The following is a 72,089-nucleotide window of genomic DNA, read 5'->3' as shown; positions in this document are numbered from 1 at the left end:
AACCAATCGAGAAGAAGTCTCTTTCATTCGCTTCCTACCGTGATGCAAAGCTGGCCATTGAATGTGGTGCAGTTGCTGGATTAGGGAAAGTGATTGAGCTCGAAGACAATAGATCCCGGGCTGGCATTGGCTACTGTTCTGGGGCATGTAATGAGCAAGGTCTGTTCACAAGTGGAGGATTCATCCATTCTGATCAACCTGAAGAGGAAGCTGCTGCTATCTTGGAAGAGGATGCAGAAGATGTGAGCAACTTCGTTATTCCTGGTGGTGTCTGCCACAATTGGGTCGCTGTAGATGTTCCTACAGTCATCCATAGATCAGAGTAATTGTTCACTTTGTTTAAAACCCTTCTCCCATGCCAAAAGGAGAAGTGATGACATTGTTGGCAAAGCATATATACAATGATGTTTTCATTCAATTAATGCATTGTTAAACATTTGTTTTTCCTTTGTTTTCACTTTTTGCTTTTGCATGAAATCAGTGATCACAAAAAACCCATAAAAAAACAAGAATAAAAGCAAACATTTTTCATCTGCATAATGATTTGCTTGTTTAAATTCTAAAAGTTTTTCATTAACCAAAATCATTATGCAGGTTGATCCTAAAACCCATTGAACATAATGATCCAACGCCATCTCCCAATTTTGAATTCCCTGTATTTGAGGCAGAAGAAGATGACGTTAAGGGGATTCCTGATGAGATTACCCGTCTCCTTGAGCACGAAGAGAAGATCATTCAGCCGCATCTCGAAGACTTGGAAACAGTCAACTTGGGGTCTGAGGATTGTGTTCGCCTGGTGAAGATTGGGGCACTTCTTGAAGGGTCTGTCAAGGAAGATTTGATCAGTTTGCTACGAGAATATTCAGATATCTTTGCTTGGTCCTATGAAGACATGCCGGGTTTAGATACAGATATTGTGCAACATTTCCTGCCTTTGAAGCCTGATTGCGTGCCTGTGAAGCAGAAGCTCAGAAGAACTCATCCAGATATGGCAGTGAAGATCAAAGAGGAAGTTCAGAAGCAAATTGATGCGGGGTTTCTGGTGACTTCTACATATCCTCAATGGGTGGCCAATATTGTGCCTGTTCCTAAGAAGGATGGAAAAGTCCGTATGTGCGTTGACTACAGAGATTTGAATAAGGCTAGTACGAAAGATGATTTTCCTCTACCACACATTGACATGTTGGTAGACAATACAGCCAAATTCAAAGTCTTTTCCTTTATGGACGGATTTTCCGGATATAATCAAATCAAGATGGCACCAGAGGATATGGAGAAGACAACATTCATCACACCTTGGGGAACATTCTGTTATCAAGTGATGCCCTTCGGTTTGAAGAACGCCGGAGCCACGTATCAACGAGCTATGACTACCTTGTTTTATGATATGATGCACAAGGAGATAGAAGTCTATGTTGATGATATGATTGCTAAGTCCCGAACGGAAGTTGAACATGTTGAGCATTTGTTAAAGCTTTTTCAACGCTTGAGGAAGTTTAAACTTCGCCTGAATCCGAACAAATGTACATTTGGAGTCCGTTCCGGCAAATTGTTGGGTTTTGTGGTAAGTGAAAGAGGTATTGAGGTTGATCCTGCAAAGGTCAAAGCAATACAAGAGATGCCTGCACCCAAAACTGAGAAGCAAGTCCGAGGTTTTCTTGGCCGCTTGAACTACATTTCCAGATTTATATCCCACATGACTGCCACATGTGCGCCGATATTCAAGCTCCTCCGGAAAGATCAGTCTCATGATTGGACCGAGGATTGCCAGAAAGCTTTCGACAGTATCAAAGAGTATCTGTCTGAACCTCCGATCTTGTCTCCGCCTGTGGAAGGAAGACCTCTGATCATGTATTTGACAGTTCTTGAAGACTCGATGGGTTGTGTACTCGGTCAACAAGATGAATCAGGGAAGAAGGAATTTGCTATATACTGCCTCAGTAAGAAGTTTACTGATTGTGAGTCTCGGTACTCTATGCTTGAGAAGACGTGCTGTGCTTTGGCTTGGGCTGCTAAGCGTTTGCGCCAGTACATGATAAATCATACAACTTGGTTGATATCCAGAATGGATCCAATTAAGTATATCTTCGAGAAGCCTGCTTTAACTGGGAGGATTGCCCGTTGGCAGATGTTGTTGTCTGAGTATGATATTGAGTATCGAGCTCAGAAAGCTATCAAAGGTAGTATCTTGGCTGACCATCTAGCGCACCGGTCGATTGAAGATCATCAGTCTGTTCAGTATGACTTCCCTGATGAGGAAATTCTGTATTTGAAGATGAAAGATTGCAATGAGCCTACACTTGATGAAGGTCCAGAACCTGGTTCCAGATGGACGATGGTGTTTGATGGCGCTGTTAATCAATATGGGAATGGAATTGGGGCAGTGATCATTACTCCTCAAGGTTCGCACATTCCGTTTACAGCAAAGCTAACTTTCAAATGCACGAATAATATGGCGGAGTATGAAGCCTGTATCATGGGACTTGAAGAATGCATTGATTTGAGAATCAAGTATCTTGATGTCTACGGTGATTCGGCCCTGGTAATCAATCAGATCAAGGGTGAATGGGAGACGAATCAACCAGGTCTCATCCCATACAGAGATTACGCAAGAAGGATTTCAACATTCTTTACAGAAGTTGAATTTTATCACATTCCTCGAGAGGATAATCGGATGGCAGATGCTCTTGCTACGCTTGCTTCCATGATTGTAGTCAGATGGTGGAATGATGTCCCCAATATTACTGTGATGCGCTTGGATAGACCAGCTCACATATTTGCAATCGAAGAAGTGAAAGATGACAAGCCTTGGTATTTTGATATCAAGAATTTCCTCCAGAACCAGGTCTACCCGCCTGGGGCATCTGTGAAAGATAGGAAAACTTTGAGAAGGTTGTCAGGCAGTTTCTACCTCAGTGGTGAAGTGCTGTATAAGAGAAATTTCGATATGGTTTTGCTCAGATGCGTGGATAGACACGAAGCAAACCTGTTGATGACTGAGGTCCATGAGGGTTCATTTGGTACTCATTCCAATGGACATGCCATGGCTAAGAAGATGTTGAGAGCAGGCTACTATTGGCTGACAATGAAGTCTGACTGTTGCAAGTATGTGAAGAAATGTCACAAGTGTCAAATTTATGCGGATAAGATTCATATTCCTCCGACACTTCTGAATGTGATTTCATCACCATGGCCTTTCTCTATGTGGGGAATCGACATGATTGGCATGATTGAGCCGAAAGCGTCCAACGGACACCGGTTTATTCTCGTAGCAATTGATTACTTCACCAAATGGGTTGAAGCTGCTTCGTACGCGAATGTAACCAGGCAGGTGGTTGTGAAGTTTATCAAGAACCAGCTGATTTGCCGTTATGGTGTACCAGAGAGGATCATTACTGATAATGGATCTAATCTGAATAATAAGATGATGGATGAGTTGTGCGCTGAATTCAAGATTGAACACCATAATTCCTCTCCCTACAGACCTAAGATGAATGGGGCTGTTGAAGCTGCTAATAAGAATATCAAGAGGATTATCCAGAAGATGACTGTCACGTACAAAGATTGGCATGAGATGCTGCCATTTGCTTTGCATGGATATCGTACGTCTGTACGCACTTCAACAGGGGCAACCCCTTTCTCTCTTGTTTATGGCATGGAAGCTGTTCTCCCAGTAGAGGTGGAGATCCCATCAATGAGAGTCTTGATGGAAGCCAAGTTGACTGATGCTGAATGGGTTCAGAGTCGTTATGACCAATTGAATTTGATTGAAGAGAAGCGGTTAACTGCCATGTGTCATGGTCAGTTATATCAGCAGAGAATGAAGAAAGCATTCGATAAGAAGGTCAAGCCTCGTGTGTTCCGAGAAGGTGACCTCGTGCTCAAGAAAGTTTTGTCTTTCGCGCCCGATTCCAGGGGCAAGTGGACTCCAAACTACGAGGGTCCATATGTTGTTAAGAGAGCCTTTTCAGGCGGTGCTTTGATGCTTACAACAATGGATGGGGAGGATTTCACTCGTCCTGTGAATTCAGATGCAGTCAAGAAATACTTTGCCTAGAAAAAAGTATATGCAAAAAAAAAAAACAGAATTGCTCGCTAAGTTGAAAACCCGAAAGGGCGGCTTAGGCAAAAATGAGCGTCTCGGTGGAGAACCCGCAAGGGTAATCCAGGCAAAAATTAGAGACTTGAAAAAAAAGAATATTTGCATCCCGCTAGATTGAGTACCTCACCCTGGGGCAATCTAGGCAAAAATTAGGGATTTTGGCAAGTAACTGCATCCTGACAAGACTTTCTGTTCTACAGTTGTCATTTCGTCAGAGGATTCTCGATTCGTCGTCAAACTGAAGCTTCGAATACATCGAGATTCAAATTGGTAGAGAAAGGATCATTATGTTCAATGTAGCCCTCTTCCAATATATATCACTGATTTCAAATTTGTACAGATCTATGGAGTCTTGCCATTTGCAGGCTACCATTCCATCAAATCAATTTGAGCTTTTTATCCAATTATTTGCACTCTTATTTGTTTCAATTCAACAAATGTTTTACATGTTTTTAATTGATAAAATATCATTGTTTTTAAACAAATCAAATTTTTCAAAATTGTAGTTTTAAACAAAGTGAATATTCACAATGGTGAAAGGATACTTAAGAATTTCTCAGTGCTCTCCCGAGGGTGGCATGATCTCCAACAGGTAAGACATTTGGTTCATATTCCTGGTTTGGTTGTATCTTCTTTCTTCAGATCGCGTGATGGGGTTGTTCCCCAGCGTAGTTGCAAGCAAAGTGTTGTTGAAGACTCAGTTCTCTCCAGCAGCAGTTTTCCCCAGTAGAGTTGCTTATGCAGTTGGATTCTACTTGGATGATGTTATTCTCCTTCAGTGGGTTGTTCCCCGGAGTTGTTTGGAGTTGCAAAGCTCTTTGTTTCTCAGTTGATGCTGAGATCCCCTGTGGATCTTCGAGATTTTCTCTTGTTCCCCGACGGATTCGTCTTGGTGGCTGTTTTTCCCGTTGTGACTTTCTGTACCCTGGTTGGGTTATTTGCTGATGCATTATTCAGAGATTTGGTGTTTCCTGATATCTCTAATCCTCTGCTCCTCCAGCAGTACCCGCAGATTTTTGCTTTATAGCATAAGAGATCTCCGCAGATTGGCTTTCCAGTTGGTTGTTCCCCTGGAAGTATAATATCGGGCGTTTGTTTCCTGGACCTGTTTGTGTTAGATATGTCTGTTTTGTCAGCATTCATCAAACATAAATTACGCATAGTCATGCATATTCATAAACATTCAGATATTCATGTTGCATTTCTCGCTGTCGCAACCCGAAAAATACGGTATGCGAAAAAAACAACCGGCGAAAGAAAATGACAGAAGAGTCGCCACCGTGCGTTATTTATCCCAAGGGAGGGAAAGGAAACGCTCGAAGTAAACCTGGAGAAAGGAAAGGAAAAGACAAGGTCTCGCAACCAAATCTTGGGTTCGGGAGTCGATTATGCGAAGGGAAGGTATTAGCACCCCTACGCATCCGTAGTACTCTACGGGATCCACTCTTGTTGTTTCTTGTCTAAAGGGTGTATGTTTATCTAATGTACTATTTACTAAAAGAAGGGGTCAAAGAAAAATGACTCGCACGGATGTCGCATCCACTGCATACGTATCTCATCTGAATATGAGAATCAGAGTCTTCGTAGCTCGGCTACCTATGGGTTAAGGATAAGTGTGCTCGCTAAGACATTGCGTCTTATGCCTACGTATCTCATCGGGAATGAGAATCAGAGCAAAACGTAGTTCAGCTAACTACGGGAACAAGGGTCTCGATTGCAACTAGGGCAAGAGAAAGGGAAAGTCTCGATCGCAACGAGGGCGAGAGAAAGGATCGCAACGAGGGCGAAAGAAAACAAGGATTAGTTGTTAGTCAAACTCGGCAAGACATCGCATCTTGTGCCTACGTATCTCATCTGAACATGAGAATCAGAGTTGCCGTAGTTTGGCTCACGCACGCCAAACAAAACAAGACACCTACACACAAAAGGGTGGCAAACATGGAGCCTGACTGCCAATCACTGGACTTACATCAGCATCCGAACCAAAACACACACAAAAGGGTAAACGTGGAGCCCGACTGCCAATCACTGGACTTACATCAGCATCCGAACCCAAAACACACACAAAAGGGTAAACGTGGAGCCCGACTGCCAATCACTGGACTTACATCAGCATCCGAACCCAAAACACACACAAACGGGTAAACGTGGAGCCCGACTGCCAATCACTGGACTTACATCAGCATCCGAACCAAACACACACAAAGGGGCAAACGTGGAGCCCGACTGCCAATCACTGGACTTATATCAGCATCCGAACCAAACATACCCACACTGGAACCCGAATGCCACTCGATGGACTTACATCAACTTCCAAGCACACAACAAGAACAACAAACAACAGATTGCCAAGGAGTCGGGAACTCGAGCCTAGCAATTGTCAAACAAACACACACAAAAAGGAAAAGAAAGGTGCCCGGAGTGGTCTCGCACGACCACCTGCCTACATACCTCGTCTGGAACAAGGATCAGGGCGATGTAGTTCCCCTGGTGGGGTTGCCATCTGAATATGGACTTAGAAAAGGAGGACACCAGTTGTGTCAAAAGAGAGTGGGCAATGTGTTCACATCCTAGCAGTAGGTGTCGCAGCTCGCTGAATCGAGTCTTAGGCAGTTACCTCTTTGCAATAGAACGGACTACATGCCACAGGATCGGAGACGCTCGGAAAAGTCTAGAAGTGGGGGAAGCTCTGCCCTAGTGTTGTCATGCAATATGTACTTAAGTGTTTAGGATTTACAAATGGGAATATCTACCTAAGGTTAGCATGCAAAGAATATGGGAATTCTACCTATGTTATCATACAAAGGGTTCTATCTAATGGGTGCTACCTAATCGGATTAAGAATCGACGAAAGGAGCGAGGAGAAGTGTTAGGGATAAAGGTAGATGGCGATGCATGAGGCAATCGACTTACAAGGTTGATGGCGATGCATAAAGCAATCGACTTACAAAAGGGTGGATGAATATGTGCTGGTTCTGTTAGGTTTTGAAAAATGATTACTCGACGTTGGATCGAGGTTTTGGTCTTGTTTTGAAATGGTTATCGGGTGTTTATTTTATTTCTTGTATTAACAGATGAATAAAGAATGAAAGAATATTATACATTTCATGGGAGGGGGATACATTTGTTATGAATGGGGGTTGTCATGGCAATCAAAACAATATAAATATATGCCTCATACACCATACAAGTAGGCCACAATCAAACAATAAGATATTTAAACAAGTACATGATCAAATCAAATAATCAAAGAAACGAAATGAATGAGCATTAAACAATGTATGAGTGTAAGTGCGAAGGAACCGGCCCATTGTAAGAAAGCCCAAGAGTAAGCTATGTGAGGTCGATAGCGATGCTTAAAAAGCAATCGACTTACAAGGGTGTAAAAAGTGGGCTCGATATTAAACCGAGAAAAGCATGATTTTTATAGTTTGAAAAAATGGTTTTTGAACTATGCATTTACTAACAAATGAAATTATAATAGACATAAAAAAGATATTAACAAAATACTAAAAGAATAAAAAATGCTAAAAGAGAAATAATATAACTAAGAGAAATAAAAATGCCAAAAAAAAAGCCACACATGAGTGTTGAACCCACCCCACTCAAGAATATGCACACTGCCCTTCTCCATCAGACCACTCAGGGTTATTTGCTATTGAGATACTACACTAAATATATGAACCGGGCTAAAATATAAAAAGATTTAAGAACAAGATAAACATTTTTTATGGTTTTTGTATTAAAAACAAATTAAATTAAATAATAAAAGAAAAATTAAAAAAAGGAAAAAAAGAAAATGATTCATCGCCATCGTCCTCAACCTCATGAACCCCCTCAAGCTCAGAGAATTCTCTCCCTCTCAACGTAGCCGCTTCCGTCTCTCTCGATTTCACTCACACCCAAAACCCCTTAATCGCATTTCAGCAAAGTCTCTATCAACAAACACACGAAAATGATAAAAGGAAAAAGGAAGAATTCTCACAAAGTGCCACGGCGGCGATGAAAGGCGTGAAGAAGTTGGCCTCCCAATCCAGGTATTCGATTTTGGGACTTTAGGGTTTCGGTTGAGATTTTCGCCTCCAGCTCTCTGTTGTTCTCCCTAGGGTTTTGTTGTTCTCTTTTACTGATTCTACCTTGCTCTTTATACTTCTGTGAATTAGGGTTACAAATTGGTGCCCTTGTGTTCAAAAGTAACTCTGCAAAGCACTTTGGATGCTCAGAAATTGAATTGCCCTATCCATGTTAGATTCAAGAAAAGGTATTCTTCACAAACTTTCCTCTCTGCTTTGACCTCATACCAATTTGGGATGTTTTTGGACTTTGCCCTCTGACTGTTGGTTAATGATTTTGCACTTTGGATTTTGCAATTTGACTGATTAATGTGTCCCCTTTTTTACCGCAGTAAAAAAAATGGTGAGCTTGGTTTGCTGCAATCTTATTCATGTTTGGTAGGTTGTGGACATGTCTTAATTTTGATGTGCATTATGTAGCCATACTAATTTTGAACTTATGCATTGTTTTGGCATGGTTTCACAGGTTCATCACTGGTTATTCAAGGATCGAAATGGAACATGGAAGGTTACGGTTAAAACACGGATTGGATTTCATGGGGATGTCTGTAATACATTGGCTGACTTAAAGTAGTTTCGGTTCAATTGTCGCGTACAAATACGTCAATATGGCCTCTCCCAGTTGGTTTATTGCTCCAGCAGGAAGTTGAAGCAAGCATACTCATCACGGCATCCATGCCGCATACAATCTGCACAAACAATCCACATACGTAAACTTCAGCATACCCTGCATAATTCTCTCCAGTGGGACACCAACAAGTTCAAACAGTGAGAACTTCGGCGCCGGTTAAAACAAAGACAACAATGCATAAACCAGTCCCCATACATTCCAACTGTAACTTATCTGATTGTTTGGCCATTGGCCAAGACAATCCAAATCCTCACACTGTCTATGGATTACCAAACGGAAGAAATTGAGGTAATGGCAGTTGGTTGTCCACTTGTAGCCCACACATTTTGAGTTTGAATCTACTGATTCCGGATCCCGAACCGGTTGAATATGCCAGAACAAGATTCTGAACAGACAGGTACAAAATTTCCTCTGGTGTATGATCAACAATAGACACCCCAAACTCAGCAAGATCAACATTGATGTGAAACTCAAAGTCCGTATCTGACATTAGCTGTTGCTTTTGAGAATCATTCACTGATGATGAATGTCTTCGGCTCATAACTCCTATAGGTTCAGTTTCAGGCATCCAATCACTGATCCTAACAACATTGGTTTTTTCTTCCTTTACAATTGTAACACGCAACGCTCTGGTTGGTCCTTCTGCTACATGGACAGGCGTGTGATCAGAAATTTCATCGATATCGTACTTCAGTGATTTCATTTGGTCAGTACCATCTACCAAGAGTTCCAACAAACATCTCCTACCAAGATCTTCCCACAGAAAAGAAGCAGCAGAGTTTGGAAGCAGCAGTTGCCAGGAATCACCGATACCATCAGCTTGACGAAAACGAATGGGTAGGAACATCGAACGATTTTCACCTCTGTAAGGACTTGACAATGAATTCAGACGAAAAACCACTTCAAATCGTGATCTCTTAGCACCACTTCTTACTGCAACCCTTAATTGCATTGTTTCATCTCCAACATCTTTTTCCAAACTAATGTGCATTATACCTTCATAACCTACACAGAATGGTGTACTCTATTTGTAGCCATCTATCCGTAACTTCAAAAGTTCAACTTTAGCTGACGACTGCCACTCAAATGGTTTTGGAGGATCAGTGGGATGTATCCATACGACAGACTGAGTATCAGATTGCTGTAGGCAGAGACTACATCCAACCCTATTGATGAACATTGTGTGTGGCTGGAACTGAACCACCTTTGTTCTGTCTGAAGTCATTTTCAACAATGCTGAAAGCTTGTAGTAAGATCTAAAAAGAAGAGGTTGTTGGTTTGGTGTACAATGTGTTCGTCGGTTTTGCAGGCTGTTGATGCTTGGCGGCAGGACCAAGGCTTTGTAGGAATTTGTTGACAGGATATTGTAACAGCAGGTATAGGAGAAGGAACCGTTACGGGCATTGCAGCTGGATTTGTAGGGGAAATCGTGACAGGATTCCATGATGGTTATTGGGTTATTGGTTTGATAGATTTGGTATCAACTTGATACAGGTTTTACATGGTTGCAGCAGGCTGTATTATATTTGGTTCATGGCATTACAACAAGTGTGTTACAGGTATGTTGTTGCTTTGGCTCTAGTTCTGAATTCAACTTTTGAAAATCTGGATGTCCGAAACTCTTGGGAAATTTTAATGAATGGCTTTGGTATTGCAGGGTGCTGCTATGCCGACACGAATTGGCGGCTGACTTCAACTTTTACCTCACCGTTCCGCTTCTGTTTCGATAGGTAATGACCGTAACCTTCAGCTCATGCACCGTAAATCTTACTCGGCTGTTTTCCTGCTATTGATGTAGATTGATAATTGGCCATAGTTCAACTCCGGCATGTTTTCATTTTTCACTTAACCTGCGTTTTGTTGTGTGCATTATTGTAGGAGCAGCTGTTGGTTTTTTTTTTGGACTTTGTAGGCTGCATCACGCCGTTAGAAGGTATCCTGCAGGTTCTAGAACGAGCTCGTAACGGTTTGTAGAAATAAATGCAGGGAAAAACCGGGCAAGCATCATGGCAAAAGGGATATGCATTTGATCTCTTGTTTTCAACTCCTTGGTCTTCATATCCACCAGCATCAACTCCAAACCTTCCAAGCTGACCAAGAAGAGCAATGATAGCAACCGCAGCATTCTCCACCACACAAGAGTCCAGTACATGAAGCAGCTGAGGAACAAGTTTTGTGTTGGTCCATTGCCAGCCCATTTTGCTTGCAACAAGCTCCAACAATGAGAGAATATCACTAAGTTGGCATAAGGTAACATCAATATGAACATCTGGTTGAGTACGACAAGCCACACGGTTTTTTTTCAAACAGCACGACGCATCACAATTTATGCTATTGGTACATGGAACCACATCCTGACTAGACCACTGTCCATTATTATGATTGTCTAAAAGGGATCTGAAACTTGAAGAATCAAACTGTCCTTGCTGAAATAGATGCTTCTTGATCTTTTCTAAGAGCAAGAATGTAACAACATCAATGGACTCGGCACCTTCCGAGAAAGGGCATTTATTGTTAGTACATAAATCAATACGCAGCTGATTTATTGATGGAAGACAAGAAGCAGGAGTGACAAATATGCTTCCTCCCTCAAGAAACATAACTAGAGATTTCAAGACAGTCACCGTCAAGCCAAAACTGCACGAGTCAAAATACTTCTTTCCACCCAGGTTAGCAAAAATGTGAAGAATAGTTAGCGCCATAAAAGAACCATATCTGCACAATCTAAGAATATTATATGATGCCTCATAAAGAAATCCAATATAATCGGTTGCAGCACATATTGATGCTAGTATAATACCCGCCGCTACCAACTGCTCATCCGTAGCTTCTTTAGGACATGATGTGTCTACGCCATCCAGAAAACTATCATTTATGAAATCAATATCAGATGAGGTCTCAGTAGGTACTATGTCTTTTAATATAACTTTTCCTTTTATAAGGAAATCTTCAATGAAGTGGAGCAGCTCCAGCAACAAATTTTTCTAACAAAATGATCCTTGTGCCTGCTATTTTGGCTATGATTTGCATGAATCTACAGGATGATGACAGGGTTATGGCTGCTGCAGGACCACGATTGTAGGATGTTTGCCAAGGTGAATTCAGTGCCAAATACACATGAGTTGTCTGGTCCAAAAAACCACTGTAAGTGCAACATATGATCATGTGATTGTGGTGTCTTGTAATCTGGTTTTGTTGGTGTAACACAGTTAGGTATTCTCAAGATCTAGTATGCACATAGCTTGAAAGCCCAACGCTGGTAGCTTTGCCAACAATTTATTATGGTCTGCCGTGGCTTGAAGGCAGGTAAACATGCTTTGTTGCTTTGATTCTTTTTGAACAAGGTGTAGTTTTGATACAGGTCTGTCATTGCAACATGTTGGTGCAAGTCTTGCATTGATTTACCTTTGCTCGAGTGGTTTTGCAACTCAGCAATATTGGTGTTGATTGCAAGTTATTTCTTTTGGCATGTGCATCTCATGGATTGGATTTTCTGCAGAAGTGGACCTGCTATGGTAGTGTAGCAGCAAGAACTTGCAAAGGATGATTTGGATGCTATGAGATTAGTTTTTTTTGATGTTGTATGGTTGGTTGGCTTGAGGAACTGGAAATGAAAGGGAAGCACTTGTTGGTGCTGACAAATTCTGTGCAGGTATTACAGAAGGATTTCTTGGTGGCCCAACGTGACCAAAAGGAGTTGTTTGAATCCATTGTGAATGTTGTAAGATTTGTGTTGGTGGTGGATTTGGAGGGACTACACTGCCAGAAGCAAATAAAGGGATGTGAGATGGGGCAGCTGAAAACCATGAACCAGAGTATTGAAAGTGATCTCCTTGCATTTGTGTGGTAGCTGCTGGTTGAAACACAGTCGGGTTTTCCAGAGATAGAGAAATTGCATGAGATGGGGGTCCGTCCTGGTTTTGATTCAGATCATTAGTGCAATCCCCAGAAACAGATACAGAAGGTGTGGAACCAGCAGCTGAACTCCCAGTTACAGAGAAAATTAGTAGTTCAATGATGGAAATTGTTGCATCCACTTTGTCAAAACTATCAGCTGATATGTTAACATGCATCTCTTCGTAACTGCACTGGACATTAATACCTGGTTTAATTTCACTTTTCTCTCCTGTGTCTGCTTTGGTTCCACGAATTTTTATCTTGGTGCCAGTTTCCCTCTCTAGTCGCTTTTGATTATCACCTTCAGGCCCATATATTAGACCAATAAATTTGCACCCAGGATATTCTTGGGCAAGCAAAGGAACACTGTGTTCTTTTAACAGTGGTTTAAAACCAGGCGGAGGCTTGTAACTGGGATCTAATTTTAGTATTTCACCTATTGTTTCCCGTTTTTTCGAGTTCAAGCATTTCTAACTTCTTGCTATTAATTTGAGAGCCAGACTTACTTTCATCTGGGTTCTCATCCACTAATGGTGAGTTCTGTGCAGGTTAGGCGTTGCAGCAGGTTGGTATAGCAGGGCAAAATGCAGCATGATGGAAGTTAATTGGCAAAGCAAGATTCCAAAGGTTCAAGGTGTGACCATGTTGACATTAAAGTGAAGAAGCCAAGCACAAATGGTTAAACCAAAGATCACATGGACATGGATAATGTCATGAGAGTTAGGACTAGTCATTTAGTGATTAAGGATGACCAATGGCATAGGGTTGACTTTGGTCAAAGTTGACCAAAAAGTCAACTGTTGACCAAAGTCAACAATCGGTTAAAATTCAATTTTATTTGCATTTTTCTTGTAAATGGACAAATGATTGATGATTGTGATGGAATTTAAGGCTTTGGGGAATTTGGGTTGACTTTGGTCAAAGTTGACCAAAAAGTCAACTGTTGACCAAAGTCAACAATTGGTCAAAAATGTCAAATTTTGTATTTTCTTGTATGGAATCAAATGTAATGGTTGAAACAACGACATGAAATAAATTGAAATGGATTAACAAAATGGTGGAGATTGTTTTCACAATTGGCTTGAATGTTTGACTCTTGAGAAGAAAATAACTTGACTGATAACGTGTATGAACAAAACCATGAAATAAGACCATAAGGTTATAGTATCCATGAACTGATAACATGACTGGCAAGTGGTTAGAAACACAAGAAACTTGGTTGTTCAGATGACCCAGACCATAGATGTATCCACACTCACAACACCATGACTTTGGACCAAGACCAATTCTCACATAAAAAACAGAGTAAGGTTAGGTCAAGCATGCCAAACGAACATAAAAATTCAGGATCAAAATCGGGGTATGACAGCTGCCCCTATTTAAGCGTCTTCAACTAGAGAAAATGAAGCAGGACGTTCTTCATATGATCATAGTGGGAGATGATTAAATACTAAGAAGACCCGGATTTTGATCCTGAATCCCCATGAAATAGTTAACAATGTCTGTCAGAATCGGCAAAGAAGCAATCTCGAAAGAAGAGTCCGTCTGGTACGGTGAAAATCGGCCTGAGTACCAAAACAGAAAGTTGACCTGGATACCAAAATAAATGGTAACACAGGAATACCCATGGCCTGAACGCCACACATTAGTCTGAACACTAAGCATTGGAATAAGAGAGTATCAATGTTGGTCTGATCACCGGAAATCTGGTCTGAACTCCACTTCGATCTGGAAATCGGAAACTGGCTTGAATGCCACTTCGGTCTGGATACCGGGAACTGGCCTGGACGCCACTTCGGTCTGGATACCGGGAAAACTGGCCTGAATGCCACTTCGGTCTGAATACCGGAAAACTGGTCTGAATACCATAAGTTCTTCGTCCTGATTGTTGAGAACTTCTTCGATCTGGAAATCGGAAACTGGCCTGAATGCCACTTCGGTCTGGATACCGGGAAAATTGGCCTGAATGCCACAAGTTCTTCGTCCTGACTGTTGAGAACTTCTTCGATCTGGAAATCGGAAACCTGGCCTGAACGCCACTTCGGTCTGGATACCGGGAAAACTGGTCTGAATACCATAAGTTCTTCGTCCTGACTGTTGAGAACTTCTTCGATCTGGAAATCAGAAACCTGGCCTGAACGCCACTTCGGTCTGGATACCGGGAAAACTGGTCTGAATACCATAAGTTCTTCGTCCTGATTGTTGAGAACTTCTTCGATCTGGAAGTCGGAAACTGGCCTGAATGCCACTTCGGTCTGGATACCGGGAAAACTGGCCTGAATGCCACTTCGGTCTGAATACCGGAAAACTGGTCTGAATACCATAAGTTCTTCGTCCTGATTGTTGAGAACTTCTTCGATCTGGAAATCGGAAACTGGCCTGAATGCCACTTCGGTCTGGATACCGGGAAAATTGGCCTGAATGCCACAAGTTCTTCGTCCTGATTGTTGAGAACTTCTTCGATCTGGAAATCGGAAACTGGCCTGAATGCCACTTCGGTCTGGATACCGGGAAAATTGGCCTGAATGCCACAAGTTCTTCGTCCTGACTGTTGAGAACTTCTTCGATCTGGAAATCGGAAACCTGGCCTGAACGCCACTTCGGTCTGGATACCGGGAAAACTGGTCTGAATACCATAAGTTCTTCGTCCTGATTGTTGAGAACTTCTTCGATCTGGAAATCGGAAACTGGCCTGAATGCCACTTCGGTCTGGATACCGGGAACTGGTCTGGACACCACAAGTTCTTCGTCCTGATTGTTGAGAACTTCTTCGATCTGGAAATCGGAAACCTGGCCTGAACGCCACTTCGGTCTGGATACCGGGAAAACTTCATGTTTATCAGCATCGGCGAAGATAACAAAACAGTGATACGTGAGCCGGCCTGCATGCCAAAGACCTACGTTGGGGATAACAATCGAAAGATTGACCAAAGAGTGCATGAGATATATTATCTATAGTCGTCAAAACGTAGATAATACACTCGCATGGAAGATTATCCATAACCGGGTTGCAGGTTGTTAAATGAATAATCGACCGAAAAGAAAGGCATCAGGGTACCAGGACTAGGCATGCAAAAGATGACCAATCAAAAGAGGATAAAGTTGCTAACTCGGAGCAAATACCCAAAAGGAAGGGGAAGACCCACTGGGGACAATACTGCTTGATCGGGGCAAGTATCCAAAGGGGACAAGACTATCAATACCACAAAGAGGGGATTACATCTACCGGCTAGTAGGCAGAAAACCACGGAAAAAGTAACCAGTCATCGATAGGATGAGCACACAGCGTTAACTCCACCAAGGGGATGAAAGTGGGATTTTACAGCTACCAGCTAATAGGTAGAAAACCACAAAGATAGGACTTACAACTACCGGTTTGTAGGTAGAAGCCAACAAACATCATGAACCACAAAGGTTACCTCTGCTAGGGGGTGAAAGTGGGATTTTACAACTACCAGCTTGTAGGTAAAAAACCACGACGATAGGACTTACAACTACCGGTTTGTAGGTAGAAGCCACCAATTCTGCTGAGGATAAGATGAATGAGTGCCGGTTAGTGAGCGACTATTCATTTATGCCCCAGGGAAGCACGGGAGACAGCCAACAGGAAGCCAATTTAGGATCGATCCAAAAAGGCAGACTGAAACAGGACTCATCCTAATGAGGACAGAACTCAATAGGGAAAACCCATCCCGTTAGGGAGGGAACGGGAACAACCGTCATCCACGAGGATATAACTCAGTGGGGAGCGCAGAAGGAAATGGTAGACACTTTCTGCTTAAGGGGTAGACTCTACATGGAGAGATCAGACACACCCAATTCTGCTAAGGGAATGGACCCAAGCTTGCAAGATGCTGCCAACTTCAGGGAGCAGCACTGCTGGGGATACCCGCTCAACTAAGGAGTCACTTGTTGGGAAAGCACCAACCTCTCAACCATGCTGATGAACCCAATTCTGAAGCCGATCCGATGGCGCGATGCTAAACTCTTTCCAACAACCCAATCTCGGCTGGTCACCACGGCCTAGGGCTAATGGATATGTTTGCAATGTTGATGCATGAGTTTTTTTTCTTGTTTTACACAATGCCCCATGATCATGGAAATGCTATGCACTAATGATGCAGTATGTTATGCTTATCTAAATGATGAATGCATAAACACACGTCTCCTCCAGAGACAACACCGGGGAACTCCAAGAACTGTGCTGAGGATCTTATAATCACGTCAACTTCCACCCTGCTGGGGAAAGACAAACCTTGCTGGGGATGCACTCCATCGAACCCGAACTGCTTGGAGATTGCCCTACTAGGGGAGGCAACCCATTCTTATCTCTATTGGGGATGATTTTCTCCGAACCCGATCCGCTTGGGGATCTCACTGAGGGAAAACCATCAACACAAACCCTATTGGGAAGGCAGTAACCTTCAGGCTCGCTGAGGAGACACTGATCTCAAATCTGTTAGGGAGGATCTACTGGAGAGATCTGTATCAACAAATAGCAGGAGACAACCATCAATAGATACACGGCAACAACTGCATCATGAGTATCTGAATGCTATGATTATGCATGCATGCATGATACCTAAGAATGTATGATGAATGCTGACAAACAGACGTGCTCAACACACAGGTCCGGGAATCAACCATCCGGTACCACTCTTCCGGAGGGAAAACCAAAGTCACCAGAGAGACGAGAAAATCCATTGGAGACTGGGATATCAGGGAGCAACACCATCCTGCAGGGGAGGAAGGCCACCAGAGGCTTCCGGAGGGATCGTCGGTCACAACCGGAGAACAGAGTTCAACATACTGGCGGACGCGCCACAACAACTCGTGCTGGAAATCAGAGATACTCAGAAGCAACCAGATCTCTGATGAAGATAGATAGGCCTTAACAAAGCTCCTCATGCTAACAACTCCGCTGGGGATCTATCTGAGGACATGATGGAGTACTGGATGTCAATCCACCAAATACTGAATCTTCCAAGAATAGCACCCATGCTGGGGGAGGGAGGAAGACTGCTCTGCTGGAGAGAGGAAAGTTGAAATCTTCAATAAATGCTCTGCCTAGGACTGCCCCACAAAAAGCGTCCAAACAGCAAACTTGCTAGGGATGCCCCACAATAGGGCTCAAACAGCACTCTACTGGGGATGCCCCACTATAGGTGCTAATAGGGACTTGGAAGAAAAAAACTGCACTGCCGGGGACATGAAGATGAACAACTTCAACCAACACTACACTGAGCAATCTCGCTGAGGAGAAACCATGAGAGGTTCTACAGGGAAAAGATACAGTCATGCTCGAGATACGAACAATTGTCTTACCTGTTGGTAATCATACCGCCCTTGGGAGAGCACTGTGGGTCTCCTAAGTATCCTTCCATCATTGTGAATATTCACTTAGTTTGAGAACAATTTTGAAAAATTTATTTATTTTGAAAAAACAATGATACTTTATCAATTAAAACATGCAAAACATTTGTTGAGTTGAAACAAATAAGAGTGCAAATAATTGGATAAAAGCTCAAATTGATGTGATGGAATGGTAGTCTGCAAAGGGCGAGACTCCATAGATCTGTACAAGTTTGAAATCGGTGATATATATTGGAGAGGGCTACATTGAACATAATGACCCTTACTCTACCATTCTGAATTTCGATGTATTCAGAGCTTCAGTCGACGACGCATCGAGGATTCCTGACGGATGACGGATATAGAACACAGTCTTGTCAAGATGCAGTTACTTGCCAAATCCCTAATTTTTGCCTAGATTGCCCCAGTGTGAGGTGCTCAATCTAGCGGGATGCGAATTCTCTTTTTTCAATGTCTCTAACTTTTGCCTGGATCACCCTTTCGGGTTTTCAATCCACCGAGACGCTCCTTTTTTGCCTAAGTTGCCCTTTGGGGTGTTCGACTTAGCGAGCTTTTTGTTCTTTTTTTGTTTTAGGCGAAGTATTTCTTGACTGCATCTGGATTCACAGGACGAGTGAACTTCTTCATCCATTGCTATAAGTCTTAGAGCACCGCCTGAAAAGACTCTCTTGACAACCTATGGGCGTTCATAGCTTAGGGTTCACTTGCCCCTGGAATCGGGTACGAAAGACAAGACTTTCTTGAGCACAGGGTCCCTCGGAACACACGAGGCTTGACCTTCTTATAGCGTGCTTTCGTCACTCTCCGCTGATATAACTGACCATGACACATGGCAGTTAATCTCTTCTTTTCGATTGAATTCAGCATCAGTCAACTTGGGACTTTGAGGGTGCTATTTTTTCTTTTGTTTCTTTCTTTCTTTCTTTTGATTCTGATTTCTTTTGATTTTGCACCCTCTTCTTTCTTTGTATTTTCTTTTTCTTTTTCTTTTATGCCCCAGTTGGCTGTTCTGCTGATTCTCGAGATACAGCTGAGTGATCTTCTTTTCTTGCTCAAGAAGTCGGAAAATCTCGTCAGGAATCCCTTCAACATCATCTTCTTCCGCTTCGAATACAGGGAATTCACAATTGGGAGATGACGTCAGATCATTGTGTTCAATGGGTTTAAGAAACAACCTGCATAATAATTTTGATATGAAAAGCTTTTTGGAAATCAAACAAGACAATCGTTATGCAGATGAAAAGATTGTTTTTATTCCTGTTTTTAAGGTTTTTTGTGATCACCACTTTCATGCAAAAAGCGAAAAGGGAAAACAAATGGAAAAACAAATGTTTTAACATGAATTTATTTGAATGAAAATATCATTGCACAAAATGTTGCCAACAATGTCATCACTTCTCCTTTTGGCATGGGAGAAGGGTTTTTAAACAAAGTGATTATTACTCTGACTTCTGAACAACTGTGGGAACACCCACAGTGACCCATTTGTGATAGATCCCACCAGGGATAACAACTGTCAGTATCCTTTGCATCAGCAACTTCTGCTTTTGAACAAACCTCTTCGTTGAAGACCTCAGAAGAATAACCATCACCAACCCGGGACTTGCCGTCTTCAAGCTTGATTAACACGGGGACCTAAGTCTTCAAAGCTCGGAATCCCTGACCTCACAAGGTCTTGAACCTTCATCTTTAGCTGGAAACAACTATCCACATCATGACCAGGAGCACCCGAATGATACACACAATGCTGTTCAGGCCTATACCACCACCGAGGGTTGACGGGTATAGCCGGCGGGTCTCTGGGAGTAATCAAGTTCCGCTCTATCAAAGAGGGATACAACTCTGCATAGGACATAGGGATCGGATCAAAAATGATCTTCTTCCTCTCATTACTCGTACTGGCTTGATTACCATTGGGAGGCCGGTAAGTCTGCTGCTGAGGACGATGTTGTTGATGCTGATATTGCTGAGTTGGTCTTCTCTGTTGCTGTTGAGTTGCTGGAATAGTCACAGCAGTGGCCTGACGAAACTGTCCTCTGTTCACACTCCTCCGACGGTGCACAACATTTGTTTCACTTTCTCCCCTTCTGGGTGCCCCAGAGGATGGCTTTTTAGAACTTGAAGGATTTGAAGAGCCAGGATGGCGAACCGGAGCCAGGGTTGCTCTGACATTAACAGTCTCTGTAGCAAGGGGTTGTCCACTGATTATAATACCCCTCAAATCTTCACCCACGGCATAGTTGTTGACGGGAATAGTGACAACAGTAATTTGATAATTGACAGGGACCCTCTCTGGTGAAGCACGACTGGGCGGCAGAATCACAGCTTCCTGTCTCTGGGCTAAGGCACGCAGCTCCTCTTGCCCCTGAACAACTCCTTGCATCATGGTCATGAACTGGGCCATGTTCTGCCCTCATCTCAGCCAACTCAGCTTGGACTTGATCCATACTCCTCTGATGATTCAATCTGGTTGCGGTGCGGACGATGATCAACAATCCAGTCTCAGTCAAAACCCAGAGTGAGAAGTCTCTCGCAAGCATGTCTGCAATGCAAGGATGATATGTGCATGATATGCATATGATGCGGATGCTATTTTATCATGAATGATCCTGAAAAGGATATGCACATGCGAGTTAACTTTTTTCATGCATTATTATTTTTTTGGAAAATAAACATGCTATGATGCAAAGGATGGAGCCAAGACTGGCAGGTTGTGCATCTCGTCACACAGGATCCGAAGCTTCGGCTTGAACTCTGATCACAACCATCTGAAACCCAAAGTCAATCTGATCAACTGGCATCTGAATCCATGTCTGGAGAACTGAGTCACCATCCGAGTGAGCACCCACAGATTCAGCCCAGGGATCCGAAATAAACGGAACCCGCTGATAAACCACGGACAAAACTCCGGCGTCCCAGAAATAAACGTCCATAAATTTGGCTGAACCAAAGTCACCATCACAGCACCACTGGCAGAAACCGTATCTGTAGAGATCAAACCCTCCCCTCACAGGTAGGTTCTAAGAACAGAAGTTTGTCAGCTTCAGCCCTTCAGTCGAGAATAATACGTTTACCACTGAAGGTTTGGCATTATTTCGGGATAAAAGACCTCCACTGACTCCTCTCAACAGGACATCCTAAAGCAAGTTCCCAGTCTCGGGGTCCTCGGATTGAGCAGCGAGAATGCGCCCACCAGAGCTAACATAATCACGTCTCGGAGGAGAGGCCTCAACTGAGTTCTCGGGAAATGGTCACCAGAGTCGACGATTTCTAAAGGAATATCTGTCATTATGGAACACCCATAGGACAAAATATATCCAACAGAAACCTCGTCTGGAATGTGGGTCTCATGAACGACTTAACGTAGCAACATGCCACGCAAGCCTCATGACTATCCACTCTAACACTTATGTGTATGCTCAAGCCTGGGTAGTGGGCTTATCTCTCATAGAACATCCCCCCTCAACAAACAAACAACCCACGGAACCCACAGATACAACAAACATATGTACATGAATGCAATAAGATAAAGCAGGTAAATGCGGAAAATAAATAACTGTACAAAAGAATAAACACCCAACAAACAAGAAACCTACAAAAGCTAGGAGGGACTCGCTTAGGGAAACCAGGTCCCCAGCAGAGTCGCCAGCTGTCGCAACCCGAAAAATACGGTATGCGAAAAAAACAACCGGCGAAAGAAAATGACAGAAGAGTCGCCACCGTGCGTTATTTATCCCAAAGGAGGGAAAGGAAACGCTCGAAGTAAACCTGGAGAAAGGAAAGGAAAAGACAAGGTCTCGCAACCAAATCTTGGGTTCGGGAGTCGATTATGCGAAGGGAAGGTATTAGCACCCCTACGCATCCGTAGTACTCTACGGGATCCACTCTTGTTGTTTCTTGTCTAAAGGGTGTATGTTTATCTAATGTACTATTTACTAAAAGAAGGGGTCAAAGAAAAATGACTCGCACGGATGTCGCATCCACTGCATACGTATCTCATCTGAATATGAGAATCAGAGTCTTCGTAGCTCGGCTACCTATGGGTTAAGGATAAGTGTGCTCGCTAAGACATTGCGTCTTATGCCTACGTATCTCATCGGGAATGAGAATCAGAGCAAAACGTAGTTCAGCTAACTACGGGAACAAGGGTCTCGATTGCAACTAGGGCAAGAGAAAGGGAAAGTCTCGATCGCAACGAGGGCGAGAGAAAGGATCGCAACGAGGGCGAAAGAAAACAAGGATTAGTTGTTAGTCAAACTCGGCAAGACATCGCATCTTGTGCCTACGTATCTCATCTGAACATGAGAATCAGAGTTGCCGTAGTTCGGCTCACGCACGCCAAACAAAACAAGACACCTACACACAAAAGGGTGGCAAACATGGAGCCTGACTGCCAATCACTGGACTTACATCAGCATCCGAACCAAAACACACACAAAAGGGTAAACGTGGAGCCCGACTGCCAATCACTGGACTTACATCAGCATCCGAACCCAAAACACACACAAAAGGGTAAACGTGGAGCCCGACTGCCAATCACTGGACTTACATCAGCATCCGAACCCAAAACACACACAAACGGGTAAACGTGGAGCCCGACTGCCAATCACTGGACTTACATCAGCATCCGAACCAAACACACACAAAGGGGAAAACGTGGAGCCCGACTGCCAATCACTGGACTTATATCAGCATCCGAACCAAACATACCCACACTGGAACCCGAATGCCACTCGATGGACTTACATCAACTTCCAAGCACACAACAAGAACAACAAACAACAGATTGCCAAGGAGTCGGGAACTCGAGCCTAGCAATTGTCAAACAAACACACACAAAAAGGAAAAGAAAGGTGCCCGGAGTGGTCTCGCACGACCACCTGCCTACATACCTCGTCTGGAACAAGGATCAGGGCGATGTAGTTCCCCTGGTGGGGTTGCCATCTGAATATGGACTTAGAAAAGGAGGACACCAGTTGTGTCAAAAGAGAGTGGGCAATGTGTTCACATCCTAGCAGTAGGTGTCGCAGCTCGCTGAATCGAGTCTTAGGCAGTTACCTCTTTGCAATAGAACGGACTACATTCCACAGGATCGGAGACGCTCGGAAAAGTCTAGAAGTGGGGGAAGCTCTGCCCTAGTGTTGTCATGCAATATGTACTTAAGTGTTTAGGATTTACAAATGGGAATATCTACCTAAGGTTAGCATGCAAAGAATATGGAAATTCTACCTATGTTATCATACAAAGGGTTCTATCTAATGGGTGCTACCTAATCGGATTAAGAATCGACGAAAGGAGCGAGGAGAAGTGTTAGGGATAAAGGTAGATGGCGATGCATGAGGCAATCGACTTACAAGGTTGATGGCGATGCATAAAGCAATCGACTTACAAAAGGGTGGATGAATACGTGCTGGTTCTGTTAGGTTTTGAAAAATGATTACTCGACGTTGGATCGAGGTTTTGGTCTTGTTTTGAAATGGTTATCGGGTGTTTATTTTATTTCTTGTACTAACAGATGAATAAAGAATGAAAGAATATTATACATTTCATGGGAGGGGGATACATTTGTTATGAATGGGGGTTGTCATGGCAATCAAAACAATATAAATATATGCCTCATACACCATACAAGTAGGCCACAATCAAACAATAAGATATTTAAACAAGTACATGATCAAATCAAATAATCAAAGAAACGAAATGAATGAGCATTAAACAATGTATGAGTGTAAGTGCGAAGGAACCGGCCCATTGTAAGAAAGCCCAAGAGTAAGCTATGTGAGGTCGATAGCGATGCTTAAAAAGCAATCGACTTACAAGGGTGTAAAAAGTGGGCTCGATATTAAACCGAGAAAAGCATGATTTTTATAGTTTGAAAAAATGGTTTTTGAACTATGCATTTACTAACAAATGAAATTATAATAGACATAAAAAAGATATTAACAAAATACTAAAAGAATAAAAAATGCTAAAAGAGAAATAATATAACTAAGAGAAATAAAAATGCCAAAAAAAAAGCCACACATGAGTGTTGAACCCACCCCACTCAAAAATATGCACACTGCCCTTCTCCATCAGACCACTCAGGGTTATTTGCTATTGAGATACTACACTAAATATATGAACCGGGCTAAAATATAAAAAGATTTAAGAACAAGATAAACATTTTTTATGGTTTTTGTATTAAAAACAAATTAAATTAAATAATAAAAGAAAAATTAAAAAAAAGGAAAAAAAGAAAATGATTCATCGCCATCGTCCTCAACCTCATGAACCCCCTCAAGCTCAGAGAATTCTCTCCCTCTCAACGTAGCCGCTTCCGTCTCTCTCGATTTCACTCACACCCAAAACCCCTTAATCGCATTTCAGCAAAGTCTCTATCAACAAACACACGAAAATGATAAAAGGAAAAAGGAAGAATTCTCACAAAGTGCCACGGCGGCGATGAAAGGCGTGAAGAAGTTGGCCTCCCAATCCAGGTATTCGATTTTGGGACTTTAGGGTTTCGGTTGAGATTTTCGCCTCCAGCTCTCTGTTGTTCTCCCTAGGGTTTTGTTGTTCTCTTTTACTGATTCTACCTTGCTCTTTATACTTCTGTGAATTAGGGTTACAAATTGGTGCCCTTGTGTTCAAAAGTAACTCTGCAAAGCACTTTGGATGCTCAGAAATTGAATTGCCCTATCCATGTTAGATTCAAGAAAAGGTATTCTTCACAAACTTTCCTCTCTGCTTTGACCTCATACCAATTTGGGATGTTTTTGGACTTTGCCCTCTGACTGTTGGTTAATGATTTTGCACTTTGGATTTTGCAATTTGACTGATTAATGTGTCCCCTTTTTTACCGCAGTAAAAAAAATGGTGAGCTTGGTTTGCTGCAATCTTATTCATGTTTGGTAGGTTGTGGACATGTCTTAATTTTGATGTGCATTATGTAGCCATACTAATTTTGAACTTATGCATTGTTTTGGCATGGTTTCACAGGTTCATCACTGGTTATTCAAGGATCGAAATGGAACATGGAAGGTTACGGTTAAAACACGGATTGGATTTCATGGGGATGTCTGTAATACATTGGCTGACTTAAAGTAGTTTCGGTTCAATTGTCGCGTACAAATACGTCAATATGGCCTCTCCCAGTTGGTTTATTGCTCCAGCAGGAAGTTGAAGCAAGCATACTCATCACGGCATCCATGCCGCATACAATCTGCACAAACAATCCACATACGTAAACTTCAGCATACCCTGCATAATTCTCTCCAGTGGGACACCAACAAGTTCAAACAGTGAGAACTTCGGCGCCGGTTAAAACAAAGACAACAATGCATAAACCAGTCCCCATACATTCCAACTGTAACTTATCTGATTGTTTGGCCATTGGCCAAGACAATCCAAATCCTCACACTGTCTATGGATTACCAAACGGAAGAAATTGAGGTAATGGCAGTTGGTTGTCCACTTGTAGCCCACACATTTTGAGTTTGAATCTACTGATTCCGGATCCCGAACCGGTTGAATATGCCAGAACAAGATTCTGAACAGACAGGTACAAAATTTCCTCTGGTGTATGATCAACAATAGACACCCCAAACTCAGCAAGATCAACATTGATGTGAAACTCAAAGTCCGTATCTGACATTAGCTGTTGCTTTTGAGAATCATTCACTGATGATGAATGTCTTCGGCTCATAACTCCTATAGGTTCAGTTTCAGGCATCCAATCACTGATCCTAACAACATTGGTTTTTTCTTCCTTTACAATTGTAACACGCAACGCTCTGGTTGGTCCTTCTGCTACATGGACAGGCGTGTGATCAGAAATTTCATCGATATCGTACTTCAGTGATTTCATTTGGTCAGTACCATCTACCAAGAGTTCCAACAAACATCTCCTACCAAGATCTTCCCACAGAAAAGAAGCAGCAGAGTTTGGAAGCAGCAGTTGCCAGGAATCACCGATACCATCAGCTTGACGAAAACGAATGGGTAGGAACATCGAACGATTTTCACCTCTGTAAGGACTTGACAATGAATTCAGACGAAAAACCACTTCAAATCGTGATCTCTTAGCACCACTTCTTACTGCAACCCTTAATTGCATTGTTTCATCTCCAACATCTTTTTCCAAACTAATGTGCATTATACCTTCATAACCTACACGGAATGGTGTACTCCATTTGTAGCCATCTATCCGTAACTTCAAAAGTTCAACTTTAGCTGACGACTGCCACTCAAATGGTTTTGGAGGATCAGTGGGATGTATCCATACGACAGACTGAGTATCAGATTGCTGTAGGCAGAGACTACATCCAACCCTATTGATGAACATTGTGTGTGGCTGGAACTGAACCACCTTTGTTCTGTCTGAAGTCATTTTCAACAATGCTGAAAGCTTGTAGTAAGATCTAAAAAGAAGAGGTTGTTGGTTTGGTGTACAATGTGTTCGTCGGTTTTGCAGGCTGTTGATGCTTGGCGGCAGGACCAAGGCTTTGTAGGAATTTGTTGACAGGATATTGTAACAGCAGGTATAGGAGAAGGAACCGTTACGGGCATTGCAGCTGGATTTGTAGGGGAAATCGTGACAGGATTCCATGATGGTTATTGGGTTATTGGTTTGATAGATTTGGTATCAACTTGATACAGGTTTTACATGGTTGCAGCAGGCTGTATTATATTTGGTTCATGGCATTACAACAAGTGTGTTACAGGTATGTTGTTGCTTTGGCTCTAGTTCTGAATTCAACTTTTGAAAATCTGGAAGTCCGAAACTCTTGGGAAATTTTAATGAATGGCTTTGGTATTGCAGGGTGCTGCTATGCCGACACGAATTGGCGGCTGACTTCAACTTTTACCTCACCGTTCCGCTTCTGTTTCGATAGGTAATGACCGTAACCTTCAGCTCATGCACCGTAAATCTTACTCGGCTGTTTTCCTGCTATTGATGTAGATTGATAATTGGCCATAGTTCGACTCCGGCATGTTTTCATTTTTCACTTAACCTGCGTTTTGTTGTGTGCATTATTGTAGGAGCAGCTGTTGGTTTTTTTTTTTGGACTTTGTAGGCTGCATCACGCCGTTAGAAGGTATCCTGCAGGTTCTAGAACGAGCTCGTAACGGTTTGTAGAAATAAATGCAGGGAAAAACCGGGCAAGCATCATGGCAAAAGGGATATGCATTTGATCTCTTGTTTTCAACTCCTTGGTCTTCATATCCACCAGCATCAACTTCAAACCTTCCAAGCTGACCAAGAAGAGCAATGATAGCAACCACAGCATTCTCCACCACACAAGAGTCCAGTACATGAAGCAGCTGAGGAACAAGTTTTGTGTTGGTCCATTGCCAGCCCATTTTGCTTGCAACAAGCTCCAACAATGAGAGAATATCACTAAGTTGGCATAAGGTAACATCAATATGAACATCTGGTTGAGTACGACAAGCCACACGGTTTTTTTTCAAACAGCACGACGCATCACAATTTATGCTATTGGTACATGGAACCACATCCTGACTAGACCACTGTCCATTATTATGATTGTCTAAAAGGGATCTGAAACTTGAAGAATCAAACTGTCCTTGCTGAAATAGATGCTTCTTGATCTTTTCTAAGAGCAAGAATGTAACAACATCAATGGACTCGGCACCTTCCGAGAAAGGGCATTTATTGTTAGTACATAAATCAATACGCAGCTGATTTATTGATGGAAGACAAGAAGCAGGAGTGACAAATATGCTTCCTCCCTCAAGAAACATAACTAGAGATTTCAAGACAGTCACCGTCAAGCCAAAACTGCACGAGTCAAAATACTTCTTTCCACCCAGGTTAGCAAAAATGTGAAGAATAGTTAGCGCCATAAAAGAACCATATCTGCACAATCTAAGAATATTATATGATGCCTCATAAAGAAATCCAATATAATCGGTTGCAGCACATATTGATGCTAGTATAATACCCGCCGCTACCAACTGCTCATCCGTAGCTTCTTTAGGACATGATGTGTCTACGCCATCCAGAAAACTATCATTTATGAAATCAATATCAGATGAGGTCTCAGTAGGTACTATGTCTTTTAATATAACTTTTCCTTTTATAAGGAAATCTTCAATGAAGTGGAGCAGCTCCAGCAACAAATTTTTCTAACAAAATGATCCTTGTGCCTGCTATTTTGGCTATGATTTGCATGAATCTACAGGATGATGACAGGGTTATGGCTGCTGCAGGACCACGATTGTAGGATGTTTGCCAAGGTGAATTCAGTGCCAAATACACATGAGTTGTCTGGTCCAAAAAACCACTGTAAGTGCAACATATGATCATGTGATTGTGGTGTCTTGTAATCTGGTTTTGTTGGTGTAACACAGTTAGGTATTCTCAAGATCTAGTATGCACATAGCTTGAAAGCCCAACGCTGGTAGCTTTGCCAACAATTTATTATGGTCTGCCGTGGCTTGAAGGCAGGTAAACATGCTTTGTTGCTTTGATTCTTTTTGAACAAGGTGTAGTTTTGATACAGGTCTGTCATTGCAACATGTTGGTGCAAGTCTTGCATTGATTTACCTTTGCTCGAGTGGTTTTGCAACTCAGCAATATTGGTGTTGATTGCAAGTTATTTCTTTTGGCATGTGCATCTCATGGATTGGATTTTCTGCAGAAGTGGACCTGCTATGGTAGTGTAGCAGCAAGAACTTGCAAAGGATGATTTGGATGCTATGAGATTAGTTTTTTTTGATGTTGTATGGTTGGTTGGCTTGAGGAACTGGAAATGAAAGGGAAGCACTTGTTGGTGCTGACAAATTCTGTGCAGGTATTACAGAAGGATTTCTTGGTGGCCCAACGTGACCAAAAGGAGTTGTTTGAATCCATTGTGAATGTTGTAAGATTTGTGTTGGTGGTGGATTTGGAGGGACTACACTGCCAGAAGCAAATAAAGGGATGTGAGATGGGGCAGCTGAAAACCATGAACCAGAGTATTGAAAGTGATCTCCTTGCATTTGTGTGGTAGCTGCTGGTTGAAACACAGTCGGGTTTTCCAGAGATAGAGAAATTGCATGAGATGGGGGTCCGTCCTGGTTTTGATTCAGATCATTAGTGCAATCCCCAGAAACAGATACAGAAGGTGTGGAACCAGCAGCTGAACTCCCAGTTACAGAGAAAATTAGTAGTTCAATGATGGAAATTGTTGCATCCACTTTGTCAAAACTATCAGCTGATATGTTAACATGCATCTCTTCGTAACTGCACTGGACATTAATACCTGGTTTAATTTCACTTTTCTCTCCTGTGTCTGCTTTGGTTCCACGAATTTTTATCTTGGTGCCAGTTTCCCTCTCTAGTCGCTTTTGATTATCACCTTCAGGCCCATATATTAGACCAATAAATTTGCACCCAGGATATTCTTGGGCAAGCAAAGGAACACTGTGTTCTTTTAACAGTGGTTTAAAACCAGGCGGAGGCTTGTAACTGGGATCTAATTTTAGTATTTCACCTATTGTTTCCCGTTTTTTCGAGTTCAAGCATTTCTAACTTCTTGCTATTAATTTGAGAGCCAGACTTACTTTCATCTGGGTTCTCATCCACTAATGGTGAGTTCTGTGCAGGTTAGGCGTTGCAGCAGGTTGGTATAGCAGGGCAAAATGCAGCATGATGGAAGTTAATTGGCAAAGCAAGATTCCAAAGGTTCAAGGTGTGACCATGTTGACATTAAAGTGAAGAAGCCAAGCACAAATGGTTAAACCAAAGATCACATGGACATGGATAATGTCATGAGAGTTAGGACTAGTCATTTAGTGATTAAGGATGACCAGTGGCATAGGGTTGACTTTGGTCAAAGTTGACCAAAAAGTCAACTGTTGACCAAAGTCAACAATCGGTTAAAATTCAATTTTATTTGCATTTTTCTTGTAAATGGACAAATGATTGATGATTGTGATGGAATTTAAGGCTTTGGGGAATTTGGGTTGACTTTGGTCAAAGTTGACCAAAAAGTCAACTGTTGACCAAAGTCAACAATTGGTCAAAAATGTCAAATTTTGTATTTTCTTGTATGGAATCAAATGTAATGGTTGAAACAACGACATGAAATAAATTGAAATGGATTAACAAAATGGTGGAGATTGTTTTCACAATTGGCTTGAATGTTTGACTCTTGAGAAGAAAATAACTTGACTGATAACGTGTATGAACAAAACCATGAAATAAGACCATAAGGTTATAGTATCCATGAACTGATAACATGACTGGCAAGTGGTTAGAAACACAAGAAACTTGGTTGTTCAGATGACCCAGACCATAGATGTATCCACACTCACAACACCATGACTTTGGACCAAGACCAATTCTCACATAAAAAACAGAGTAAGGTTAGGTCAAGCATGCCAAACGAACATAAAAATTCAGGATCAAAATCGGGGTATGACACTCGCCATATATCTTTTGTTGATTGTTCCTTGCTATGGTGATGCAGATCCCTAATAGATCTCCCCTAGCAGATGTTGGGTGTTAAATCTCTCCATATAGAGTCAACCCCATAAGCAGAAAGTGTCTGTTGTCTGCCCTTCTGCAGTTCCCCACTGAGATATATCCTCGTGGATGACGGTTTCTTCCGTTTCCTCCCAACATATATATTGGGATGGATTTTCCTATTTGAGTTACATCCTCATTAGGACGTCTTTTGATTCAATCTGTCTTTTCGGATTATTCCCGGATTGGCTATTTGTCATTTATCTTGTGCTTCCCAGTGGGTTGTTCCCCAGCGGAGTTTTTCGGGCCTCTACCCTTATACCGGTAGTTGTAAGTCCTATTTTCTTTGCCTTTTGACGAAATTGGTGGTTATATACCTTTTATTCCTCGGCAAGAATTGTTGGTTTTCTACCTAGTAGAGGGGTAGTTGTAAATCCTGTTTCTTACTCTCCAACAGAGTTTGTGATTTGTTATAAACCTTATTTTTTGGTTTCCCGTGCGGATTTGTGATTTGTTCTATCCCCACGCAGAGTTTTTGGTATTCTACCCAGTATTCGGTAGATGTAAACCCTTGTAGCACCTCAAATTTGCACCTATCATTGTACATACATTTTCATATTAGGTCATAGCATATCATGATCCATTGCATAGCATTGCATTGTCCCCAGTTGCCTCAAGAGCAAGCAAGTCAAGAATTAGGTCAAACTGATCAGGAGATCAGTCCACCAAGCAAGCAAGGTTGTTTCTCAAGGAGCCAAGGCCCTAGGGTTTGTCCAACATGTTCACATGACTTGGAGGTCCATTTGAAGTGTTTTGGTCAAGGGTTGGATGTTCAGAGGTCATCAGTTCATGCATAATCAGTCAAAAACCCCAGAAAGTCAAACTTGGTCAACTGTGGCTGATTTCATTGGTTTTGATGGATGGATTTGGTTTGAGAGAGCTTATTCATGTCCCAATAGGCCTCATATATCATGAAAAACAATATCATTGAAGAATTTGAAGCCAATCAGAAAATTTCCAGAAATAGAAACTGGACCTGTAATTTTAACTGCCAAAAAGGGAAACTTCTTGATCCTCAACTTGCATCATGATACAAGCTTCAAATGAATTTTTGCCCAACATGAAAGTTGAAGATCTTGTTCTCCCATTTCCAAAAAGTCCAAGAACTCTCAATTCCCATGTATGGTTGTCAAGATATGATCAAATCATTTTCACAAAATCTTGAACTTCAAAAGGCCATATCTCTCAAACCATTTGGCCAATTTTGGTGGGGTTTTTTCCTACAAACCACATTTTACCTCCTCTTTACAAAAATATAAATTTCATGTGCCAAAACATTGCCAATCAAAATGGCATTTTTGAACCTATCATGCCTAAATTTCAAGTGTGGTACAAAATGGGATTTTTGAATTAAGCATTTTCAACCATAATGGCCAATTGGAATTGTTTTGTAATGTCATTTGTGACTTATTGCAAGCCCAAATTCGTGTTCATCCATGCACCCCCTTTGCAAATTGTCATTTTTAGCAATTGGTCTAAGTGCACTTCATTTTGCAATTTGTGATTAACATCCAATTAATCTCACTTAACCAAGCACTAAACAGAGGTATATATGTCAATTTCATTCTGAAAGGAAGCCCTAGCCACTTTGAAAACAGAAAAAAAAGCATCATTCTCTCAAGAACCTTCATTTGGGATTTTGGTTTCTTTCTCGACAAAACCCCAGACTCTCGAGCCAACCTTGGTCCATTCATGATATGCTACTATTTTTGAACCCCTTGGAGGCTGGATTCCACGACTGTAAGGCTTATTTTCATTACTGTTTTAAAAGAGCATCAAGCATGGCAGTTCAAAATGGAAGCTAAGAGCAAGACATCTGGGCGTTATGTATGCGTTCATTCATCATATGGGAGCTTGAAGCGCATCTGTTTCAAGCAATCTTGGCCAGAAACCATGGGAAACCTCACTGCCCTTCAAGATTAGGTAAAATCCGACCTTGACCATTCTTAAAATTGCATGATCCATCTTGTAGGTCTTTTGCTTGTGGTTATTGTGAGCTTTGAGTCAAGTAAAATCGTGCAAAAATGAGAGAGAACGAGGGTTTTAAACTTTCATGTGCTTAGCAAGATTCATTCGATTCTTCATCGTGTTGTTGTTTTGAGTTGAATTACTTTTGGATTCGTGTTAAGTTATGTTAGATCTTCATAAATATGTGATTAAATGTTGTTTCTGGGCTGGTTGGTTTTTTTTTTCTGGAAATCTCACGCATGAAGATCATGGGGATCTTCATGCTGTTCATGAAACTACAACTTTTCCTGCGGATTTACTTGCAGCCTTCATAAGGCTAGCTACAGCTTTTCCTGCGGATTTACTTGCAGCCTTCATAAGGCTAGCTACAGCTTTTCCTGCGGATTCTGGGTTAGGGTTTTGTGCATGAGCGCGCTACTGTTACTTTGGCATGGACCAATAGAAACATTTCATTCCTATGGCCAAAACGACCGTGCATTGATAAGTGACTGCCAATATTACACAAATGCCATTCGTCCCATTTAAATTCCATTTTAATCCATTTAATTTTCAATAATTATTTCACTTTGATCATCAATTTTGCAAAATTCATAACTTGTTCATTTTAATTCCAAATCCAGTGGGAATTTTTGCATCATGTTCATATGATTGTCTAGTTTTTTATCATCATTTTTCCAGATTTTTTTTGATCAGTGAATTTTAAATGGCCTTAGGGTTTGTAACATGTGACCAAATATGGTACCTTTTACCAAAACCTTTGTGAAATAGCCATACTTCAACCTTTGACCTTGAAACTTTTTGTGCACAAACTAGACTCACTCATGTTTATTTTGGTGTAAATATCATGATTTTATCCTATGTGGTTTGAGAGTTGTGATTTTTTGAAGTAGGGTGTGACAACTTGTGTCACACCATGGATGTGCAATTTCATGAATTTTGTTGACATGCTTCATGGCCTCCAATTGACCCCAAATTTTTCATGATCCCTCTCTTATATGTCTAGTTGACTTGTGATTTTTCTTGGAATTAATTGTGCTATTTTCCATTTGTTTGAGATTTTTCCTCCCTGCCTAGTCAAATGTTGACTTTGTGTGACACACCTTGCCATTCCATTTGGGAAATTCTCATACCTTATTGTATGATCATGAAATTTTGCATGTGCATACTAGACATCTTGAGCTTTGCATTGGTGTTAATCCCATTCATTTCTCATCTGTTTTCATTTAGTTATGATTTTTTGAAGTTGGTACATGTTTGTTTGACTTCTTTGTGCTTACTTGAATTGATTGTGACTTTCTGATTTTAATTGACCATCTTCCCATGATCCAATTGAGCTGAAATTTTATATGCATGTCATGTTATGGATTTTGATTGAGCATGATTTATTTGGTGATTTTTGGAATTGATTATGTTTGGTTTTGAGCTAAGTCTTGCTGTTGACTTCATTGAGCATGTTCAAATTTGCTTTGACTTCATGATTTTCATTGACTGCCTTCCACTTGTCCAAATGTGATGAAATTTTACATACTTACCATGCTAGGTGTTAGGATTGATCATGATTTATTTGGTGATTTTTAAGAATGTTTGAGTTGACTTTTGATGCAAGTCATTCTGTTGACTTCTATGTGCACAAATTTGCCATGCTTTGCCTTCTTTTGTCTGTGAATTGATGATGATGCATGATATGAACATGAACCCAATTGAGCTTGCTTCTTAAATGTTTGAACTTGATTTAGATTGAATATGGTTTGCTGTTTTGACTTTTTCATTCTCTTTTGACCCTAGGCTTGCCCTAGTGGTCCTGGTACTCACTTTTGAGCTTGTGTTTTCAGGTTGAACACCAAATGACCAATGAGATCAATTTCTTTTGATTGAGCTCGCTTGAATAGCATTGTTTAACTTTGTTTGTTTTGTAGGTGACTTGGCTCACATGCTTAAGTCTTGTGCCTTGCACATTCCTTTGCTTCTGATTACCTATTGATGTCTGTTTCCTTTTGTTTTGTTTGTGAACTGTGAACTGATTGGTTTGACTATTTCAGGTACCATTAGTTGCTTAAGTTCTTTGAACTTGCTTTGCTTTGCTATTTAGCAACTTGCTTGAGGTATAATTCCTTTTTCTTCATGTAGTCTGGAAGACCTGGTCTGTTACTTGGCCAGGCAATTGTCTGAAGTCCTCCTTAAGAGGCAATGTTTGTGTATGTTTAATCTTGTCCTTGTACATAGTCAAAGACCTCCTAAGTGAAGAGGCAATTGGCAGAACCAAGGGATAAGCAACCTATCCCCTGCTATTCAGTGTGTCTTCTGTTTTGCTCACACCACTGTGTTGATGCATTACAGATAAAAACCAAAGATCTATAGAGTCACTTGTGGATAGAGTTCCCCCTTTCTGAACCCACACATTCTTGTCAAATGCTCTCCCTGGCCAGGGATAGAAGCAATGAGGCACACCCCTCATCTCCTTTCATTTGCTTCACCTTAGCCCCTCAATGGCAAGGTTAAGAGCAACACTCACCCCATTCCAGAGGTTTGTTTGTTGAGGTTGATATGACCCCTCGACTAAAACCTAACCCATGCTTGAGCCCCCTTGTTGGTGTGTTTATTTTATGCTGGATGTGCTTGTGTATGCTTGTGTGGTGTGTTTGTATCCCTTAGGTTGTTAGACTCCGCGTAGTCTCGTTTGCATGTCAATTAAGGTAGCACGGTTCCTTCGTATAGGACTTCCTTTCTTGCTTGAGCCTTCTTTAAAACACAAACAAACATCATCCCCTCTTAAGGATACGTTAACTCCTTCTACTACAGGTGAGTAAGTCTCCAAAGGTCGAGCATCAGGTAGATTGTGCAGTGACGTTGTCCACTTAAAAAACACAAACCAACAGTAATAGTTTAGCCGAACTACAGCAACTCTGATTCTCATGTTCAGATGAGATACGTAGGCACGAGATGCGATGTCTTGTCGAGTTTGACTAACAACTAACACTAATTCTTTTCTCTCGCCCTCGTTGCGATTGAGACCTCCCCTTTCTCTTGCCCTAGTTGCAATCGAGACCCTTCTTCTTCCTGTGCAAGATAGGTTTGCCTTAGCTTGCTTCCTGTGCAAGTTAGGTTAGGTGTGGCTTGCTTCCTGTGCAAGTCATGTTTAGGATAGGCTTGCTTCCTGTGCAAGTTAGCTAGAAACCTTAACTTAGGGTTGATTTTGCATGACAACATCTAGGCTCGAGTCGTAGTCTCCCTAGAGTTGTGTCTCCCTCTGTTATCTGGTTAGGCTAGTCCTTTTTCCCTGCGTAGGGGAACTACATCGCCCTGATCTTCACACCAGATGAAGTATGTAGGCAGGAGATTGAGCTGATCTCTCCGGGCGCCCTTTTTCTTTTTCAACCCTTTGTGTCTTAACCACCCTTGTGTGTGTTCTGGTTGAAGCCGATGTAAGTCCATCGAGTGGCATTTGGGTTCCAGTGTGTGTGTTTTTAGGTTCGGATGCTGATGTAAGTCCAGTGATTGGCATTCAGGCTCCACGTTTGCCTTTGCCTTTGTTTGCTTGTGTGTGTGTCAGCCGAGCTACGAATGCTCTGATTCTTCTCTCGTCCGAGAAGATACGTATGCGTAGGATGCGATATCCTAGCGAGCATGTGTCGTCTCCCCGGTCCGGACTACTTTGACTTTGATGTCTATGCCTGATAGACTAAGTAGGCCCAGGATGCGATATCCTGCCGAGTCAGTCTTGTATGTTTTCTTGCGTCTCTTTCAGCCAGTGTGTGTGTGTGTTTGAGCTGTGTTTTAGCAACCATTTTCCTTCCTGTTGTGCGTGGATCCCGTCGAGTACGACGGATGCGTAGGGGTGCTAATACCTTCCCTTCGCATAACCGACTCCCCGATCCCATTCTCTTTGGTCGCAAGACCATGCTTTTTTTTCCAGGTTTACTCTGGGCGTTTCCTTTCCCTCCTTTGGGATAAATAACGCACGGTGGCGGCTCTGTTGTTCTTGTTTTCCCGCCGGTTTTTTTGCGTGATGCGACAGCTGGCGACTCTGCTGGGGATATAGAGAAGTTGACCTCTTGCTGGTCCATCTTCCCTAAGCGAGTCTCTCCTAGCGCTCTCTAGGATAGGGTTTTGGTTGCTGTTTGCTGTTTGACTTATTGCATTCATGTTATTTATTGTTTGCATTTATTGTTTGCATTTATGTTTGCATGCATCATACTATCATTGAGCTGTCTCCTGTGCAGGTGGTTCCTCTGTTTTGGGGTGGGTGTTCTGAGTGAGGCCCAATACCCAGGCCTGAGTATACACCTAGGATTAGCGTGGTCTCATGTATCTTCACATGTTGTACGACATGATGAGGAGACATGTCACCACAGCCGGACGAGGTTCATTTGAGAGAGTCCTTCCGGGTGGAGGTATTCCGCTTAGGTCGGATTATCTCTTATGAGCTGTTGACTTCGGTGACCGTTCTTTCCCGGATCTTTGGTTTAGACGATCTTAAGAGAGCTGCAACGGCACACCCGAGAGGGCAAACCCGTTGAGTATCTTTGCCCGATTGTTGACACCCTTGTCCGCCTTAGGATGACCTTGTTAGAATTCACCTGTGAGGGGAGGGTTTTGATCTCTACAGATACGGTTTCTGCCAGTGGTGCTGTGATGGTGACTTTGGTTCAGCCGAATTTATGGACATTTATTTCTGGGACGCCGGAGTTCTGTCCGTGGTTTATCAGCGGGTTCCGTTTATTTCGGATCCCCGGGTTGAATTGAGAGTACCGGTTCAGAGGATCCGTTTGTCACCCGTTCAGTGGTTGTTCCTATGAAGCTAGCGATGTAATCTCCGGTTCCGTTTATTTCGGAACTCCCCAAGTTGGATTTATGGTGACTTGGTCCCGCAATTGACCGATTCAGAAAAGAAGAGGGTCTACAGTTGACTTGGCGGCACAGTGGCCTGCATTCATGCATTTGCATCATATCATTTCGCATTCATCTGCATTCAACTCATGTCTGTCCGTACTCAGGGTCCATTATTTTTAATTAAAACTCAGGTCGAGAGACATCCAGATGTCAAAATGTTGTTGATAAAATTTTATATGTCTCAATGAAACCAAAAGAAAAACAGGACTGAATATTCCTAGTACGGACAGACATTGCATGTGTGAGTCATACTAACCCACGTGCTGTTTTGTAGGTTTCAGTATTCAACCGGTGCGCATAGCTCATCTATTCAGATAACCTGCTGGGGTCAACAAATTCAAGCTGATGGATCTTCCCAACGCCGACATCCTTGAACTGAAAGAGATGATGAGGGAGTTGTTCAGTGTTGTGCAAGGGCTTGCCTTGGGACAGAAAGCCATGTCTGAGAGATTGGAAAATATTGAGAAACGGCTGATAGTGGAGAAAGTTCAGGGGAAGGCTCCGTCCTCCGAAGTGAGCAAACCTTCTGGTACCGTAGCAAAGAAACCCTCCGACAGTGGTCCATTCAAGAAGAAGGTTGAGCCAGTTGGTGTGCCCGCAAAGAAAGAACGTAGTAAAGATCGTTATCATCCTTATGCTGCCACTATATCCACTCCTGTCAGCAATCCACATGCTCAACAACAACAACTGCCACCTCAACAGAAGACACCGGGAGCTAAGAGCCAGGTGAAGAAGAAGAATGAGGATCGTCAGTTTGAGGAACCACCTGTGACTTATGCCCTTCTTTTCCAAAGATTGAGGGATCTGGGATTAGTTCGACCGAGGATTTTGATTCCGATAGAATAGCAGCGGAGGCATGCAAACTATGATGAGAGTGCCAAGTGCGAGTTTCACTCTGGGGCACCCGGACACAGCATTGAAGGTTGCAGAGCTTTTAAGCATATTGTCCAAGATCTGGTGGACTCCAAGGCTATCAGCTTGGCACAGATAATGAATGAGGATGTCAACCCCGTACTCAGGCAGGGACCAGTAAAGGTAAAGATGATGAAAAAGGTCAAGAAAGGAATAGAAGTGATTGAAGAGGGTCAGCTAAAAGGTCCAATGACTATGGTTCCAAAACTTCTGCTACGGGTTGGAGCCTTCCCTGCTGTTGATAATGCTTGTGCGACTGTCACTACCAAAGGGTGTGTATTGATGAAGGACCCGACCCAGAAGATGAAGAAAGTAGAAATGGACAATGAAAGATGTAAAGCACCCAGTCTGGCAGTTGAAACCGTCCAGGTGGAGAACGCTCTTGTCGCCGAGAAAGAGAAGAAGCTGTCCATTTCTTCTTATAAACAAGCTCTGGAAGTGGTGAAGAACAAAGAGGCCCAAGGCTGGGGAAGGATCATTGACATCGTGGTAAAAGCAGACATGTTTGGGGTCGGTTATCAGCCGGATTTAGAGTCGTCTAGACCAAACAGAGGATGTCGTCCGCCGTACACCTTCGTCAGTGCAGGAATGTTGGATCCTGGTCATGCCCGTTCAGTGGTTGAAGATGTTGACAGCGACCGCGAACTCGAGTTGTGGATAAAGTCGTGCGTACCAGGCAACTGGAAGGACCCAAAGGCATCACTGTCACTCATCCAGAAGTGTAGTATTTCTGTGTTTTAATTTTGTTTGCATAAAAGCCGTACGTTTTGCCCGAAGCGTACTGGTCCATTGTAAGGGCCACCTCATGTGTTTCATTTTGCAACATTTTGCATCAGTAGTGAATGGATGTTTCTGTAATTAAAAGCGGTGTTCCCTGTTTTTCACTTATTTTTGCAGTTTTTTTTAAAAAAAAAAAAAAAACAAATAAAAATGGCAATGTTTTTCGTTCTATTTCTTTTTGATTTTTGTCTCGTCCCAACCTCGAAAGTGTTTACTCTCCTGATCTCACCGATAACAATTTGGTTACACCTCTGTATGACTTCGACAATCCAATCTATCATGCCAGAGAAGAAGGCGAAGAAGATTGCTGATCTGCTGGAAGTAGCTAGGTTGTTGAAACAAGAGGAGAAGGTGGTTCAACCACAAGAGGAGTGATTCAAGATTGTTAGTCCAAGCACCGCCGAGATCGGGAAGTGAAAGTTGAGGCCGCTTTAGAGGCAAGTCGAGAACAGAATGGTGACCCTTTTGAAAGAGCGAATTGATATGTGTGCCTGATTGTATCTAGATACACCAAGGTGGATACCATTGTTTTGGAGCTTAGGCTACCATCAAAAGGAGACTGAGCGGAAGCTAAGGTCAGAAAAGGATGAGAAAGAGAGGATGTGTGTGGACTATTAAGATGTGAACAGAGCTAATCTGAAGGATGAATTCCTGGTATTTCACGATGAGGTATTGGGTTGATTATATGGCTCAGGTCTCAGTGTTTATCTTCATGGATGGCTTCTTGGCCAAGACCAGATTGAATTACCGCCAGATGATATGAAATAAACCATGTCTACACACAAGGGGCACCTTCTTGTTATAAGATGATGTCGTTCAGTCACAAGAGACCGGTGCCACATAACACAAGCCAAGGTTGACTTTGTTTCATGATATGATTCATCGTGAAAACGAATACCATGTTGATGACATGATGACAAAGTCCCTAGCAGAACAGGGGCATCCGGTAGACCAAGGCAAATTGGTTGATTGGTTGAGATAACTCACACTGTTGAGCCCGAATCAATACACTTATGGAATACTGTCATCAAGCTACCAAGGCTTGTTGTGAGTAAATCAGAGGAATCAAGATTGAACCTGCAAAAAAAAAAAAAAATGCCTGAACCGAAAAAAAAAGGGGAAAGAAAAAAATCAAACGGTCAGGTAAGGTAATAATTGCCAAGGGGCATTTGAAAAAGAGAATAAATTGCAGGAACTTCTGATTCCGATAATCTGGTACTCGACAGCCCTCAAAGGGTCTATAAGGTGCGTATTGGCTCAGCGTGACTAGTCTGGTCGAAAAGAGTATGCAATTTACCTAAGCAAAAAGTTTATCGACTGTGAAACAATACACTCACTGTTCGAAAAAACTTGATGTACTTTGGCATAGGCTGCTCGCCGACTGAGACAGTATGCTGATTCATACCACTTCGTGGATATCCAAAATGGATTTGGTTAGGTATGTGTTTGAAAAGCTAGTAGCAATCCATGGAAGGTTATCAACCAAGGAAGTTTGAGGTCCCTGATGAAGACATCTCGAGGTACTCAAATCGAAAGATTGAGAGTGACCGATCCCGGAGGAGGGGCCTAGCCCCGAATCCGAACGGATTCCGATGTCTGATGGGGAAGTTAGGGTGAATGAGGTAGTGCTTCCCGGATAACTTTTAAATGCACCAACGATAGTGATTGAACATAAAGTCTGTATCCTGGGTATTGAACCTTGGGATGTGCATCTACTTGGGGCAGTGACTTCCTCACAGATATATGAGAAATCAGAGAAGACTGAATGGATAAAGACTCGGAATGACATGTTGAGTCCAATTGAGGAAAAAGCGCTGACAGTTACTTGTCATGGGGCGTTGTATCCAGTGAATGAAGCGTATTGTTGACTGAGAAGTGTGACCTCGAGCGTACCACGTGGAAGAATGGGTTGAGAAGGATTCTTCCTCCTCAAGACGATCGTGGGGCAAATGGATAAACAGTTATGAGTGTCTCATTCGTGGTCAAGAAGGTTTTCTCAAACCAGGCCATGTTGTTGATGACCACGGATGACTACGATTTCCATCCACTATGAGTGCGGACGCAGTTAGAAAATACTTCGTGAAGGAGACCCGCTGGACAAAAAGAATAAAGAGTCCAGGCAAAAATGGGCATCCCGGCGAACCAAGAAAAAAGAAAAAGGTTCGGGCAAAAGTTAGGGATAATAAAAGAAAAAAACTGTACACCCGGCAAGTTGAAAACCCGCAAGGGCGACTTGGGCAAAAAAGGGTATCCCGGTGGACTGAAACCCGAAAGGGCGGTCCAGGCAAAAGAGGGAATGAAACGAACAACTGCGTTCAGCATGATCGTTTGTGCTCATGATGATTTGGATAATCTCCGACAGAGACCGATCAGAAGCGTCTTGTTCAGAAGACAGAAAGTGCGGAAAGTCTTGAGGACATATGGGGTGTAACCGAGTTGGAACCCGATGAGATCACGGTTCCGCATTGCCAATAGGATAGATTTTTTCCTTGTGCGCAATCACCTCTTTCCAGGGTTTGCTTCTTGTGTGTTGCTCAATTCTGAGCCATCTTTTTGTTTCAGTCAATAAAGTGTGTGTTCAGTCAAATAGTTTTGTTTTTGTTTCCATTACCGTTTTGATTACGAAAACATCCGTTTATTTTGATAAGAATATTTGCATTTTGAAACATAGAGGTCCCTTCCGATGCATGCTTATAAGATCGAAATATGGAGATCTTATCCGGAAGTTTGAGTGACCTATGCGTTGAAATGTTGAAACGTCTGGGGCACGCCTAGGGCACGCTTTTATCTATTGATCTCTTGTGCAGGTACTGTTAGATCTTTTCATTCACTTACCGGTGGTACTGTGAACCCCTGTTGACAAAAATCCCGGCAGAGCCTGATCAGGGGCAAGGGATAGTTGAACGGTGAAAAGACAGTGAAGGATTACGACGATGGTCCTGGAAAGGTACTCAAGGAGACTCTTCAAAGTCTGATGATTAGAAAGTTTGTATGAATACCAGGAGTTCGATCCCCGTGGAGTACGGACGAGATTGGGAATACAAGATGATAGAGCAGAAAAGTCCAGAAGCGTCTGGGAGTTCGTAAAAGAGGAAAGCCGACACTATGGGTGGACGATGGATGCCGCTGTTCGGCGACTTGACAGGTGTTCCGTGTCTAATAAGCTGTATTTCCCCAGTAGGTGTGAGAGCGTTACCTCCATAACAGATTCGAGATCAGTGTCTCCTCAGCAAGCCTGAAGGTTGCCGTATCCCCAGCGGAGTTGTAACTGTTTTCCAAGTCTGAAGCTGTCTTCCCAGCAGAGGTTGTGTTGATGTTTTTTTTCCCAGCAAGGTTTGTCTTTCCCCAGTAGGATGGGAGTTGACATGGTTATAGGATCCCCAGCACAGTTCCTGGAGTTCCCCGGTGTTGTCTCTGGAGGAGACGTGTGTTTATGCATTCATCATTTAGATAAGCATAGCATATCGCATCATTAGTGCATAGCATTCCCACGATCATGGGGCATTGTGTAAAATAAAAAAAAACTCATGCATCAAACATATCCATTAGCCCTAGGCTGCGGTGACCAGCCGAGTTTGGGTTGTTGGAAAGAGTTTAGCATCGCGTCATTGGATCGGTTTCAGAATTGGGCTCATCAATATGGTTGAGAAGTTGGTGTTTTCCCAACAAGTGATTCCTCAGTCAAGTAGGTATCCCCAGCAGTGTTATTCCCCAATTGTTAGCGTCTTGCCAGCTTGGGTCTTTTCCCTTAGCAGAAGTGGGTGTGTCTGATCTCTCCATGTAGAGCCAACCCCTTAAGTAGAAAGTGTCTATCCTTTCCTGCCATTTCCCCACTGAGATACATCCTCGTGGATGACGGTTGTTTCCGTTCCCTCCCAACACACATTGGGATGGGTTTTCCCTACTGAGTTCTTTCCTCATTAGGATGAGTCTTGTTTCAGTCTGCCTTTTTGGATCGATCCTAAATTGGCTGTCTCCTGTGCTTCCCTGGGGCATAAATGAATAGTCGCTCACTAACCGGCACTCATTCATATTATCCTCAGCGGAATTTGTTGGCCTCTACCTACGAACCGGTAGCTGTAAGTCCTTTCTTTACGGTCTTCTACCCACTACCCGGTAGTTGTAAATCCTTTTTTCTCACTCTGTCTCTCAGCAGATCGTTTGGTGGCTTCTACCTACAAACCGGTAGTCGTAAGTCCTATCTTTGTGGTTTTCTACCTACAAGCTGGTAGTTGTAAAATCCCACTTTCACCCCCTTGTTGGAGTTGACCGTTTGTGCTCATCCTATCGATGACTGGTTACTTTTCCGTGGTTTTCTGCCTACAAACCAGTAGATGTAATCCCCTCTTTGCAGTTATCAGTATCCGGTTTGTGATATTGATATTCTTTCCCCTCTGGATACTTGCCTTGATCAAGCAGTATTGTCCCCATTGGGTCTGCCCTTTCTTTTTGGATATTTGCTCCGAGTTAGCAACTTTATCCTCTTTTGATTGGTCATCTTTGCATACCTAGTCCTGGTACCGATGCCTTTCTTGTCGGTCGATTATTCATTTAACTACCTACAACCCGGTTATGGATGATCTTCCATGCGAGTGTATTATCTACGTTTTGACGGCTATAGATGATATGTACTCATATTTTTCCGGTATTCAGACCGAAGGAGTTTCCGACGATCAGGTCGACGTACTCATGGCACTCAGGCCAATTTTCCGGTATTCAGACCGAAGAAGTTTCCGACGATCAGGTCGATGTACTTATGTTTTTCCGGTATTCAGACCGAAGAAATTTCCGACGATCAGGTCGATGTACTTATGTTTTCCCGGTATTCAGACCGAAGGAGTTTCCGACGATCAGGTCGATGTACTCATGGCACTCAGGCCAATTTTCCGGTGTTCAGACCGAAGGAGTTTCCGACGATCAGGTCGATGCACTCATGGCACTCAGGCCAATTTTCCGGTATTCAGACCGAAGAAGTTTCCGACGATCAGGTCGATGTACTTATGTTTTTCCGGTATTCAGACCGAAGAAGTTTCCGACGATCAGGTCGATGTACTTATGTTTTCCCGGTATTCAGACCGAAGGAGTTTCCGACGATCAGGTCGATGTACTCATGGCACTCAGGCCAATTTTCCGGTGTTCAGACCGAAGGAGTTTCCGACGATCAGGTCGATGCACTCATGGCACTCAGGCCAATTTTCCGGTATTCAGACCGAAGGAGTTTCCGACGATCAGGTCGACGTACTCATGGCACTCAGGCCAATTTCCGATTTTCAAATCGAAGAAGTATTCCTCCTCTCCGTTGGTGTCGATAAACGTCGAGTTTTTCCCAATCATCCGTTGATGATTTGGTTGTGTCCACTCTCCCCAGTAGAGTTTCCTCCTCTCCGTTGGTGTCGATAAACGTCGAGTTTTTCCTAGTCATCCGATGATGTCTGGTTGTACCCCTCTCCATGCAGAGTTACCTCTCCGTTGGTTTCGATAAACGTCGAGTTTTTCCCGATCATCCGTTGATGATTTGGTTGTGTCCTTCTTCCCTAGTGAAGTATTCCTCCTCTCCGTTGGTGTCGATAAACGTCGAGTTTTTCCTGGTCGTCCCCAGTTGGTTACCTCTCCGTTGGTCTCGGTAAACGTTGAGTTTTTCCCATTTCGTCCGTTGACGTATGGTTGTATCTCTTCCAGTCATTCATCAATGTCTGGTTACCTCTCCGTTGGTCTTGGTAAACGTTGAGTTTTTCCTAGTTGTCCGCTGGCATCTAGTTGTGTTTTCTTTTCCCATTCATCGTCGTTCCGATGTCTGGATGTGGTTGTACCCTTTGAAAACAAAAACCAAAAATATAAATACCCAGTAATAAGTATCAGATCCCAGTGGACGTTTCCATTATTGGATCCCTGCATTGTGCAAATTCTACGGTTCTTTTGTATTCAATCCCTGTTTACCCTGAAAGTCTGACAGCCGCCGCTATCATCCATTCGGGTTCCCAGCTGATTGAATAGGGGCAGCTGTAGCACCTCAAATTTGCACCTATCATTGTACATACATTTTCATATTAGGTCATAGCATATCATGATCCATTGCATAGCATTGCATTGTCCCCAGTTGCCTCAAGAGCAAGCAAGTCAAGAATTAGGTCAAACTGATCAGGAGATCAGTCCACCAAGCAAGCAAGGTTGTTTCTCAAGGAGCCAAGGCCCTAGGGTTTGTCCAACATGTTCACATGACTTGGAGGTCCATTTGAAGTGTTTTGGTCAAGGGTTGGATGTTCAGAGGTCATCAGTTCATGCATAATCAGTCAAAAACCCCAGAAAGTCAAACTTGGTCAACTGTGGCTGATTTCATTGGTTTTGATGGATGGATTTGGTTTGAGAGAGCTTATTCATGTCCCAATAGGCCTCATATATCATGACAAACAATATCATTGAAGAATTTGAAGCCAATCAGAAAATTTCCAGAAATAGAAACTGGACCTGTAATTTTAACTGCCAAAAAGGGAAACTTCTTGATCCTCAACTTGCATCATGATACAAGCTTCAAATGAATTTTTGCCCAACATGAAAGTTGAAGATCTTGTTCTCCCATTTCCAAAAAGTCCAAGAACTCTCAATTCCCATGTATGGTTGTCAAGATATGATCAAATCATTTTCACAAAATCTTGAACTTCAAAAGGCCATATCTCTCAAACCATTTGGCCAATTTTGGTGGGGTTTTTTCCTACAAACCACATTTTACCTCCTCTTTACAAAAATATAAATTTCATGTGCCAAAACATTGCCAATCAAAATGGCATTTTTGAACCTATCATGCCTAAATTTCAAGTGTGGTACAAAATGGGATTTTTGAATTAAGCATTTTCAACCATAATGGCCAATTGGAATTGTTTTGTAATGTCATTTGTGACTTATTGCAAGCCCAAATTCGTGTTCATCCATGCACCCCCTTTGCAAATTGTCATTTTTAGCAATTGGTCTAAGTGCACTTCATTTTGCAATTTGTGATTAACATCCAATTAATCTCACTTAACCAAGCACTAAACAGAGGTATATATGTCAATTTCATTCTGAAAGGAAGCCCTAGCCACTTTGAAAACAGAAAAAAAAGCATCATTCTCTCAAGAACCTTCATTTGGGATTTTGGTTTCTTTCTCGACAAAACCCCAGACTCTCGAGCCAACCTTGGTCCATTCATGATATGCTACTATTTTTGAACCCCTTGGAGGCTGGATTCCACGACTGTAAGGCTTATTTTCATTACTGTTTTAAAAGAGCATCAAGCATGGCAGTTCAAAATGGAAGCTAAGAGCAAGACATCTGGGCGTTATGTATGCGTTCATTCATCATATGGGAGCTTGAAGCGCATCTGTTTCAAGCAATCTTGGCCAGAAACCATGGGAAACCTCACTGCCCTTCAAGATTAGGTAAAATCCGACCTTGACCATTCTTAAAATTGCATGATCCATCTTGTAGGTCTTTTGCTTGTGGTTATTGTGAGCTTTGAGTCAAGTAAAATCGTGCAAAAATGAGAGAGAACGAGGGTTTTAAACTTTCATGTGCTTAGCAAGATTCATTCGATTCTTCATCGTGTTGTTGTTTTGAGTTGAATTACTTTTGGATTCGTGTTAAGTTATGTTAGATCTTCATAAATATGTGATTAAATGTTGTTTCTGGGCTGGTTGGTTTTTTTTTTCTGGAAATCTCACGCATGAAGATCATGGGGATCTTCATGCTGTTCATGAAACTACAACTTTTCCTGCGGATTTACTTGCAGCCTTCATAAGGCTAGCTACAGCTTTTCCTGCGGATTTACTTGCAGCCTTCATAAGGCTAGCTACAGCTTTTCCTGCGGATTCTGGGTTAGGGTTTTGTGCATGAGCGCGCTACTGTTACTTTGGCATGGACCAATAGAAACATTTCATTCCTATGGCCAAAACGACCGTGCATTGATAAGTGACTGCCAATATTACACAAATGCCATTCGTCCCATTTAAATTCCATTTTAATCCATTTAATTTTCAATAATTATTTCACTTTGATCATCAATTTTGCAAAATTCATAACTTGTTCATTTTAATTCCAAATCCAGTGGGAATTTTTGCATCATGTTCATATGATTGTCTAGTTTTTTATCATCATTTTTCCAGATTTTTTTTGATCAGTGAATTTTAAATGGCCTTAGGGTTTGTAACATGTGACCAAATATGGTACCTTTTACCAAAACCTTTGTGAAATAGCCATACTTCAACCTTTGACCTTGAAACTTTTTGTGCACAAACTAGACTCACTCATGTTTATTTTGGTGTAAATATCATGATTTTATCCTATGTGGTTTGAGAGTTGTGATTTTTTGAAGTAGGGTGTGACAACTTGTGTCACACCATGGATGTGCAATTTCATGAATTTTGTTGACATGCTTCATGGCCTCCAATTGACCCCAAATTTTGCATGATCCCTCTCTTATATGTCTAGTTGACTTGTGATTTTTCTTGGAATTAATTGTGCTATTTTCCATTTGTTTGAGATTTTTCCTCCCTGCCTAGTCAAATGTTGACTTTGTGTGACACACCTTGCCATTCCATTTGGGAAATTCTCATACCTTATTGTATGATCATGAAATTTTGCATGTGCATACTAGACATCTTGAGCTTTGCATTGGTGTTAATCCCATTCATTTCTCATCTGTTTTCATTTAGTTATGATTTTTTGAAGTTGGTACATGTTTGTTTGACTTCTTTGTGCTTACTTGAATTGATTGTGACTTTCTGATTTTAATTGACCATCTTCCCATGATCCAATTGAGCTGAAATTTTATATGCATGTCATGTTATGGATTTTGATTGAGCATGATTTATTTGGTGATTTTTGGAATTGATTATGTTTGGTTTTGAGCTAAGTCTTGCTGTTGACTTCATTGAGCATGTTCAAATTTGCTTTGACTTCATGATTTTCATTGACTGCCTTCCACTTGTCCAAATGTGATGAAATTTTACATACTTACCATGCTAGGTGTTAGGATTGATCATGATTTATTTGGTGATTTTTAAGAATGTTTGAGTTGACTTTTGATGCAAGTCATTCTGTTGACTTCTATGTGCACAAATTTGCCATGCTTTGCCTTCTTTTGTCTGTGAATTGATGATGATGCATGATATGAACATGAACCCAATTGAGCTTGCTTCTTAAATGTTTGAACTTGATTTTGATTGAATATGGTTTGCTGTTTTGACTTTTTCATTCTCTTTTGACCCTAGGCTTGCCCTAGTGGTCCTGGTACTCACTTTTGAGCTTGTGTTTTCAGGTTGAACACCAAATGACCAATGAGATCAATTTCTTTTGATTGAGCTCGCTTGAATAGCATTGTTTAACTTTGTTTGTTTTGTAGGTGACTTGGCTCACATGCTTAAGTCTTGTGCCTTGCACATTCCTTTGCTTCTGATTACCTATTGATGTCTGTTTCCTTTTGTTTTGTTTGTGAACTGTGAACTGATTGGTTTGACTATTTCAGGTACCATTAGTTGCTTAAGTTCTTTGAACTTGCTTTGCTTTGCTATTTAGCAACTTGCTTGAGGTATAATTCCTTTTTCTTCATGTAGTCTGGAAGACCTGGCCTGTTACTTGGCCAGGCAATTGTCTGAAGTCCTCCTTAAGAGGCAATGTTTGTGTATGTTTAATCTTGTCCTTGTACATAGTCAAAGACCTCCTAAGTGAAGAGGCAATTGGCAGAACCAAGGGATAAGCAACCTATCCCCTGCTATTCAGTGTGTCTTCTGTTTTGCTCACACCACTGTGTTGATGCATTACAGATAAAAACCAAAGATCTATAGAGTCACTTGTGGATAGAGTTCCCCCTTTCTGAACCCACACATTCTTGTCAAATGCTCTCCCTGGCCAGGGATAGAAGCAATGAGGCACACCCCTCATCTCCTTTCATCTGCTTCACCTTAGCCCCTCAATGGCAAGGTTAAGAGCAACACTCACCCCATTCCAGAGGTTTGTTTGTTGAGGTTGATATGACCCCTCGACTAAAACCTAACCCATGCTTGAGCCCCCTTGTTGGTGTGTTTATTTTATGCTGGATGTGCTTGTGTATGCTTGTGTGGTGTGTTTGTATCCCCTAGGTTGTTAGACTCCGCGTAGTCTCGTTTGCATGTCAATTAAGGTAGCACGGTTCCTTCGTATAGGACTTCCTTTCTTGCTTGAGCCTTCTTTAAAACACAAACAAACATCATCCCCTCTTAAGGATACGTTAACTCCTTCTACTACAGGTGAGTAAGTCTCCAAAGGTCGAGCATCAGGTAGATTGTGCAGTGACGTTGTCCACTTAAAAAACACAAACCAACAGTAATAGTTTAGCCGAACTACGGCAACTCTGATTCTCATGTTCAGATGAGATACGTAGGCACGAGATGCGATGTCTTGTCGAGTTTGACTAACAACTAACACTAATTCTTTTCTCTCGCCCTCGTTGCGATTGAGACCTCCCCTTTCTCTTGCCCTAGTTGCAATCGAGACCCTTCTTCTTCCTGTGCAAGATAGGTTTGCCTTAGCTTGCTTCCTGTGCAAGTTAGGTTAGGTGTGGCTTGCTTCCTGTGCAAGTCATGTTTAGGATAGGCTTGCTTCCTGTGCAAGTTAGCTAGAAACCTTAACTTAGGGTTGATTTTGCATGACAACATCTAGGCTCGAGTCGTAGTCTCCCTAGAGTTGTGTCTCCCTCTGTTATCTGGTTAGGCTAGTCCTTTTTCCCTGCGTAGGGGAACTACATCGCCCTGATCTTCACACCAGATGAAGTATGTAGGCAGGAGATTGAGCTGATCTCTCCGGGCGCCCTTTTTCTTTTTCAACCCTTTGTGTCTTAACCACCCTTGTGTGTGTTCTGGTTGAAGCCGATGTAAGTCCATCGAGTGGCATTTGGGTTCCAGTGTGTGTGTTTTTAGGTTCGGATGCTGATGTAAGTCCAGTGATTGGCATTCAGGCTCCACGTTTGCCTTTGCCTTTGTTTGCTTGTGTGTGTGTCAGCCGAGCTACGAATGCTCTGATTCTTCTCTCGTCCGAGAAGATACGTATGCGTAGGATGCGATATCCTAGCGAGCATGTGTCGTCTCCCCGGTCCGGACTACTTTGACTCTGATGTCTATGCCTGATAGACTAAGTAGGCCCAGGATGCGATATCCTGCCGAGTCAGTCTTGTATGTTTTCTTGCGTCTCTTTCAGCCAGTGTGTGTGTGTGTTTGAGCTGTGTTTTAGCAACCATTTTCCTTCCTGTTGTGCGTGGATCCCGTCGAGTACGACGGATGCGTAGGGGTGCTAATACCTTCCCTTCGCATAACCGACTCCCCGATCCCATTCTCTTTGGTCGCGAGACCATGCTTTTTTTTCCAGGTTTACTCTGGGCGTTTCCTTTCCCTCCTTTGGGATAAATAACGCACGGTGGCGGCTCTGTTGTTCTTGTTTTCCCGCCGGTTTTTTCGCGTGATGCGACAGCCCTAATTCGTGGTTATCCCCACCAGAGTATGGCTATTACCCCGTATTCGGTAATTGTAAGTCCTATCTCTTTTTCCCTTGCAGAGTAACCTTTATGGTTCGTCCTGATTATAAATGGATTCCTGTTGTAGTGGTTTTATCCCTAACAGAGTTGGTGTCTCCCTGTGGTGATTTCTATCCCCAGTTGAGTCTGTGGTCTTCTACCCCGTATTCGGTAGTTGTAAATCCCAGTTGTTAATTGTTTCTCCCCAGCGGAGTTTGTGCCTTGTGGTACAGTTGTGGATAATTGCCGGATGCTAGCAATTTTATCCCCAGCGGGTCCCTTCACCGTTTGTCAGTGATTGCGTTCCCCGGATAGTTGATTGTCATCAATATATCCCCAGCTTGTCGTTGTGGATAATTGTTGTTTATGCAATTCATCCCCGGATCATTGATTCTCACCAGTGAATCCTCAGCAGATCGCCTTTCATTTACCCTCTTGTTGGTAATGTCTGTTGCTCCTTTTGATTGGTCATCATTATATACCTAGTTTGGTATCCCGGTGCCTTTCTTTTCGGTTGTTTTATCCTTTATTAACCCTCATACCGGTTGTGGATAATCTTCCATGCGAGTATGTTATTCACGGTCTGCCGGTAATGAATAATATATCTCATGCACTCTTCAGTCGAATCCTTTCGTGTTTCCCTGATCGAGTAAGATTCGTTATTTCCCTTTGCGGAGTCGAATATTCTTTGTTGTTGGATAATTGCCGGATGCTTGCAATTTATCCTTTGAGTTGTCTTTCGTTTACCCGGATGCTTGGTATCGATTGTCTCTCTTTTTGGGTAGTCACCTATTATATACTTCGGTATCTCTGGTGTCTTTTCCTTTCGAGTATGTTATTCACGGTCTGCCGGTAATGAATAATGTGTCTCATGCGCTCTTTAGTTGGAATCCTTTGTTGATTTCCCCAGCTGAGCAAGATTCGTATTCTTTGTAGAATCGAATATCCATCCTTTAACCAGTTTGTGTTTCGGATGATGAGTGTTTTGGCATATATACCAATTCACGTGTTCGGTAGATCACCTATTATATGCTTCGGTATCTCTGGTGTTTCTTACCATGCGAGTTTATTATCTACGTTCTGACGGTAATAGATAATATGTCTCATGCGAGTTTTCTTATCCACGGTCTGCCGGTAATGGATATTACATCTCATGCACTCTTTGGGTTTGTGTCCCCAGTTGAGTAAGGTTCGTTTTCCCATTGTGGATTCGAATGTCCATCCTGTAAGTCGATTTGCTTTTTCAAGCCCTCCTTTCGGATGATGAGTGTTTTGGCATATATACCAATTCACGCTTTGGTCGGTCACCTATTATATACTTCGGTATCCCTGGTGTTCCTTCCCTTCTGCTCTCTATTATGACCTCGGTCCCCCTGTGGAGTCAGATTTTTCTGAGTTTATGTACCTTTTTCAGGTCTTTCTCAGATGTGTGGTTGATTGATATCTCTCACCCTTATACCGGTCTTAGATATTCATTCTTCCTGAGTTTGTTGCCCTTATACCGGTAACACCTCTTTTCTTTGGTGCTTCCTCAGTGGAGTTTCCTGTTGCTTCTTCCCAGGAGTCAGCTTGTGTCTCTCCAATGGATGTTTTTCCTTTGGATTTTCTTTTCCCCAGTGTGAGTCCTTCACTCCCCAGTGAGGTCTCCAGTCTGATTTCTGTTATTACCATAATCAGAGTCGTGTCTTGTTCACGCTGCGTCAGTTTTGTTTTTCCCCAACTTGAAGTCGTGTCCTGCTCACGCATTCTTTTTCTTTTACTATCCCCAACAAGAGTCTTGTTAGAGTCTCTGTTCCTGGTGAGTGTATTACTCCGATGGATTGTCTTTTCTTCTGTGTGAACTGTATTCCCCACAGAGTTTCTGTCTTTTGCATGCATACATTTGCATCATGAGGTCTCTTAGGGACCAAAATTTGTCTCATTACTGTTATTTAAGCCCATTCTACCGCGTCGAGATGAAGATTTCTAAACTTCACTTCTCCGGCTAGAATGACCTTAAATAGGGGCATCTGTAAGACCCCAATTTTGTCCCCTAAGATCCCTCATGGCATCATATCATACCATATCATTGCCTCAAGGATCTTTGTACACCTCTGCTTCCCTCCTAGTGGGTGGGTTATCTTGTGAGTGTGGTTCTTGATCACCAAGCATGTATTGCATTGGTATATCATTGCTTTTCATTTGTTTACTAACCAAAGGTACAAAAATATTGTCATCTAACCATGTTACTTGCAGATGAAGCAAACTAGGTCAAATCAGTTAAAACAGTCATTGAGCAATGGATGGTGGCCATTCTTGAAGAATTTGGGCACCATGATTATTCATCAAGAGTTCATATAAGTTGTGACCTCATTTGGAATCAAGATATCAAGTGACTAGGGTTTGGAATTCATCAGAACTTGGTTCAGTCAAGCAAAACCCTAACAAAGTCAACTGAAGTCAACTGTGGTCAACTGTGCATTTAATCAGTGATTTGATGGTGGGAATTGGTTTGAGAGGTCTCATTCATGTCCATATAAGCCTCATATAACATGTCAAATGTAACACCCTTCTAAAATACCCCAATAATAATTAAAACAACAAATATAAATCAGAGTAGATATGCAATTTAAGGGTGTCACACTTGACACTTCACACCATTCACCAAAATAACTTGTCATGCTCATTTAATAATCAAAATAAAATATTGCACCATTCACAGCGGATATGCAAACCATGTAACACATTACATGTAAAATTATTCAACAACCAAAGGAAAACAAAGTAAAACATCCCGTCCCGATGTTACATATACCAGAGCATGACCCACTAAGGAACTACACTAGACTCCAAGCACTAGCTTCTACTCAATCACTGCTCGTTACCTGAAACATAGTTGTAAGGGTGAGTTCCTCAATCGATATAATAAGCATTATAAAATATCATGTAATGCTAAGTAAATTAACACATTTCATCACCCTAATCATATCACACATTCAGCAACGGCCACATCAATTCATAATCATACTCAACACAACACAACACCAAACACACGTATAATATTGGAATACATCCATTCATATTATACGTCATACATACATTATGCAATGAGACTCCATGCATGCGGTACCGACTATTCGTGAACACATAGTTCAACCTCACCGATCAAATCCAGATACGGCTACCAAGCTCACTAGTCCCACTCATTTGAGACCTAGTGACTCACATCACTAATTCCTCACCATGGGAATTAGCTACCACCCCAAGGGCTATGCAATGCACGCTAAATCACCTAGCATGCAAACATCAACAACAATCCACAATAATTCACTCACTAATTCCTCACCATGGGAATTAGCTACCACCATAAAGGCCATACTATGCACGCTAAATCGCCTAGCATGCAACCATCAACAACAATATACAATGGACATATGCTCACACTCTAAGCCATAAACAGTCCATCCACAATTGCATACATAATAGATATATTCACAGCATTATGCATACCATCATACATTATCAGCATATTTATCACAGAATCATATTCATATCATGCCAAATAATAATTCACAGTATTAGCACACTCTACTAATACTTATACTGCTCAAAACAACGGGAAAGGATCCCTACTATATCATACACCAATATAGGCCAATCATCAAATATGTCCACAATATTTAAATATCAAATTTCCACTTTTCCAACAGTGTTAACCGGTTAACGCCCTGGGTTAACCAGTTAACGCAACACAGAACACGCTTCCTGGCACATTTTAACAGTGTTAACCGGTTAACACCCTGGGTTAACCGGTTAACGCAAGACAAACAGCAATTTCTCATAATTCATAACAGTGTTAACCGGTTAACACCCTGGGTTAACCGGTTAACGCAAGACAGAAAGCTGTTCCTGCGCTAACACGAACAGAATGCAGAATTACCCGCATTTTTCGCCGTCGGAGGACTTCCGGACCTCCGATTTCGATTCCGTAAACGGCTACACGTCCAGAAAGTCACAACTCATCCAAATATAGATTCATTCACGGTTTTTAACGTAATTCATTCATCACAATTCAAGGCATTTATCAAAACCTAATTAGAGTCAATCAATGGCTTATTACTACCCATCACATGTTAACCCATAATACCCATTAAACGACGATAACCCCCCTTACCTGAGTTAATCCGGCAATTCTTCTTTGACCTTCAACAACCGTGAATTCTCCTCTTGAACCCTAGCCTCTTCTTCTCCCTTTCTCAGTTTCTTCTCTTCTGCCTCTTTTCCACTTTCTGTCGCTTCTCTGGTTTTCACGTGAAAAAAAAACCCTTTTTACCAAATGGAACTCTTTATATATATTCCAACTTACTATTCCAACTTATTATTCCAATAATAATAATTCCAAATAATATTCCAATAATAATCCAATTATTTAATTAAATTAATAAATATACTATTAACTTAAATTAAATAATTATCATATTTTATCGGGGTGTTACATCAAACATCCACAGTGAAGAATTTGAAGTCAGACAAGAAGTTGCCAAAAATAGAAAGTTGACCTGTAATTGGAATTTGCCAAAAATGGAAAGTCTTGCTCTTCAAAATTACATCATCATACAAGCTTCAAATGAATTTTTGCCCAACATGCAAGTTGAAGATCTTGTTCTCCCATTTCCAAAAAGTCCAAGAACACTCATTTCCCATTTATGGTTGGCAAGTTATGATCAAATCATTCTCAAAAAATTTTGAACTTCAAAGTGGCATATCTTCCAAACCATTTGGCCAAATTGGGTGGGGTTTTTTGCTACAAGTCATATTTGATGTGCTCTATCCAAATCTTTCATCACATTTTACCAAAACTCAACCAAGCAAAATGGCATTTTTAAAGTGACTTGAATTAAATTAAGTGAGGTGAAAAAGTGACTTTGCAAATTAAGCCTTTCCAACAATTTCTACCAATTGAGAGTGTTCAGAAATCACATTTTGGATGTGTTCAAGGCCCATTTTCGCAGCTGTAACCATGACCTTGCCACTTAAGTGAAATTCATCAAATTACCAAAACACTTCATTTTTTAAGCTAATGCAATTAACACTCAATTAACCAAACTTAGCTTCATTAATCACAGTATATATGCTCACTTTTCTGCTGCAGAAGCCCTAGCCACACTTTGCAAAAGAGATCAAAAATTCCATTTCCTCTCAAACACTCAATTTTCTACACTTGGACTTTTCTGAAAAATTCTCAAGGGAACTCGTGCCCTGTTGTTTGTGCCATCATATACCATCATTTTTGGAGTTGTAGCAAACATCATATCACAACTGTAAGCAAGGAATCGTGACTGTTCTTTTGAAGCTTCTCACATGGCAGTTGGATGTTTGAGCTGGAATTGAGACAACTGAGCTAGAACCCTTCTTCCATTCACCCCCTAGAGCCTTATTGTGCATCTGTTTCGAGCATACACGACCAAACAACCATCATTTCATCACTGCACTTCAAATCAAGTAAGTTTTCGACTCTCTTATTTCTCAAAATCATGTTGTGTTTTGTATAGATCTTGCCATGCTGAACATGATGAGCTTTAAATCGTTGAAAATGGTCGAGTATTGTAGAAGTTATGTTGAAATGAAATTTGATGTTGGAATATGTTTGTGCTTGGTTCTTTCTTGATAGCTTGAATTAATGCAAATGGATGTTGTAATGTTGATGTACGTTGTCTGCTGGTTCGGATGCTATGCTCATTTCCAATTTCTGGAAAAAATGTTCTTCGTGATGATGAATGATGAACTGTTGCATCAAACCCTAAATTTTTGAAAACCCAGAATTCATTTGATCCGCTGCATTCATGTTTGGCTGATTGGCTTGTGTTTTTGCATGAAACTTACTATTCCATTGCCATGTAGCGTATGACCGGTTGCCACCTCACTAAGTGAAACGCAGCGTTTCACTTAGTGAGTCCCTTATTTACCATAATGCCATTCCCGTTTCATTTAATTCATTTAATCATTTCTTTTTTCAATGTTATTTCATTTTATGTACCCAATCTTACAAAAATCATAAGTCAATCAATTTTGATCCAAATTTCATGGGATTTTTTGCAAAATGCTCCTCTTGATCTCTAGTTTTTTATCATGATTTTTCCAGATTTTTTGCATGTGTGGATTTTAAAATGTGCTAGGGTTTGTTCATGTTGTCCATTTTATGTATGCCTTGCCAAATTGATTGTGAAATGGTGATACTTTATCCAATGACCCTGAAATTTTTTGTGCTTAAACTAGACACATTCATGGTGATTTTGGTGTAGAGTTTGTGAATTTATCATTGCTGCTTTGTGAGTTATGATTTTTTGAATAGGGGTGTGATAATTTGTGTCACACCATTGATGTCCAACTTCATGATTTTATTTTCCATGCTTAATGAACTCAAATTGATTTGAATTTTTGCATGAATGTACTTATGGATGTCTAGCATACATGTGATTTTTTCTGGAATTATTGATGGCATTTCCTATTTGTTTGGGATTTTCTCCCCTGTTTGGTCATATGTTGACTTTTTGTGACACATGATGCTATATGATTTGTGAAATTCTCATACTTAATTGGATGGACTTGAAATTTGACATGTGATTTGTAGACATCTTAAGCTTTATCATGGTTTTAGTCCCATTCATTTCTCATATATTGTCACTGATTTATGATTTATTCAAGTTGGTGCATGTTTGGTTGACTTCTTTGAGCTTGCTTGAACTTGCTTTGCCTTTTTGATTTTCATTGACCAACTTCCTTTGATCCAAATGAGCTGAAATTTGATATGCTTATCATGTTATGGATGATGTTTGATCATGATTTATTTGAGAATTGTTTGAAATGTTTAAGATTGAATTTGAACTAAATCATTCTGTTGACTTCTTTGAGCTTCTATATGCCATGCTTTGACCTAATTTGCTTATGAAATGATGGTGATGATTGATATGAACATGGAACCAATTGATTTTGCTCCTTGATTGTTTGAACTTGATTTTGGACACTTGTCACTTGCTGTTTTGACTTTCTTATCTCTTTTTGACCCTAGGCTTGTCCTAGTGGTCATGTTGCTCATGTTTAAGTTTGTTGTTTCAGGTTAAGCAACAAATGTTTCAAAGAGATCAATGCAAATTGATTGAGCTTGATTGATTATCATGACTAACTTGTTTGTTTTGTAGGTTGCTTGACTCACATGCTTTGAGCCTTGTGCATTGCACATTTAACTGATTATGTTGACTGTTGATCCTTATCTCATTTTGGTTTGACTTTAAGTTGTGTACTGATTCTGTTTGACTGGTTTCAGGTACCCTTAGTTGCTTAGTTCTTTAAGAACTTGCTTTGCTTTGCTTTAATAGCAATTTGCATTGAGGTATAAATCCTTATCTTCATGTAGTCTGGAAGACCTGGCTTGTTATTTGGCCAGGCAACTGTCTGAAGTCCTCCTTAAGAGGCAATGCTTGTGTGTGTTTACATTTGTCCCAAGCAGGAAAAGTCCTTTAAATAAGGCAATTGGTAGAATCCAAGAGATATGCAATCTATCTCCTACTATTCTGTGTGTCACTCACCTTGCTCACACCACATGTGTTGATGCATAGTGAGTAAAAACCCAAGATCTATAGAGTCTAACTTGTGGAGAGAGTTCCATCTTTCTGAACTCCCACACCTTCTGATATTCAAATGCTCTCTCTGACCAGAAATAAGAGTGATGAGGCACACCCATCATATCCTTTCATCTGCTTCACCTTAGCCCCTCAATGGCAAGGTTAAGAGCACCATTAACCCCATTCCAGTTGGCTTCAATGCCCACCCTTTGTATGAGCCTCATTGTTTGGTTATAGAGTGTGCTGAATGACTTTGATTGATTGATTGATTACTTCATTTGTACATGTCTGCTTGCATGCTTTGTGCATTTATTATCATTAATTGCTCATTAGCGCATGATCATTTCATCTGTCTTTGTGACATATTTTTGTTGTTTGCCCATTGAGGACAATTGTAAGACCATTCATTGGCCATTGTTCCTATGATATGGAAGTGAGTATAAGACCATTTCATTGGCCACTCATCTTTCTCTTTGCTTGATGCATTTGTTTGTTGTATGTGAGGATGCAATCATAAGTCCCTGTGATGTGGCATTTGTATTCCTAGGACCATACTGTGGAGGTTAGAGTAAGCCCAGATAGATTGGCATCTGACATCCATGTTTTGCTTTTGTTTGATTTATGTGAGGATGCAATTGTAAGTCCGTGTAATTTGGCATTTGTTTTCCCATGATCGTATGTTGGAGTTTAGAGTAAGCCCAGATAAATTGGCATCTGATATCCAAGTGTTTTCTTTGTTGGAGATTGGTATAAGTCCAGATAGATTGGCATCCGGTATCCACCTTTTATTTCTTTGTTGAGGAGATTAGTGTAAGTCCATAGAGTGGCCTCTGATATCCAGTTCTGTTTTAGGAGATTGGTATAAATCCATTTATTGGTATCCGGTATCCACTTTTATTTGTGAGATTGGGGTAAGACCATTGAGTGGCATCCGGTATCATTTGTTTGCTTATTTTGTTATTGCTCATTGTCTATTCCAAAGGACACACTTGAGTCATCTTCTATATGATTTCAAGAGGTGAACCTTCTAGGAAGTTTTACACTCCATCTTCATCCATTCATTCCATTTTGTCCTAAACCTTTTCACACATTACTTTCAAAATTTGAGATAAATATTGTGCAAACATCTTCATGCTTTTTAATTAAAAACCTGGATCCCAAGTCCTTGACTTTTTCAAACTCCATTTTCATAATACTTCTTTTGAATCAACCTTAATCATACTTTGATCCTACTTTCATGAATAACCATAATCAATTAATTTCACCCATTCAATTGTTTTGTGGCTTTGTCCATTCTTGTTAAGTTTTCATACATTAGCCTTAGGTTTGATTTATCCTAGTTGGTTGATGTCAATCTCACCTGTTTGTCCTTAGTTGATTGAATTGTAAGTCTTCCTTGCTTATTATAGGGTTAACCCCTCACTAGCAAGTTGAAGCTGTTCTCACATGGTGGACTCGTTGTTTTTATAAGGTTGAGTTTTCTCCCGTGGATAACGTCAGACCTTAGGGCTTGTGTTTAAAATTGAATCCACAAACTTTTTGAAATCTTTTAGCCGAACTACGGCGTTTTGATCCTTACCTTTGATGGAAGGTACGTAGGCAACGGGTTCATCCGTTCGAACACAAAAATAATAAAATTGTATATTCTTTTCTCATCATCCCAATCATGTTTGCACAATACTTATGTCAAAACAAATAATTTTATACAACAAGTGTGAAAAGAGGTTCCCTAGGAGTACCTAGGACGTGATGGGTGCCTAACACCTTCCCATTGCGTAATTTACCCCTTACCCCGATCTCTGATCTTTTCATTAGTTTTCTATGTGTAAAACTTCTTAGGCTTTTGTTCGCTTTTTAGCCAGTCCTTTGGATAAATAAAAGTGCGGTGGCGACTCGAATTCATTGTATGCTTTGCTTATGGTTTAATCAATAAATCATATAGCGACGAAGACACCGCTACACCAACCATCCAGAGTATAACATTATCTTGTCAAATGGCCGCGTCTCATCATGATTAACATAGCTGTTGAAGTGCATGTCCTCAACAGCCAAATGGTCAAGATAGACTCTGTAAGGCTCGGTCGCATGGTTCCCACTGAGCGGGATAAAAGCAGTAGCACGCAAAATATCCTCAATGTAATCAGGTACACTCGCCCAACCAAAGATGCACGAGAAGTATGCTGTTAAGTTCGAAGAGCTAGTGAGATCTTGCCCATATTATAATAATGCCACGACTGAAGCATCTGAGTGTATCAAGTTTGAAGCAGATTGCATCCTAAAATTAAGAAATTCATTGGTTACCACCAGATCCATGAATTCTTTGTGCTTGTGAACAAATGCATAATTTATGATGAGGATATTTTAGAGCTAGATCTGCACACTACAAGAGTGTTGTTGAGAATAAGGGTAGGAAACCGTATTTGACTCCAGCTAATAAAGGGAAGCAGAAGAAGTTTGCAGATGGGAAAGAGATAGGGGGGGGGGAGCTCTGTTGAAGTGTTTTAAGTATGGAAAGTTATGGCATTGGGCTATTGAATGTAAGAACGCGATCCTGAAGTGCTACAATTTTGGGAAGACAGGTCACCGCAAGGCTGGGTGTAGGAGTAATGGGCCGACTTATTTTAATTGTGGCGAGCATGGTCACATCAATACCCAATGTCAGAAGCCAAAGGAGACATCAGCTACTGCTGCTCAGACTACTGGTAAATTTTTTGCTTTGAGTGGTGCATATGTCTTAAACTAAGATAATTTGATTCAGAGGTATGTGTTTTATTTGTGGTGTTGAACTGATTACTATGATTAATACTGGTGCAACTCATTCGTTTATTTCCCTTGAGTGTGTTAACAAGTTGCAACTTGAAGTGTCTTCTATGGTTGGAAGTAGGGTCATTCATACCCTAGCTAATGGTTCAGTGACTACTTCGCTTGTGTGTTTAAATATTTTGTTGACCATCTATGGTAAGGACTTTGGAGTTGACTTAATCTATTTTTCATTTGTCATACCCCAAAAATTTCCCTCTCCTTTTCACTTTTCATCTGACTTTTGGTTTGAGATTCATTTGTACTCATTCATGCCAAATACATGTATATCAGTCATTCATATTAGAAAGCAATCATCATAAATTCAAGGTTTATGGTATTTATATCTAACAAAATCTAGGGTTTGCACAAGAATCAAGCCCTAGGAATTGTGGTGGTGCATTCCATTTGGGATCAAGGTATGAAACCCTAATTCCTGGTTTAAGACCCCAATTTTGACCCTAAGATCCCTCATGTTATTCTCATCATATGCATTAGCATTTGGATCACACCTTGGCATCCTCCTTACCCCTAATTTATTGGGTTTGCATTGGGAGAGGTCACAAAGCATATTTGATTGTATCATATTTCATTTTTCTTTATTTTACTAACCAAAATATGAAAAATATGTCTTTGTATTGTCTAACTCTTTTGTAGGTAGTGCACATGCTCACCTTTGATCTATCAAGCTCAGATCTAGGGTTTGAGACCACCATTGCAAGGATCTCAATAAAGAATTGATATACTATGGCTCTAATCATCATATATGAATCCCCATGATCTTCACATGTTATTTTGATCAAGAATTCATCAAGAGTTTGGAATTGGTTTGCCTTGGATACCCTAATCATCTGGGTATCTTATGTGTCTTCTTCAACAAGCTTCTTCAACAATTGATCAAATATTTCAAGGGATACTTCACATTTCATCATCTTATGCATATATGATCCTCCATGAGTCCCCAAAGTCAAGAGAATAGCAAGCTAGCAAGTTGGTTCATGGTGGTTGACCAGAGGAAGTTAACTGATCAAAACTGGGCTTCCCTAGACCCTATCTCCTACAATTTTTGTCATATGAAAATGATTCCAAGAGACACGTTACTCTAAATGACATTTAAAACAACTTTCATGTTGTGGTCAAGAGCTAGTTTTTCTTGTAAAGTCATTTTTTATGGTAAAACATTATAGGTCATTTTGTCTAAACCCTAATTTGAAAGTCAACTTGCCAAGACCATAACTTGCTCAATTTTTATGATATGAAATCCATTCAAGTTGCATGATCAAATTAAAGATGTCTGCTTCAACTTTGATGTTTGGAGGAAGAGCAAATTCAACTTTTAATTTCATGTGATATGAGGAGACATTATAGGTCATTTTGGATCAATGCCATTGAACAAGTGATTTTCCTCAACTTCAAAAATTCATAACTCCTTCATTATAAACCCAAATGAGGTAAAATTTGTTACCATTTTGAAGTAATTTTAGAGAGAGACAACTTTGATGAAGGAACATTTCTCATTTGAAGCCCATAGAAAAAGTTAGCCAAGGTGGAAGAAGTGAACATATGGCTTGACACTTAGAATTTTTTTTGATATGTTTGATTTTCCAAACTTCCACCTTAAAATTCATCATGATCCAAGCTTCAAATGAAAAAATGTTCAACATGAAAGTTGTTCCTCTTGATCTAACCTTTCAAAAAAAGTCAAAATTTATCCCATTTGGATAAAGGATGAGTGACTTGCGCATGGCTTGAACTTGGATGACCATTTGGCATAATTGAACTTGCATTCCTCATACACGATTGCATGGCTTGCTAATGTGACTTCAACAATGTTTGTACTCAATTTTGGACCTGAAGGGATGATTACATGGACTTATCACACATCCATGCATCCATGCAAAGGATATTGCTATTTTTGGAACTTTGAAAGAAGTGTGCAATTATCAATCATTTGGCCTATAAATAAAGCCCTCCATGATCAGAATTAAGGACCCGACACTCCAGCTTTGTATCCCCAACTCCAAACCCTCTCATTCAAAGGATAACCTTGACGATTTCCATTGGAAATCGAGTTTGAATCTCCACTGTTTTGAGATTCAAATCTCCAAGAGTCCTGCTTCCTTTTTGATTCAATTCCACTCCATCAAGTGTCCAGGGAAAGGCCAAGTGCAATTGGAAGCAAGATCGTGTTCATCCAGACCTGCAGTGAAGGTGAATTTCTCAATTTTTCATCTCTTCGTTTCTCACTCAATTCTCTATAATTCTTCTTGATTTTTTGTTGTCTGAAGTCCTACCAATGTAGGCAACAATATTGAGTTGCTTTGAGGTCAAATTGAAGCAACTCAGATCATGATCCTCAAATTTCAATTTCCTGTATCTTTCAATATACTTGGAGTTAGGAGAAATTGAGGCCAGATTCGAGCTCCTGAGCATTTTTACTTTAAATTCATGTCCTCCTTTTTTATTTTGGTGATGGTTGAAGGTGGATTAGTCCAGTGAGGTCCACCGAAGAAGAAGACTGGAATTGTAGCTCCGGCGGTGCGTTGGCACGTCTGAGACCATAGGATCCCTGCAATTTGTTTTAATCTCACACATTGGTTTTAAATACCATCCCCGCAGCGCATTGACTAGTGTCCATTGTGGAACGCACACCGAGGACCACTTGATCTACCACCTCAATTAATGAGGGAGATCAAGTGGTCCACGTTTTTTTGCTATTTTTTGATTTTTGATTTAATTGACTTATTTTTATTAATTCATATTAATTTTAATATTGATCCAAAAAATATGAGAATTTCACCCAAAAAATTTAAATAAATTCCTCTTTCATTTTCTGAATTAAAATTATTTTTTGGATCATTATTAATATTTTTCATGATTTAATTGTTTTTTTTTTGCATATTTTTAATTGTTTAAAAATACTTTTAAGTTTCCAAAAATAATGAATTTTTTTCTCCAAGGTCCTTTGACCTTGTTTGACCTATGATAAATCTCATGGCCATTTCTATGGTGTTTTGACGAGGTTTTAGGATTTTGACCAACCATAATTTAATTTAATGCATTTTTTAATTGATTTTAATTGTTTAACTGCAAAATAAATTGTGTTGAGCTTTTGATATTGACTTGTTGAGTTTGACTTGTGTTGTTGGGCCTTGGTCAAGGTTGATTTGACTTTGTTGAGTTAAAATCATTGGATTTAGGGGATTGATGAAATGTGCATTTCATCTCCCAAAATGAATGAATGATTTTAATTTGATAAAGTCCTCCTTTGACCAATTTGTGTTGATTCCATTTCCCCTCCCTCTTCATCTCAATCCCATTCTCTTCTAATTCATTTCATAGACCTATGATATCTCTAAATCCTAAGGCTAGTTGATTGCAAAATCAACATAAGTATGGATGAGATTAGGTCTATCCCTTTTGCATTTTCTTTTAAGTGTGGTATATTTTAGGAGTATGTTTCATAATACCATATCTCTAACATGCATTAGCAATAAAATTTCTATTGCCCGGCCTCAAATAGTTGTGACTTCTACATAAGTCCAATTACGATTGCTTAACATAGCGCTAAATTTTGACACAAAATGCATAACATTCTAGTAAGTGAGATTGTAAGTCTCCCCTCTTTCATGGTATTGTGTGGAAACTTGGCTTTTTTCCCTTCCTTTGGAAGATGCCTTGGTTCAAGGATCCATGTTTGTGAATAGTGGGTTGAGTGTTCTCCAAAGAATGACTTAAATAAAATAAAAGCAAAAGCAATACTAACTTCTAATCAACTAACAACTAACATTTAATTTCAAGCCATTTACTTTTATGCACTTTAATTTTAAGTCTTTATTCATTTGCCATTATTCATACCATTTAACTTGTTTAATTTAATGCCATTTTCATTTTGCTCACTTGAGTCATATCTTTGTGATTATATTGTGATTGCATATACTTGTTTGTGTTTGTGGTCCTTTGACCTTAATGTACATAATAACAACAAAAACCCTAAAAGACATTTATGTGGACTGTTGGATTTGATCTGAGACTTTGGACTTAGAATTAGGCAACACTCCCTATGCAAAAGGACTTGGCCAATTCCAACTTTCATGAAACAAAGTGCTTGTGAAGTAAATTTTCATCTGATGCAAGTATTGAGATCCCATTTGAATTCATCTGCTACATGTTCTTATTGAAGCTGTTACTTTGAACCTATTCTAATGCCTATCTCTGAAGTCATCTGATACATGGGAGATTATGAAGAAGATCATGGAGTTGCTAAGCTTGGATGTGGCTATCTTTATTTGATGCCTTGCTCTTCATCTTGTGTATTGATATTGCTTAATTCTAAAGTCCAAGGGAAAATTGGGTTTCTATATGACATTCTTGTCTATTGGATTGCATCCCATTGGTCAGATCTTTTCAACTCTTAGCTTTTAAATTTGTGCTTCGGATTAGTCTCTTCATCTCCTCCCCACTTATTTAATTTTAAATCTCTCACTCCTTTTGAAAATCTTCTTTGCTTGTGATTTCTAAACTTAGACTTTATTGCAAATTAGAAACTTTGGACTTATGTCATTGCATTTTCAAACTCTTTTTCTTAATCAGATTTGTAAATGAATCTAATCATATTGACTTAAAATTTCAAAAGACAAAAAGAACTAACACTCATTTAAACTCTTTTAGGCTTTTTGTGCCTCTTTTAAACTTAAAATTTTGTTAAAAGCAACTCACTCATTTTGAAATTGATACCACGAACTACGAGATTTTAATCCCTCATTTTATGTTGTTACGTAGGCACAAGTCCGAAGGTCTTGTCAAACACAAGAATATAATTAATGAATTCTTTTCTCATCCTCACACTCTATTTATTGAAAACATCATTTTGTACAAAAACACATATGCACACAAAAAAGGGCTCCCTAGGAGTACCTAGGACATACCCTCTGTGTAACCAACCCCCTTACCTGTAATCTCTGCCATTTTATTAGTTTTGACTTGAAAACATCTTATCTTTGGGTTTTGTTCGTGCTTTTCCCTTTTCCCTTGGAAACAATAAAAGTGTGGCGGCGACTCTGGTTTTATCGATGTTAAGTTTACCGATAACTTAATGGTCATGAATTTACCGCTACACCTAGAGCTTAAGACCTTGATTACAATCATGGTATGCATAAACCCTAGTTCTTGATCTTTGATGCTCATAAATCATGTGGTTTGCTTTGTGGTATTGGAAACCCTAGTTTTTGGTTCATGTCATTAGTAGACCATTTGTGTTGGACGCCTTAGTTCTTGGTTTGAGGTTCTTGATTGTATGATTTACATCTTGATTTTGGCCTAACTATGGAACCCAAGTTCATGGAATGTGGTATCTGATCACTTTGGTTTGCATCATGCCATTATTCTGTGGAATCTTTCATCAAGTTTAATTATTTGTTGACCATGGCTTATTGCATGTCTACTTGTTTGATGATCCATTTGGTCATAGGCCTTATTTCATTCATGTTATTCATGTTTTCATTCAAATTTATGGTCCATTTATTCAAGTTCATAATGCATTTCAAGTCCATTTATTTAAGTTCATAATGCTTTCACTGTCCATTGATTTCAAGATCATATTGCATTCATAGTTTCATAAGTGCATACAATATCATGGTTTCAAGTGATTAAGCAAGAATTTTTATAGGGAAAAATGACAATTTGAATTTACAGCATGTTTCAATGATCATAAGACCTTTTCTCATCCAAAAACTTTCATTTTATTCATACAAGATCATATTACAATGTCCATACAAGAATGCATACAAAATTACAAGAAAATTGGTTTTTGACCAATAGTTGACTTTGGTCAATTGTTGACTTTTTGGACAGCCAGTTGACCAAAGTCAACTTATCTAACCCCTAAACCTAATGCCTAGTTTCCACTTTGTTCTTCATGATTTCATCCTCATCTTCAACTTCATGGCCAAATTTCTTCACTTGTAAGTAACCTTTGTTTCCTTCACGTTTCATTCCAAACATCTTGATGTATGATCCATGTTCCAAGCCTAACAAGCCTTCCACTTCACTAAACTAGCACTGCAACATAAAATTTCTATGCATCATTTAACATACACCAAACACATAAGACAATGGGGCATTTTAATTTTTCATTCATTTACAATGCACATTATAAGCATAAAGTGACAATTACAAGCATACATTTGGGCCCTTGCTTTGGGCCTGCGCCCATGCTTTCTTCACAGACGCCCAATCTGCTTGGCATACCCCCTTGTTTTGTTTTTGATTTCTTATTTATTTTTATTTCTATTTGTTTTAATTGCATTATTTATTTTACTTGATCTTAATTAGACTTAATATTTTCAATTCACTTTGCATGCAAATTGTAACACCCCGAATAAAATAAGAGAATTATTTAAATTAAGTTAATAATATATTTATTAATTTAATTAAATAAATTGAATTATTGGATTATTATTATTATTATTATTATTATTTGGAATAATAATTAGTGGAAAATATATAAGTTGGAATAAGAGAAAAGGGTTTTCATTTTTTGGTAAAGAGTTTTCACGTGAAACAGAGAAGCGGCTGAAAAGTGGAAAGTGGAGAAAGGGCAAAGAGGAAGAGCTAGAAAGCAAAGGTTGAAGAACGGAAAAGCTTGGAGCTCAAAGATTTGCCGGATTATCTCAGGTAAGGGGGGTTTATCGTCGTTTAATGGGTATTATAGATTAACATGTCATGGGTAGTGATAAACCGTCGAAGTGACCCTAATTGGGATGTTGCATGCTGAAATATTGTGATGAATAAGTTGTATTAAAGCTGTAATTGAGTCCGTAATTGTGTGAGTCGTGTTCCCCCGAACGTATAGCTTTTTACGGAAATTGAATCGGAGGTCCGGAAGTCCTCCAACGGCGGAAAATGCGGAGAACTCTGCATTCTGCCTTGTGTTAGCGCAGGAACTGCTGTTTTGTCTGCGTTAACCGGTTAACCCAGGGCGTTAACCGGTTAACACTGTTATATTTTATGGAAATGTGCTGTTTTGCCTGCGTTAACCGGTTAACCCAGGGCGTTAACCGGTTAACACTGTTGCGTTTTGCCAGAAAGTGTGTTTTGTCCTGCGTTAACCGGTTAACCCAGGGCGTTAACCGGTTAACACTGTTGGAAATTAGAAAAAATTGGTATTTTAATGTTGTGAACATAATTGGTGATTGGCCTATTATCGTTAATTTTGATGAGTAATTTTGTTGGGTTATGTTATAAAGTGTTGATACAAATATGTTGATAAGTTGTGTTAAAGTTGGCGAAAATACTGAGTTGTAGGCTTGGTGAGCCAAAGTTGATTATAAGTTGATTTTATTGAAAACATTGTTGTGTTGCTATTATCATTATGTTGTCGAAAGTTTAAAGTCGTGTATGCCATGTACATTCATATGCATTAAGTCGGAGCTTTGCTCACACCACGTTGGCCTGGATTGGCAAATTTTAAGTTGAAAGTTGAAGGCTTATGCCTTGATGCCCAATAAAATGGCAATGATTTTAAGTTGGGAGTTTTACTCCGATTGGTACCACATGCATGACGAGTCGAGTTTCATTTGAGTTGCATTTTGTTGGTATTGAGTATGATGTTTGAGTTGATGTGCCGTTACTGGATGCGTGATAAAATTAGGGTGATTAATGTGTGAATTTACTTAGCATTACATGATGATTTATAATGCTTATTATATCGATTGAGGAACTCACCCTTACAACTATTTTTCAGGTAACGAACAGATGAGTTGAGTAGGAGCTAGTGCCTGGAGTCTAGTGTCGTCTACTTAGTGGGTCGTGCTCTGATAGATGTAACATCGGGACGGGATGTTTTAATTAGTTTATTGTTGGTTGTTGAACCTTTTTACCTGTAATATGTTATATGTTTTGATTGGTTGATTTGATTTCTATCCGCTGCGAATTATGCAAAAATGTTGTTTTGATTAAATAAAGAGCATGACAGTTATTATGGTGTGTAGTAGTTGTGTGACACCCTTGGTGCATAATTACTCTGATATATATATATATATATATATTTGTTGTTTTTATCAAATATTTGGGGTATTTTAGAAGGGTGTTACATTAGTGGTATCAGAGCAGGTCGGTCTGTCCGGCCAGTTGTCGTGTCGTTACTGTCTAACAATTATGTATTGTTACTAATCTAACTTTTAAGTTGTGTTGTATTGATAAGTTGAAATGGCTGGAAGGAATGACGCTGCAATGGCTGCCGCAATGCAAGCGATGGCACAAGCTGTGCAGAACTTGCCAAATGCTGGTGGAGATGCTGGATCACGTAGCTTGGCGACTTTTCAGAGAGAGAATCCGTCGGTGTTTAAAGGGAAGCATGATCCAGATGCAGCCTTGGGATGGTTGAAAGAGATTGAGAGAATCTTCCGTGTTATGGATTGCACTCCAGCTCAGAAGGTTCGGTATGGTACTCACATGCTAGCAGTCGAAGCTGATGACTGGTGGCTAGAGACTCACGAGAGGTTGACCGTGGCAGGTGAAGTCATTACTTGGGATGTATTCCGCAGGGAATTCATGAGAAAGTATTATCCGGAAGATGTCTGTGGTAAGAAGGAAATTGAGTTCCTTGAGCTGAAGCAAGGAAACATGTCTGTCACTGATTATGCTGCGAAATTTGTGGAGCTGTCCAAATTTTATCCTCATTACACTGGTGCTGGTGCTGAATTTTCAAAGTGCATCAAGTTTGAAAATGGACTGCGCTCTGAAATTAAGAAGGCTGTTGGGTATCAGAAGATACGCATTTTTACTGAATTGGTTGATAGCTGCAGGATATTTGAAGAAGACAATAATGCTCATTACAAGATTGTCAGTGACCGCAGGGGAAAGCAACATCAAAACCGTGGAAAGCCGTATGATGCTCCAGTGGGAAGAGGGAAACAAGGAGCTGCTCCGGCTCAGAGGACCAGTAGGGGAGGTGCTCCTGCTGGTATAGTTTGCTTCAAATGTGGTCAGGCTGGTCATAAGAGTAATGTATGCACTGCTGAAGTAAAGAGATGTTTTCGTTGTGGTAAGACTGGTCATGCAATAGCTGATTGCAAGCACAAGGAAATGATTTGTTTTAATTGTGGAGAAGAAGGGCATATTGGAAGTCAGTGTCAGAAGCCAAAGAAATCTCAGACTGGGAAGGTGTTCGCATTGACCGGAACTCAAACCTCCAGTGAGGACAGACTTATCCGAGGTACGTGTTATATTAATGGCTTTCCTCTTGTAGCTATTATTGACACAGGTGCGACTCATTCCTTTATATCTTTGGATTGTGCTGTGAAACTTAAGTTAGATATATCTGAGATGTATGGTAGTATGGTGATTGATACTCCTGCGAAGGGTTCAGTGACTACTACTTCAGTTTGTTTGAATTGTCCTTTGAATATTTTTGGTAGAGACTTTAGGATGGACCTAGTGTGTCTTCCACTAGTGCAGATTGATGTTATTCTGGGTATGAACTGGTTGGTGTTTAACCGAGTTTCTATCAACTGTTTTGATAAGACTGTGATATTTCCTGAGGTTGAGGAAGAAAAGGATTTGTTTCTATCAGCGAGACAAGTGGATGAGGCAGTAGCAGATGGGGCAGAGTTGTTTATGCTGTTAGCGACTTTGGAGGCTAAAGATAAACTGGTGATTTGCGATCTAGCTGTGGTGTGTGATTTTCCTGATGTGTTTCCGGAAGAGGTGAATGAATTTCCGCCAGAGCGCGAAGTGGAGTTCTCGATTGATTTGGTACCTGGTACTAGACCGATATCGATGGCTCTGTACCGTATGTCTGCTGTTGAGTTAACTGAACTGAAGAGTCAGTTGGAAGATCTGTTGGATAAGAAATTTATTCGTCCGAGTGTGTCACCGTGGGGTGCACCAGTGCTATTGGTTAAGAAGAAAGAAGGTACTATGAGGTTGTGTGTGGACTACAGGCAACTGAATAAAGTGACGATCAAGAATCGGTATCCTTTGCCGAGGATTGATGATTTGATGGATCAGTTGGTTGGGGCAAGTGTGTTCAGCAAAATAGATTTGAGATCTGGGTATCATCAGATCCGTGTGAAAACCGAGGATATTCAGAAGACTGCTTTCAGAACAAGGTATGGACATTATGAGTATTCTGTAATGCCTTTTGGTGTGACTAATGCGCCTGGAGTATTTATGGAGTATATGAATAGGATTTTCCATTCGTACCTAGACAAGTTTGTTGTGGTGTTTATTGATGATATTTTGGTGTATTCAAAATCTGAAGAAGAGCATGTTGAACATTTGAGAGTGGTTTTGGGAGTTCTACGAGAAAAGAAGTTATTTGCTAAACTGTCTAAGTGTGAATTTTGGTTAGAGGAGGTTAGTTTTCTTGGTCATGTGATTTCAAGAGGTGGTGTTGCTGTTGATCCTTCTAAGATAGAAGCGGTGTCTAAGTGGGAAGCTCCGAAGTCTGTTGCTGAGATTCGAAGTTTTCTTGGCTTGGCTGGTTATTATAGGAAGTTCATTGAGGGATTTTCTAAGTTGGCGTTACCGTTGACGATGTTGACTAGAAAGGGGCAAGCGTTTGTTTGGGATTCAAAATGTGAAGAAGGTTTCCAAGAGTTAAAGAGAAGGTTGACTATTGCTCCTATTCCGATATTACCGAGTCCGTCGGAACCATTTGAGGTTTACTGTGATGCTTCATTGTTAGGTTTGGGTGGTGTGTTGATGCAGAATAAGCAGGTTATAGCTTATGCTTCGAGACAACTGAGGGTTCATGAGAGGAACTATCCGACACACGATTTAGAGTTGGCAGCTGTGGTATTTGTTCTGAAGTTATGGAGGCATTACTTGTATGGATCAAGATTTGAAGTTTTCAGCGACCATAAAAGTTTAAAGTATTTGTTTGATCAGAAAGAGCTGAATATGAGACAGAGAAGATGGTTAGAGTTTCTGAAGGATTATGACTTTGGTTTGAATTACCATCCGGGTAAAGCAAACGTAGTGGCTGATGCATTGAGTCGGAAATCATTACATATGTCTATGCTAATGGTT

General features: G+C 40.8%; 2 protein-coding genes across 2 annotated transcripts; both read right to left on the bottom strand.

The window, feature by feature from the left end:
* Window positions 1–8,677: 8,677 nt before the first annotated feature.
* Window positions 8,678–9,809, bottom strand: LOC127127092 (uncharacterized). Its single transcript, XM_051056209.1, has 2 exons — window positions 9,077–9,809; window positions 8,678–8,864 (listed from the first exon to the last, which is right to left on the bottom strand). The coding sequence occupies exons 1-2, from the start codon at window positions 9,795–9,797 to the stop codon at window positions 8,803–8,805; spliced, it is 783 nt and encodes a 260-aa protein (XP_050912166.1). The 5' UTR covers window positions 9,798–9,809; the 3' UTR covers window positions 8,678–8,802.
* Window positions 9,810–25,093: 15,284 nt separating this feature from the next.
* Window positions 25,094–26,473, bottom strand: LOC127127091 (uncharacterized). The gene is made up of 2 exons (XM_051056208.1): window positions 25,493–26,473; window positions 25,094–25,280 (listed from the first exon to the last, which is right to left on the bottom strand). Exons 1-2 carry the CDS (start codon window positions 26,445–26,447, stop codon window positions 25,219–25,221), a joined length of 1,017 nt encoding a protein of 338 aa, XP_050912165.1. The 5' UTR covers window positions 26,448–26,473; the 3' UTR covers window positions 25,094–25,218.
* Between the last annotated feature and the right edge of the window lie 45,616 nt (window positions 26,474–72,089).

This window comes from Lathyrus oleraceus, chromosome 3 (genome assembly GCF_024323335.1).
Source record: "Lathyrus oleraceus cultivar Zhongwan6 chromosome 3, CAAS_Psat_ZW6_1.0, whole genome shotgun sequence".
Classification (NCBI taxonomy): Eukaryota; Viridiplantae; Streptophyta; class Magnoliopsida; order Fabales; family Fabaceae; genus Lathyrus; species Lathyrus oleraceus.
The sequence above is the reverse complement of the archived record's forward strand: the minus strand, read 5'-3'. Positions and strand labels throughout refer to the sequence as shown.

What these genes read in the sequence shown, in the direction of transcription:
- LOC127127092 (XM_051056209.1), bottom strand. Translation starts at nt 9,797, where the DNA reads ATGCACATTAGTTTGGAAAAAGATGTTGGAGATGAAACAATGCAATTA. An exon ending in ACCTCAATTTCTTCCGTTTG is followed by an intron (nt 8,865 to 9,076) that starts GTAATCCATAGA and finishes TTGTTTGTGCAG; the next exon opens with ATTGTATGCGGCATGGATGC.
- LOC127127091 (XM_051056208.1), bottom strand. Translation starts at nt 26,447, where the DNA reads ATGACTTCAGACAGAACAAAGGTGGTTCAGTTCCAGCCACACACAATG. An exon ending in ACCTCAATTTCTTCCGTTTG is followed by an intron (nt 25,281 to 25,492) that starts GTAATCCATAGA and finishes TTGTTTGTGCAG; the next exon opens with ATTGTATGCGGCATGGATGC.